Below are 50,798 nucleotides of genomic sequence, written 5' to 3'. Positions count from 1 at the left end.
CGGAGTCCTCCGACTCATCGAGTAGACTCTAAAAATCCCGCGACTATCTCGTGTTAGATAAGGTGTCTAAGTCCATAACTTATTTGGTATATACTTGACCCGACCCGGCATGGTCCATTTGGGTTGCATTTCATCCAAACTATTTATGGATAATTTTATGAGAGTTATACACATATGATTATTAATATATTGTAAGTTATAATATATTAATATGAAGTCATGTTATTTAATTAGTCTTAGTCTTAAATTAATTATGAATTAATTTAGAGATTAAAAGGAAGACTAATTAGATTGTGGGTTATTGGTTTTATATGGTGTGGGCTAACACTCATTTGTTAATGGGCTAGACTTGTATGGAAGTCCATGGATGATCCATGGAGCTTTTAACCCATGGATCCTTGGAAAAGGAAAGGTCACGGGTTATTAGGGTTTCACCCTAATCATGAACACTATATAAGCATGCTTATGTTGCATGAAATAGCCACTAGTGTGTGTGTGTTTGTGTGTGGCCGAAAATTGCAGTGTGTATACACTCTCTCAAAGTTTTCCAAGAGTTTGTGGTGATTTGTGATTCCATTTGAGGCATTCACACTATTGGTGCTTGGCCCTCAAACTCCTTAAGAATCAAACTCATCAAAAAGGTATGTAATCTCATCTAATTCTTTTATGTTTAAAAGTACCCCATGCCATGTTAGATAGGTTATGAACCTTGGAAAATTATTATTTTTCATGTATTTAGACAAACATAGATCCAAGGTTTATTAGGGTTGCATGCACACTTAGGAAGTGTTAGATTGCTCAAAACCCAACAGTGGTATCAGAGCCTAGGTTTGCTTATTTGATACTTGATGCAAAATAGTGAAAAAAGTCGAAATTTTTGCTGTCTGCATGATGGACTTGCCGAGTCCATGGGGGGACTCGCCAAGTCCAAGGCAAAATTCATCCTACTCGCCGAGTAGGTTCGTGCACTCGGCGAGTAGAAGGTTCAGAATGCAGATTTTCGACTTTTGCTGCTGGAAATGGACTAGAAACTTTACCCTAAACTGTTTTGATGTTTTAAAACTTGTTTTAGTTGGTGTAATGGTTGTTCTAATCCATTTACAATAGCATATATCAAAATTTCATGCTTTGTATGTGTTCATATAATTTTTTGAAACTTTGATAATCATGTTCATGTTCTTATGAATTTAGAAGATGATAGGAATTATTTGCTGAATTGTTTAGGATTAATTCTTGATCATTTATGTGTTTTAATGGAGTCCATAATTTGTCCTCAAGTTATGGATATCCAAAGGTCACTTTTCTTTAACACACATTAAAAACACATAAGTTACATAAAATGAAGAGTCTTCATTTTATGAACCTTTAATTCATAAGTTATGAAATGAAAAGTTTTGAAGAGTTACAAAACTTGTCCTCAAGTTTTGGAATTTGGAAAAGTTTCACACACTTTACAAAACTTTAATTCCAACACTTAGAATTTTAAAAGTTAAAATTCAACACTTATACTATTTATAACATTAATGGTTAATTATATATATATATATATATATATATATATATATATATATATATATATATATATATATAAGAACAAGTCGTTTTACTGTTAGTAGGCCTCATGCACGTAGCCGGTCTATAAGGTGGGTATAAGGTTGTTGCCTATAAAATGGCGACTTAATGGGTGTATACTCTCACCCACCGCTTGCTTGACTGGTGGAGGGTCGTTAGCCGAACGGGTAAGACAAGGACTTATAAACTCTCATTAAGTATGATGAATATTATAAAGTAACTAAATCTTTTATTTAATTCCCAATCTTAGTTACTTTAGGAAAAATGTGAACATGGTGCTAATCCATGGAATTCACACTTTGTACCTTACCAAGTCGTTGGTGGAGCGTGTGTGGTTAACCGACACACTAACTTGGACTAGTAAGGATCACGAAGGGTGACTTAATGTTTGTCATAGATCAATGGAGCATGTGTGGTTAACCAGTACATTGATTAGGTGATAATATTAAGGGTACCAAGTGAATTGACATGGTTATTCACACCTTGTTTTGTGATCCTCGGCATCCCAATCACAAAACTTGAAGGGCACAATTGAGATTGAAACATGCCATTGAAAAGTTCAATGAATCTCAAAAGAATCTAGGAATTTCAAATCCAATTAAAACCTAATAAATCATTTCGTTTTCGTGGTGGAAATTGGTGAATCGTCATTCACCTACCATTCAAATATATTATTACTTAGATTACGGCATCCCTCTTCTAAGTATAATATATTATGATTAGATCCTAGCCTTAATATTACATTTGGGTTTCTTATTAAGGACTCTATATATCTAATCTAAACTTACTTTCTTCTTTCAGATGTCTTCCAACACTAATGCTTCGGGCTCTAACCCAACTGGTTCTTTCTCTCTCATGAATCTTAGTGGGAGAGTCATCTTTGATGGTTCCAACTTCATGGACTGGATAAGGAACATCAGGATGGTAACTCGTTATGAGGACACGGAATCTGTCCTCGATAAGGAGTTAAAAGAGTTTGATGAGTCTACTGCTACTCCTAAGGAGATCGCTGAATTCAGGACACATGAGAGAGATGCCACTAAGGTGGCATGTATCATGATGGCTACGATGACAGCCGAGCTCCAAAAGTCCTATGAGGACTTCTACCCTTTTGAGATGCACCAAGACCTGATGGAAAGGTACCATCAGAGTGCTCTTCAAGAGCGATATGAAATAATCTCCTCCATAATAACAACCCGCATGAAGGATGGTGAATCCGTCACAGCCCACATGCAAAAGATGCAAAGGTATGTGGACCGTTTGCTGAAGCTGAATGTGAACTTCCCTGAGGAGTTGGCAATTGACATCATTTTGCACTCCTTACCTTCTTGTTATGACCATTTTTGTATGACATATCATATGAACAAGGAGGAAGTTACCCTTAGCAAGCTTCAAGGAATCTTGAAGACCGCTGAAACCGATCTTAAGGGCAAGGCGGTTGTTACCTCTACTACTCCTACTCCAACATCTACCCCTGTTTTGGCTATCGGGCAAGGCAAAGGGAAAAAGAGGAAGCACCCTTCGAAGGGTACCAAGGGAAAGTCTCTTGAAGGCTCCTCATCATGGACCAAGAGCGATTCTGCCACTCCTTCTGCCATTCCCAAGGCTGCTGATTGCTACTATTGCCAGGACAAGGGGCACTGGAAGCGAAACTGCCCTAAATACTTGCAGGGTCTGAAGGATGGGAAAGTGAAACCCACCTACGCAGGTATTTACACAATATTGTCTGATAACTCACCATATTCTAACTCTTGGGTGCTTGATATAGGATGTGGTATTCACATATGTTCTGATTTGCAGGGCCTAAGAAGAAGTGAGGATGTGGAGCACGGGAAGATAAACTTGATCATGGGGAATAGGAAGGCTTCACCTGTTTCCAAGATTGGAGTTTATACTTTGTTGCTAAATAATGGGTTAAAATTAGATTTGAATAAATGTGTGTACTCGTCTGAAATGGCGAGGAATATTATTTCCTTTCATGCTTTGTACAAACAAGGTTTTACCTTTTCGTTTGATAATGAATGTGGTGGTATTGATGCTTTCTTTAATAATGTGTTTTATTTTAAAGCATTACCTTGTGATGGTGTGTATGAAACTGTGTCGATTGTAGACAACTTAGGAAATAATGTGTTGTATATTGATTCTTCTACTAGCCTAGATAAGGCATCATTGTGGCATTGTCGTCTTGGACATGTAAACAAGAAACGCATAGGCCAACTCCAAAAGAGTGGAGTCTTGGAGTCATTCGACCTTAAATCGGATGATAGTTATGAATCTTGTCTACTTGGAAAGATGACAAAATCACCCTTAACTTGGAAAGATGACAAAATACATACTGATGTATGTGGACCATTCAAAACCGCCACAAGGGATGCTAATCGGTATTATGTGACTTTTATTGATGATTTTAGTAGATATGGGTATGTATACTTAATCAAACATAAGTCAGAAACCTTTGAAAGGTTTAAGGAATTCAAACAGGAAGTAGAAAATCAATTGGGCGGGAACATTAAGATGCTTCGATCCGATCGAGGTGGTGAGTATCTTAGTACCGAGTTCCTTGACTATCTTAAGGAGTGTGGGATTGTCTCACAATTGACTCCTCCCAGGACACCACAGCTAAATGGTGTAGCTGAGAGGCGTAATCGAACCTTGTTAGACATGGTTCGCTCTATGATGAGTCGAGCTTCGCTACCAATCTCTTTTTGGGGGTATGCCTTAGAGACTGCCGCCCATATCCTTAATCTAGTCCCTACAAAGAAGGTTACCAAAATACCTCATGAGATGTGGACTGGGAAGGTTCCCAATTTGGACCACATCAAAATTTGGGGTTGCGAAGCTTTCGTGAGGCGTGAAACTCATGATAAGCTTGAACCTCGAAGTGAAAGGTGTATTTTCATCGGCTACCTACAAAAATCCTTCGGTTACCTCTTCTATAGACCCAGTGAGAATGTGGTCTTTGTAGCACGAAGAGGGGTCTTTCGTGAGAGAGAATTTATAAGCCAAGGAGACAGTGGGAGGCAAATTGATCTTGAAGAAATTCAAGAATCAATTGGTGAAGGAACCTCAGACACTAGCAATCAACCTGAGGAGGAAACTCCTATTGAGCCAGCTGACGAGTCTGTAACTCTGAGGCGTTCCACACGGGTTAGGAACACACCTGCGTTTTATTATGGCTTTCATATTACTACGGAAGGTGATACATTTATCAGTGATAGTACACTGGTAAATTTGGATGAACCTAGCAGTGTTAAGGAAGCCATGGCAGGCCCGGAGTCTGCTAAGTGGAAGGAGGCTATGGACAGCGAGATACAGTCCATGTATGACAATCAAGTTTGGAACTTGGTTGACAATGTACTAGGCCGTAAAATAGTCGGGTGCAAATGGATCTTCAAGAAGAAGACCGACATGGAAGGAAAAGTGCATACTGGTTGCGAAGGGTTTTACTCAGACTCAGGGTATTGATTATAATGAAACCTTCTCGCCAGTAGCAAAGATTAAGTCTATTAGGGCTATGCTAGCCATTGCTGCATTTCATGATTATGAAATATGGCAAATGGATGTCAAAACCGCCTTTCTTAATGGAAAGTTGGCTGAGGATGTGTACATGAATCAGCCAGAGGGTTTTGTCAGTGCAGAGTACCCTAATAGAGTATGCAAGCTTGAGAAATCCATTTATGGATTAAAACAAGCATCTCGTAGCTGGAATCTTTGTTTCGATGAGAAGGTCAAAGAGGTTGGCTTCTCGAGAAGTGAAGATGAGTCTTGCGTGTATGTCAGAGCTAGTGGGAGTATAGTTAGCTTCTTGGTACTGTAAGTGGATGACATACTACTTATAGGAAATGACATCCCAACCTTGCAGGAGGTTAAGACCTGGCTTGGGAAGTTCTTTGACCTAGGGGAAGCTGCCTATATCCTAGGGATAAGGATATTAAGAGAAAGGAGTAAAAGACTAATTGGACTTAGTCAGAGTACCTACTTGGATAAGGTGTTGAAAAGGTTCAACATGCAGAATTCTAAGAAAGGAGATTTACCAATCCAAAGCAATACCAAGATGAGTAAGACTCAGAGTCCGAGTACAGAGGCAGAGATAGCTGAGATGAGCCAATTACCGTATGCTTCCGCTGTTGACTCGATCATGTATGCTATGACTTGTACCCGCCCTGATGTGGCCTTTGCTTTGAGCATGGTCAGCAGGTATCAGGGGAACCCTGGCAAGGCTCATTGGACTGCGGTAAAGAACATTCTCAAGTACCTGCAGAGGACTAAGGATTGGATCCTTACCCTTGGTGGGAGTGATGACTTGAGAGTATTAGGGTATAGTGATGCTAGTTTTCAGACTGATAGGAATAACTTTCGCTCTCAGTCGGGTTGGGTCTTTACCTTAAATGGAGGGGCAATTTCTTGGAAGAGTTCCAAGCAGGAGACGGTGGCTGATTCGACTTGTGAATCAGAGTATATAGCAGCGAGTGAAGCAGTGAAGGAGGCGATATGGCTGAAGAACTTCATCGGAGACCTTGGAGTTGTGCCAGCTATTAAGGAGCCTATGGAAATTTTCTGTGACAACAATAGTGCGGTTGCTTTAGCTAAAGAACCGAGAGATCATGGGAGATCCCGACACATTGACAGAAAATATCACTTCATAAGACACAAGATAGAAGAAGGACTCCTCGTGGCAAAGAGGATATCGTCAGATGAGAACCCTGTGGATCCCCTTACAAAGGGACTGACGAGGGCTAAGCATTTTCAGCATGAGAGGCGCATCGGGCTAAGGGACGATATTAGTTTTACAGATTAGATAGATTCTCTGAAACTTGTAAAATGTAATCGACATTTGATGATGAATAAAATTGTGATTTATTTATGAGTAAGGAGTTGCTATCATTGTCAATTATTTACAATTGTTTCAGCTTTGCATGTTTTAACTTCCAGAATAATTAATTTATTCAAACCTCCACAATCGGTCATATGTCGGAAGTAGGTATGAATCAAGATTGTCATGAATTGGGTTTGTAGATGGCTAAAAGTGTTTAGACATGGCAATGGTTGCTACAACGTTCATGAGTACTCATAGTTATGAGTAATGGAATAAACCCATGCTCACTTGTATCACTTCATGGAATTTATCTCGAGTGATCGTGAGACGGTAATATCATATAAGTCTTCAAACCTAGAGATATGAGTTGTTACCTATGAGTTGGTTGTGCATTGATTGCACGTAAACACATTAGTAACTTGATATTATAAAACGTGCCTTTGTGTACAATTCAACAAGTAGTAGAACAAGTATATGTGTCGAAGTTTATCTATTCCTTCTAGAAATAGAAGCGATATCTGGGCCCCTCGATGATTTTGTGTTGACCCATGTACCGGGCCTGGTCAGAACTAAATTGATGTGTTCAGTTGAGTTCTTTGTCAAACAAATCGGAAATCGAGAAACAACTGCCAGATAATAAGCAAGACATAGTTCCATGTGTTTGTCCGGTTGATATCATGAGAACAGAGGATTGTATGATCACTTATCTTAAAATGACGCTTCATAGTTCAACAGAGTTTTCGAGAGCTACGATTGTTGGTTGGTTCCTGAAGTAATATAGGCAAATACAGTTATTAGACTTATCCAAGTGGGAGTCTGTTGGATAAGGTGTCTAAGTCCATAACTTATTTGGTATATACTTGACCCGACCCGGCATGGTCCATTTGGATTGCATTTCATCCAAACTATTTATGGATAATTTTATGAGAGTTATACACATATGGTTATTAATATATTGTAAGTTATAATATATTAATATGAAGTCATGTTATTTAATTAGTCTTAGTCTTAAATTAATTATGAATTAATTTAGAGATTAAAAGGAAGACTAATTAGATTGTGGGCTATTGGTTTTATATGGTGTGGGCTAACACTCATTTGTTAATGGGCTAGACTTGTATGGAAGTCCATGGATGATCCATGGAGCTTTTAACCCATGGATCCTTGGAAAAGGAAAGGTCACGGGTTGTTAGGGTTTCACCCTAATCATGTACACTATATAAGCATGCTTATGTTGCATGAAATAGCCACTAGTGTGTGTGTTTGTGTGTGGCCGAAAATTGCAGTGTGTATACACTCTCTCAAAGTTTTCCAAGAGTTTGTGGTGATTTGTGATTCCATTTGAGGCATTCACACTATTGGTGCTTGGCCCTCAAACTCCTTAAGAATCAAACTCATCATAAAGGTATGTAATCTCATCTAATTCTTTTATTTCTAAAAGTACCCCATGCCATGTTAGATCGGTTATGAACCTTGGAAAATTATTATTTTGCATGTATTTAGACAAACATAGATCCAAGGTTTATTAGGGTTGCATGCACACTTAGGAAGTGTTAGATTGCTCAAAACCCAACATCTCGATCTCTACTCGACGAGTTGTGGCCTCCAACTCGTCAAGTTTCCCTTTAAAAATGAATATAAAATACTTTAACTTATACATGGTAGTCGGGATGTTACAATTCTCCCCCTCAAGAATCAGACTTTTCCCTCGAAGTCATTCTCCCGAAGCAACTCTAGGTACTGCTCAAGCATCTCGGTCTTTGACTCCTAAGTCTACTTGGATCTCTTCCAATGTTGCCCCTGTACCTTAACCAAGGGCACCTTGTTTTTCCTTAATACCTTAACCTTCCCGTCCAAAATTATCACTGACCTCTCTATGTAGTTCAGGCAGTCATCAACCCAAATACCCTCTAAAGAACTACTGTCTTCTCATCGGCTACACACCTATTCAGTTGGGTCATGTGGATGGTGTCATGAATTTGGCTCAACTCCTTGGGTAGCTCTATCATCATGAGAATTATCGCAGTGCTCCCCATCACTCTCTGTCCAATCATACTTCCTATCTGGAATATCGTGAGGCGGCCGATGAAAACAAGTCGCTGGCCATAATCAGTTGTTGAACACTTATGTCTGACAACCAGCTGTACTGACCTATAATTCCAAAGAAATGGACGAGTCCTCGCACCAAAGACCAATTACTGATACTACTTTCAGACCCTATCCAAAGAATGAACCGCAATACTCAGCCCTCATGCACTACAAGAATGACCTACTGATCCGCATGGAATCGACCTTTACACTAGGTCTGACCTCCCGTCGGACATAACCACTCTACCACCATCCCAGGTTAATTCAGCTCTGGTCCCGAACTGAATGATCATGCCCGACCGAAACTATCCATTGATATCTGGAACATAAGCTCTAACTACCTCCTATGCATAACACCAATAACGAAGACAATATCGACTCCTGACCTAGAAATGGAATAGCCACAGGTTACTATTAGCACCTATGGCAATACGACTCCACAGTTTTTCCATTCAATGGAACTATCACATTCAATCACATTGTACACGCAATCACTAAGTTCGCTTTACCCCAAGAGAATGTTAGAACTGATATGTAGCCACTCATCACTTCCGATCTCTTTCTTCAACCTCGTACTATTCTCCATGTGCACCGTGGTCCTTCCCACGCCAACAAGCCGACCCACCTAGGTATAAAACATCAGATGGAACCCATAACTACTAGAATGAAATCCATCTGAAACTCTGAAATCCCAACCTTCCTATCTTTCTCATGGACAGAGCCAAACTCAACGCATGATTCTAGTCCTATAGCAGAATTGAACTCGCTCAAATTCCACCTGAAACTCAACTCATTCCTCGAGATCCGAGTATCTACTATGTGCATTACACTCCAATCCTTCCGACTTGTGACAACCCCTTCCCTAAATCGGGATGTAACGGTTCCCGACCATCACTGAGATCCCGGTCTCACACCAGATTTTCAAAGTGTCACAACCCAAAACCGAGAACATCGTAATACGTTCTAGGGTGGAGGACGTCATGTACAGTATCATAACAATTGCATAATAGTAAAAACAAGCAACAACAACCATTGCATTAATATAATAATTGTAAATACAAGCGTGTTCTGTACAGTTTGATAGACACCAAAAGTATAAACAAAAATAAAATATGGGTCTTGTATATGCTCCATCTTCTCAAATGCTGCACCACTACCTGTCTATTTTTTACCTGAGAATACAAGTTATTTTGAAAACGAGTATCAGCATAAAGCTAGTGAGTTCATAAGAATTTAGTGTCGCTGCTTGTATAAAAGTGTTTACAATCACGTGATATAAAAGCTATTATTAATGTTTGAGAATTGTAAAAATCCCTAGAAAATCCTATATTTTCCAGATTCGAGCATTTGTAAGTTTAATCCTTCCAGTGTGTAAAAGTAATTCCATTGAAACTTTCAGTTATAAAAATAAGGTAATAGATTTTATTCAAATAAAGTAGATGAGAAAAGATATTGTCAACTAGCTGTAGTAGTGTTGCAAACTTCATTTAGTAATATATATTTATTTACTTCGGAAAGTTAGCTTAGACTTCAATTCTTAGTGTGTTAATTTGGATATGAATGTGATCTCTCATGTAACCAAACTGAGTGATAGAGAGTCCGATGACCTTCCCGGTCATACGTAGTGTAGCGATGTTTCGTCACCCCTGGGCCTAGTTAGCTCAGACTGTAGTTCACAGTTGGGATGTAATAGCGTCCGTCCTGTATAGATCTATACATGTAGTGTTGCTTTCCTTCTGGGAAGCTCTGGTTACATGGTATTCGTGTAGTAGAGTGTCGTATAGAGGGATAGTATGTCACTATCTGGATTAGTGTATTTCTTGTATTATAGTATAGTTAACTTTTAGTATAGTATATAGAGTGTTCTCGTTAACATGCATTAACTTGTAATAGTAGTAATTATAGTGATTATCATAGTAATAGAGGTAATGAACAATAGCCTTAACTATACCTATTATAGTTAAATAGAGTGTGGGTTTACATGCCTTTGATCTACAAAGGTATTAAATAAGCTGAAGACTTTCATATCTAACACAAATATATATGATATATAATTAAGAATTCAACGACAGTCGGACGGATAACAATATACCCTAAGACCACAATCAAACAAGAACAGGAAATAAGGCGAGCTATCGGTCCTAAGTCCTTCAAGTCTTACTTATATAAATATATTGGTATAGATATAGTTTAAAGAAAAGTAGTTTAAATATAGTTTGAAAATGGTTTAATAACAACTTGACATAGAAAAATGCATTTGAAAATCATTTAAAACAGTTTCATTGACAAGTAGCTAAAAGTATATAAATCCTTTTTGATTGTGAGTTATAAATCACATATGATTTGATACTATAACTTGTTGTATTTAACTTGTATCCCCCCTAAAACATTTAAAAACATTTGAAAGGTTAATTAAGGGGTATGAACTCACCTGTAGCTAGTAGATCGGGTGGAAGTGTCGGATGAGCACTTGGTGTCAAGTAAAGACTTGAACACACTTTATGACCCTAGTAACATATGAAGACATATGTTTACAAGTAATTAGTGATTAAGACACTAATTAAACACATATAGACATCCTAATGTGAAGAAAAACTCTTTGGTAAAGTGTTAGGAGGCTATTGGGTTGCAAGGAAGGAGTGTAAGGCCCCACTATGGAGTTTACACCTCAATTACTCACCTTAGGTGAGTTTGTGGTTGAGAAACCCATTCCGCCATGAGTTTACGGCCGTAAACTCATGGTAGGGGTGTATTTGTGTGCTTTTAAGCTTCATGCCCCACCAAGGAAGGTTCTAGGGTTGATTTCAAGGGTTTAGGAAGTGGTTAGGGCATGAATTGCCCACTTTTTGGAGTTTATGGTCCTTGGACCCTTTTTGGGGAGTTTTCTACCATAAACCCATGAGTTTACGGTAGTAAACTCATGGTTTATCCATCCACTTTGAATTTTGGGGTTCCTAGATCATCCAAGCAAGTTCCTAGTCCATAAGTCATGCTAGATAGGGAGGTGGGTCATCAAAACACCCTTTTGGGGTATTTATGGTTCTTAAATGGTTCTTGGGAGTTTACTACCGTAAACTCATGAGTTTGCGGTAGTAAACTCATGGCTATTCCATCCATTTCGTGATTTGGGGTCCTTAGGTCATTTATGCAAGTTTCTAGGTCAATATCCAATCATTGGGAGGGTTTTGGGGCATCAAAAAACCCCTTTGTTCGGTGTTTACAGTTCATGAATATGCATGGACCATAAACTCATGTTTACCCCCCCTTAAAGGCACGATTTTGGGTTTCTAATTTCATGCATGCAAGATTCCGAGTCATAGACAAGCATTAAAAGGGTTTTCGTGGGATTTTGAGGCCTTAAAACCCCTTTATGGGAGTTTATGGTTTTGGGAGGTGTTCCCCAACCGTAAAATCTAGTTTTTGGGGGTATTTGGGTGATTAAATCCCTAATCTGCATGAATACAAAGCAAAACAACAAGGTAGGAATGATTACTTACGGATTTGGAGCTTGAATGAGGTGTTTCTTCGCCAAAACTCACTTGTAGAGAGAGAGTAGAGAGAGAGTGACTAGAGTGGTAAAAAGTTTAAGTTGTTGACCACTCAACCCTTATATAGAGTTTGAGTTTGTGGCCAGGTGGAAATCTACCCAATACCGACGTTAAACGGGGCATATGGTCGTACCCGACTTAGTTGTAAACTAACATTTTTTCCCCATAATTAAATTCGAGGGTGTTACACATGTATTTATTTCGTTTCAACCCTTATGAAATAAAATAAAAATGTTAATTTATTTGTCTAACCCAAATCTTAACGAAAATAATAATAATATATTTTTAATAACGGAAATGGGTTACGGCGATGGAATAAGTTTCAGGTTGTCACATCATCCCCCCGTTAGAGGGAATTTTGTCACGAAATTAGAGTTCAAACAATCATGTTATTATAAATAACCAAGCAAAAAGGTGGGGATATTTAAGTTTCATTTGATCCTCGCGCTCCTAAGTGAACTCCGACCCTCGTTTGGCGTTCCATCGAACCTTCACAATTAGGATGCTGCTTAGTTTCGTTCATTTGACCTCCTGATCCATAATCTCCATAGGTTCTTCCATGAAGTTGAGGCTCTCATTGATTTCGATCTTGTCTAGTGGGATTACGAGGGTCTCGTCGGATAGGCACTTTTTCAAGTTTGAGACGTGGAAGGTAGGATGTATGTTACTGAGTTCGTGGGGTAGGTTAAGTTTGTAAGCTACGGGGCCGATTCTAGCGAGAATCTCGAAAGGCCCTATGTATCTTGGATTCAGCTTTCCATGCTTTCCAAAGTAGACCGTGCCTTTCCAGGGAGAGACTTTCAAAAGAACTCGGTCTTCCACCTGGAATTCCAAGGGTTTTCTTCATTTGTCTACGTAGCTTTTCTATCGATCTCTAGCGGCTTTTAGTCGTTCGCGTATTTGTACGATCTTCTCGGTCGTTTCTCGAATGATCTTCGGACCCGTGAGAGCGCTGTCAGGAATGCATCCTTTAGCTAACTGAGTGTCACCCACCTCATCCCAGCACAGAGGGGATCTGCATTTCCGGTTGTAGAGGGCTTCGAATGGGGCTGCCTTAATGTTTGTGTGATAACTGTTGTTGTAGGAAAACTCGACAAGGGGTAAGTGGGTATCCCATGCCTTACCAAAGTCGATCACACAGGCTCGTAGCATATCTTCCAAGGTTTGGATCGTCCTCTCACTTTGTCCGTCGGTCTGCGGATGGTAGGGTGTACTCATGTCCAACCTCGTCCCTAATGCATTTTGCAGTGATTGCCAGAATCTCGAAGTAAACCTACTATCTCTATCGGAGATGATAGATATAAGGACACCATGCAGTCGTACGATCTCCATAATGTATGTCCTAGTGTTTTTCTCCATCTTGTCTGTTTCTTTGATGGGCAGGAAGTGTGCGGACTTGGTTAATCTGTCGATGATGACCCATATGGTATCAAGCTCACCCGTTGTCTTAGGTAGCTTAGTTATGAAATCCATAGTGATCCGCTCCCACTTCCATTTCGGTATCTCCAGTTGTTGTAGAAGACCTGATGGTTTCTGGTATTCGACCTTGACCTTGGTTCAAGTAAGGCATTTACTCACGAAGGTAGCAATCTATGCTTTCATGTTAGGCCACCAGTATGACTTTTTAAGATCCAAATACATTTTATCTGATCCTGGGTGAACGGAGTATCGAGTGTTGTGGGATTCCTTCATGACCGAGTCTCTAAAGCCACTGTGTCGCGGTGTCCAGATTCGGTCCATGAGATATAAGGCTCCGTCACCCTTGACTTCCAAGTTTTTATCCATTCCTCGTAGGGATTCTCCTGCCATATTTTCAGGCTTCAACGCTTCGAGTTGAGCCTCCTTAATCTGGGCGGAGAGATGCGAATGGATAGTCATTATTAACGACTTGACTCTTCGACCAGAATGTTCTTTTCGGCTTAGGGCGTCTGCTACTACATTGGCTTTACCCGGATGATAACGAATTTCGCATTCGTAATCATTAAGTAGCTCGACCCACCGTCGTTGTCTCATATTGATCTCCTTCTGGTTGAATATGTGTTGTAGACTCTTGTGGTCGGTGTATATCGTGCTCTTTGTACCGTACAGGTAATGTCTCCAGATCTTTAGGGCGAACACAACCGCTCCTAATTCAAGGTCGTGCGTGGTGTAGTTGACCTCGTGTGTCTTCAGTTGTCTTGAGTCGTTGGCAATGACCTTACCTCGTTGCATCAGAACACAACCAAGCCCCTGATTTGATGCATCGCAATATACCACAAAATCTTCTGTCCCTTCGGGGAGGGATAGTATTGGTGCGGTGCATAGGGCTCACTTCAGGGTTTAGAATGCCTTCTCCTAATTCTCTCCCCAATCAAATGTCACGCCTTTCTGAGTCAATGTGGTGAGGGGTTTCGCAATCCGAGAGAAGTTCTAGACAAATCTGCGGTAGTAGCCAGCGAGGCCTAGAAATTAACGAATTTCTGTAGGCGTCTTCGGTGCTGACCAGTTTTCAATAGCTTTGATTTTGGATGGGTCCACGTGGATTCCCTCTTCGCTAACCACGTTTCCTAATTATTCGACTCTTTGGATCCAGAATTCGCACTTCGAGAATTTCGCATATTGTGACATCCCGAAAATCTCGGCCAGAAAAGACCGATTTTCATTTATGCTTTTAAAATAATTTCAGAGTAAATCCTTTTGATTTGAAAGAGTTGCGGAATTTGTTCCCAAAAACAAAACATGATAAAACAATGTTTACCAAAGCATTTCATAAAAGAAATGTATTTTCATTATATAATCAAAACTCGGGGTGTCATGTTCCGATACAGACCAATAAGCATAAATGATAACATTACAAGTCAATCAACAAATATATACATATACAGACTTGTAAACAAAACAACTTGATGGTTCATCCATCTTACGCCCTCATGCCACTTCCTGTAATACAAATAAAACTGAGTGGGTCAGGCTTGGGATCCTGGTGAGCATATAGGGTTTTCAAACCACAATAAATAATTAAATTAATTTTCATCAACCAACAATAACCCAATTACCCATTCCCGTTATTCTCACTTTATGTCCCTAAAATAACTAACACAAGGGACCTAGTCTAAGAATATTTCATCGGGGTGACAACACATGCTTCGGGGGTTCCTCAACAATATAAGTCAAATAAGGCAACCATGAGGGGGATGGAATACAACGAATGAACACCCAAGTTCATTAACACCTACAGGTTATGAGCCTGCTAACCTTCCACGGGACTGTCTAGAAAAGTCCGTGGTCGTCATCTAAATTCCGCTAGATGACTGGATCAAAACAACATCGAGACCTCTCATCTGTTTATTACACACCAACTATCTACCCATGTTCTACCCAACATATTAGTAGATAAAACATACATTTTTATACATAGTTTCAAAACCTGTATAGCATGCTCAATCAATACATTTTCCACATAACAGATGAGGCACACCCACATAACACGTATTTCATAGAGAAATAATCAGATCTATAAGATAGAAGAAAGTGAATATACATTCACACACATAACAACAAAATATACACATAACACGTATTTCATATAAAATACTTCATAAAATATGCGTTAGAAGAAAGTAACTACACACTCACTTGATCAGAAGATGATCGGACAGCACTACGGCTCGTAGAAGTAGTAATCCTCAGCAGATCTGGAAGATCTCTACAAAAATCGAACTTCTCGCGGGCAGAGCTTCGGCTCGGGAACCGCACTTCTCGGGATCTTCGGGATCTCGGGACTTGCTTCGGGACTCGGGAATATTACCGGGGCTTCGGGGTAATTCTGGCACGCAAATCGATGCAAAACGGGAGAGAGAAGGGAGAAAAATAGCAAAAGAACCGGCTGCCCTCGCATCCTATTTATAGGGGGCTGAGGCCTCACAGTACGTGGGGCATACGCCTTGGTTCGTGTAACAACCCGAAATTTGTTCGTCGCCAAAACCCGCTTTACCCGAAAGGTCGCCGTTATCAAATTCGTTCCGTTTTCTCTTTGGAGTTAATTATTCAAACTTATATGATTATTTTATTTTAATGAGTGTCTAAACCACTCAGGAACTTATGTTATTAGCCCAAAATCATTATTTTCATAAGTTTAAAAAATGTCCCCGTCGGGTGACGGAAACTTAATCGGGTGCGACCAAAAGCCGCGTTTAACGTCGGTATCGGGTAGAATTCCACCGCATACAAGTTTTAAGACCTATATAAACGTGTTTAACCTATCATTTGAAGCTTTTTCCTTCTCTCTCTACTCTCTCTCTAACCTCTCTCCTAAATCCAAAGATTAAAGGTCCAAAACTCAATTTTAAGGCCTCAAATCCTTAAGGTACCTTCCTAGCCTTAATCTATAGCATATTTGGCTTCCAAATTCGACATTTAATCATGAAATAGGACAACATATGTGTGTTTACGGCCCAGGAGGCTGCCTAGGCCGTAAACACCATTTTGAAGGGTTTAAGCCCTTAAACTCCTTCATAAACTCATTTGGACTTTAGATATGGCTAAGAGACTTCAAGATATGGACTTTAAACAATTAAAACATGAATTTTGTGATGTTTGAAGGAGTTTACAGCCAAGGATCATTCTTGGGCCGTAAACTCATATAATTAGGGTTTTCATGCCCTTAAACCCTTCCAAATCACTAGTATGGCTTAGATATGAATTATAGAACATTGGTTTTAGCATTTGGACACTTGAAACATGATTTTTGGGGGACTTATGTGAGTTTACGGCCAAGGCATGTGCTTGGGCCGTAAACTCCATGATCCATGGTGTTAGAATGCAAACCAAACACCCCTAAGGCCCTTAGATGAATTTTAGAAGTCCTCCCATGCAAGTTTCAGGCCTTGAAACACCTTGTAGCACCCTATAGAAGAGTTTACGGCCATGAGGGGGTCTCATAGGCCGTAAACTCCATAAAACCCTCAAATATCCCATACAAACTCATGTTAGGCCTTGGAATAATCCTATTAATCACATGTGATTTGTTTTGGAACCATTTAACACCATTTTCATGAGAAAATAGGAGTTTACGGCCAGGAAGCCATGCTAGGCCGTAAACTCCCATAAGTGGGTCTATTTGATGTTTGACAATCATTTCAAGTCCTTAAACCAAGTCTAGAAATTATCCCCTAAGTGTTTGAAGTCCAAATTGCACCATAAACCACCCATCATGAGTTTACGGCCGTAAACTCATGGGGAATGGGTGTTTTGTCCGTAAACTCCCTAAAGGGGGTGTTCCTTTGAAGTCCCAACTCATTTTCTAAGTCCCTTGCATCATTCATGACCCTAAACGCCACCCGGGTCCCTCCAAACACTTGTATCGGAGTGTTATCGCGACTTGAAGCAATTGTCCCTATCCAACAATCAATCTAAGTCCTAATTAGATATAAATGTGTATCTTTACATTATAATTAGGAACCTTGTGTGTTTACAAGTTCCGGATCAACTCTTAGCATCCAAACCGTCTCATATCTCGTCCGGTGAGTTCATACCCCTACGGCTTTTTCACTGTTTTCAATGTTTTCAGGGGGGAATACAAGCAAACTATAACTGTTTTCAAATCATAACATTGATATGTTTCAAACTATATCTGAAAACCTTGTAAACTCTTTTACTCCTTATGTATTATGCTGAGCATAAGGAATGACTTATCAATACAACTAAATGAAATTTAGTTAAGGAAATAATCAACTAATCAAATTATTATGGGAATAATTTGGGGGTCTTTACTGTTCTTTCTATCGTATACTGATATCTATATCAAGTTATTAGATAAACTATGTCTGATTCAGTTTATCTCCGTATCATTTGAATGTATTATCAGATAATTTCATGTATGTATCTATATTTACTGTACTATGTTTCATAATCTTCTGTATATCGATATCGTATGAGAAACCTGTGAATAGCTTAGTACTAGTTTGTAAGATAGTCACTACCCTTTATGGATGATCAGTAAATCCTCCCCGAAAGTGTAACCAGAGTCTCCTGGAGGGAGAGCGCGGAATTTGTGAATAGATCTATTCGGGACTGACAATCCCACACCTTAATTGCTAGCTACAGTTAGGCGGGCACGCCTGGGGTGACAAATTTCTGGATATCGTTTCGACGTCTGACAAACGTCAAGGAGGTCACGTTGTCGTATTAGTATGGTTACCCGACTCACAACATGTATTAATATTAGCTTATTCACAGTTTGGATTTAGAATCTATATCTCTTTCGGGATCGTGATCCCATGGTTTTGTATTTATATCTCATACGGGATAGTGATCCCATGGTTTTGTAACTATATCTTATACAGGATAGTGATCCCATGGTTTTGTATCTATAACTTGTGCGGGATGTCTTTCCCCATGGTCTTTAACTATATCTTATACGGGATAGTGATCCCATGGTTTCGTATCTATATCTTATATGGGATAGTGATCCCATGGTTTTCCAAATCTGTATCTTATCCGGGATAGTGATCCCATGGTTTTTCAATCTTTATTTCTATATATACATCAACTATCTCGTGTCTAATCCGGGATGATAGTCCCATGATCTTAAATCTGTATTTTCATATGTGTCAAACTATCTTATATCTCTTTCGGGATAGTGATCCCAAGATTTTCATTATATAGTTTTGTGTGTTAAACTATACTTTGTGATATACAACTGATCTTACAATTAGGAAAATACGGGATTTTCCAGGGGTAAAATACAACACATAATCGAATTGGTAACAAATGATAACTAAACCAACTTCACATAAGAAAATATGGGATTTTCTTGGATAACAAAGCTTTTCGGAAACTAAACCAACTTCACATAAGAAAATATGGGATTTTCCTGGGGTAAAACACAACACGTAATCGAATTGGTAATGAATGATAACTAAACCAACTTCACATAAGAAAATATGGGATTTTCTTGGATAACAAAGCTTTTCGGAAACTAAAGGAAATCGATACATTTTCATAAAACAAAACCGCTTATGAACTCACCAGCTTTATGCTAATTTTCAAACCGCTTGTATTCTCAGGTCCAAGTTAGACAGGTACCCGTTGATCTCTTTTGATGAAGACGGAGTGCGTGGAAGACTCGCCTCAACTTTTGTTAATATGATGCATATGTATATTTTGTATAACTTTACTTTTGAAACAATGTAAACTTTCATATATATGTAATGTAATGTTTGTTTACTATGATTACTATGTACATTGGATTTGATACTCAACTTGGAGTCAACCCCGGAGACGTTTCCGCCTTTGGTTTTCGGGGTGTGACAGATTGGTATCAGAGCCCTTGTTTATAGTGAACGGAGTATACCAAACCTTACATGGTATAAAACTATAAACACTAAAGGGCCTCAGTGCTCTGAATTAAAAGTATCTTCAAAACTATAAGTATTTTCGAAAGTATACAAGTATACCGAACCGCCGAAATCCATAACTACAAGTAGAACAAAACATAAGTAAATGGATGTTGTACACTGCGGTTAAACCTGGGCAGTTATGTAGTCGTGTCTAGGGTCAATATAGCCTAGCCAACTATATTCATTCGAGACACGGCCAACATGTGCTTGGGAGTGACTGTGGTACGCAACATGCCTAAAACTTACCTAATATCTCAAACAACGAATCATCGCTGCAGCGAACCATGAAATACTATGGGAGTATTTCTCGAGCCAATCCTTTGTAGAAAATCCTCGTATACGCGATGTTACTTGAACATCCCTCTAGCGATAAAATGTTCTGTATCGATAACTCATTCCTGCTTTATCGCTTAATATGATGCTATATCTGTCTTGATGAGATATCCCCTGTTCCATATCTCTTGATTCAATTCAGAGGACTTATAATCCTCTCTTTCCTGATCTTTTTAGATCAAGATGCCTCCGAGAAAGAGACCCAACTTGAATAACAACGATAATCCTCCTCCGCCACCACCTTCTCCTCAATTTGATCTCGCATCACTTCAAACAGTTCTGACTGCTGCAATGGTGGCAGCTATGTCTCAAATGAATCCCGGTGGCTCCGGAGGTGGTCCTCAACCCCAAAATCCAGAAGACATCCAGGAACACCGAAGAAGGGGTTCCTACAAAGACTTCATGAACGCGAAACCCACAACCTTTGATGGCACTGGAGGTGTCATTTCCCTGACTTGATGGTTCGAGAAAATCGAGTCAATCTTTGAAATATGTGCCTGTTCGGAGTCTGACAAAGTCAAGTTTGCCGCCTGCACCTTCCTTGATAAAGCCCTGACTTGGTGGAACGGCCGAGTCAAATCCTTAACTCTACCTGTAGCAAATGCTATGGGTTGGGAAGCTATGAAGGAGCTTCTTCTCGTAGAGTATTGCCCTCGGGGCGAAATTCAGAAACTAGAACACGAACTCTGGAACCTTAAGATGAAGGGTTCCAACATAACTGCTTATACTTCAAGATTCGATGACCTGGCATTACTCTGTCCGGGAATGGTTACCCCGGAGAGTAAAAAGATAGAAAGATTCATCTGGGGATTGACCCAGCCAACTAAAGGGAATGTCTTGGCTGCAAAGCCAGACACGTACGACAGTGCTAAATGTCTTGCGAAAATCTTGATCGATCACGAAGACAACTCTGATGAGGAAACTACCACTCCCGAGTCGGACACAAGTGGAGGTGAAAGTAAAAAGAAATCTCGGAACAAGCGAAAGGCCCCGAGTACGAAAGGGTCTTCGAAGAAACAACAAACGGTAGCAGTCCATGCTACTACTGCCCCTGTTGCTGTCTCAGCTGTCGGTTCTACAGCCCAAACTCCTACCAGTGGATACACTGGTACCCTTCCGTGGTGTGGTAAGTGCAACTACCATCACCGCATCCCTGGTCCATGTCGCGAAAGGAGCTGCGACAACTGTGGCAAGAAGGGCCATCTGTCTCGAACCTGTAGAAAACCAGCTAAATCGATGAACCAATCATCGGGAGCAGGAATCAGTCCAGCCTGCTATAATTGTGGTGAAACAGGGCACTTCAAAAGGAACTGTCCCAAAGCAACTACCACCACTGACCCCTCTGTCGCTGCAGGTATACTTCTCTTTGATAACTCTTATACCTGCAACTCTTTTCGATTCCAGTATTTAGAGGGAAAAATTGTTATCTATCTATTTGAACGTTTTCTAAGCTCAATCCTTCATATGTGATCGAAATGTGTTTCCATCGGACAAGCACTAATTCGACCATCTTGCATCGCAACTTCTTAGTCTTTTGGTCAACAATTGCCTCTAGTTCTTCAATCAACCTTTTGTTCTCATCGATTCTCAACTCCGAAAGTGGAATCATGTCGAGAACTTCCCCCGTGAACTTCCGTAAATAACACACATGAAAAGTGTTATGAATTCCATTCAGTTCTTCTAGTAGTTCGAGCTTGTAAGCTTGGTTCCCAATCCTCTGAAGAACTTTAAGCGGTCCAATAAACCTTGGACTTAATTTTCCCCTTTTTTCCAAATCTTATAAGTCCCTTCCACGGCGAGACTTTAAGCAAAACCGAATCCCCAACTTCAAAAGTCATCGGTCTTCGCTTTTTGTCAGCATAGCTCTTTTGACGATCCTGAGTCGCTAACATTCTTTCCCTAATTATTTTCAACTTTTCAGCAGTTTGATGAACCAACTCCAGTCCCATAAACTGCTTTTCCCCAGCCTCAAGCCAACAAGACGGCGTACGACACTTTTGTCCATACAAAGCTTGGTAAGGTGCCATCTTAATGCTCGAGTGAAAACTATTATTAGAGGAAAATTCTACCAATGGTTTAGGGTTTAGGGTTTAGGGTTCTAGGGTTTAGGGTTTAGGGTTTAGGTTTTAGGGGTTTTTTTTGGATAAAAGGGGGGAAACCCCTTGGCAAAATTTATTAAAAGAAAAAAACATTACAAGAGGAGAAGGGAAACTGTCACACCCCCAAACCAGAACGGCGGAAACATTCAGGGGCGGAGGACGTCATATTCAGTATCATAACAGTTCATAGAAAGGAAAGTACACACCACCATATATATTAAAGTTTCCAAGATGTTTACATAATTGTATTCATTACATGTTTAAAAGATAAATACATAAACATCATTCAAAAGAAGTAATTAACGCCAGCGCGTTAATCCCAAAAGTTGATTCCCAAACCTGCTTAGCGGTTCCCTGAGAATACAAGTTAATTCAAAGAAAAAGTGTCAACAATTAAGTTGGTGAGTTCATAAGTAGTTTAGAAAAATTGAATGCCATTCCAAAATGGGTGTATGTTTTCCAGAAAACGCAGCATTTCAAATGTAAAGAGTTGTGATTTGTTGTGTTGAAAGTGAATGTATTAGATCCAGAAAATCCCATATTTTCCCTAATGGTTGAGATACGAGTTGTTGTGTTTTCCAAGAAAACCCCTTATTTTCTTATAAAAGTACGAAATGCATATGAATGTTCGTGTTATAAGTTGTAAATAATTGCACCAGGAAAATCCCTTATTTTCCTATTAGTTGTTTGGTTTGTATGCAGGAAAAACCCTTATTTTCCTAACATAAATGGCAGTCTCTAAGACCGAAAATCGCAAGAAACCGACGTTCTCAAAAGTTGTGTCATAGTTTTATATAATAAAGCTATACGAAGATCGCATTTGTTAGATGAAGAATAGTTTTAATAGCTACTCGTTCATAAAAGCATAATACCATAATAATTGTATATCCGATGAGTTTTATAACCATACTAAACATAATATGCCTGTAATGACGTTCTTCAGGCGTCGCAGCGTTATGACAACTGTCACCCCAAAAGACGGACTGTAGCTAACAGTCAGGGCGCGGGATCATGACTTCCTGTATAGATCTATACACATTTGACACGTTCTCCGAACGGGAGACTCTGGTTATAGACAGAACTTGCAGCATTACTTTCTAATAAAGAAAAGTAACGTTTGAAGATATACACGTCTCATGGATTCTCAACTAAGTCCGCATTATAGTGATAGTTTTGTATGCAAAGTTTATCCTTTTTCACAATGTTTGACAAAGCAAGATCATAAGTTTTTAGAATGTATAAAACGACTTAACAATGAAAGGTACTTTGAAATAATTATATACTTTGTATAAGTCTAATGCACGCAAAGTATGACAAGAGTTTTCCATAGTAGTAATGAATTCCAAGTGATTTATTCGATAAAACAAGTGAAGTGAAACTTTATAAAATACACGATAATAACCGTATGTTTACTTGTATTCCCCCCTAAAAGAGTAAAAAAGCAATTAAAATGTATTTAAAGTGTGTTTGAAAGGGGTATGAACTCACTTGATTGATTGAAGAAAGCGTGACGAAAACCGAGCAGAACTTCTACTCGAGAAAGCGGATCTCTCGAGATTCTCGGGAAATCTCGGGAGTCTCGGGAGTGTAAAACTTTCTTCCCACCTTGGATATGAAAAACGGGCCTTTGGGATGATTCCGAGGGTTGAAACGCAGAGCTTCGGCGCGAGAAAGGAAGGAAATTAGCAATTTTGGCCGGCACCCTCGCATCCTTTTTATAGGGGTCTGGGAGGTTGCGTTACGCGGGGCGTACTAGAGTACGCGTTGCGTACGCATGCGTCATGCATGAGCGCATCCTCGGTCGTAACATTGGAGCGACGTGGGCGAACCGGAGCCTAGCATCCGAGTACGCTGGGCGTACGACGGTACGCTGGGCGTACGAGGGATCGGACCGGTGACTCCTTCGGATAATACCGGGCTTTAATTTAATTTATATTTAAATTAATTAACAAACTTTAAAAATTCATATCTTTCTCATACGAACTCCGGTTTCGACGTTCTTTATATACACGCGAAGGTGAGACTATGATCTACAACTTTCGTTTAGACTCCGTCGGCTAGTTTTGACTTTATTTTTAATATTATATTTTTAATAGGTCGGGACAGGAAAAGTCCGTTAAAGTTCCATAACTTCTTCATCCGACGTCCGTTTTCGTCAGAATTTTTACCGTTGCGCTAGAATTATTGATCCCTTTGGTTCTCATTTAGGTTGTTTTGGCCAAAAGTCTCTCGATCTCTATTTCGAGTTTTTAGTTGTCTACTGCTATATCTGTAACTTAGAAAAATCACAACTTCCTCATACGAAGTCAGATTTGGACGTTCTTTTTATGTACGGTTACGGTTTGACGATATCTATGACTTTCATTTAGACACCTAAGGTCAAAAAGTGTTTCGTTGAAACTTTGCGTTTTTACGTAACTTCGTATTGCCGGTTTTTGTCGAGAAACTTAGAATGGTCATAACTTCTTTGTTATAACTCGGATTTTAGTGTTCTTTATATGTATGAAAACCTTGTTACAATATCTACCACTTAGTATACTTAATTACGGTTTTATAAAATTTTAAATTTTGACCTGAATTTTGCTATTGTTACATTATCCCTCCGTTAGAGAGAATTTCGTCCCGAAATTCGCATTTTGACTGGGACTCCAATACTTGCGGGCAGGCGTGAGTGCTTATGGTCCATTTGTTCCTCTTGTTCCTTTATGAATCTAGATCCTAATGTGCGTGTTTCAGCGGACCTTCATTTCTCCGCCTATCACTGCAACCGATCGGGATCGTGCGGTTTTTGGGTTTATTTATTTATGTTCTTCTAAATGTTAGCATATTCACTCGATGAATTAGGGCAGCCATGTTTTGAAGTTCATGGTTGGATTCAATGCTAGTTTCTGAGCTTGGATTTGACTTGTTGTAAGCGTGGTTTTTCTAAATGATCTGTTGGGGGATACTACAGGAAAGTTGTAAAGATTCCTCACATGAGTACTTTGGGGTTTTGAAAGTACAAAACCAATTAGTGTTTGTGTCGGGTTTGACATTATAAATCGATCGAGTTTCGTTAGTCGATGGTTAAGGTGAAAGGGTCTTTTATAACACATGGAACTGGTATAGGTAGGGCTACACCAATCCACGTCGAATGCTGATGTCGGTACTTCTCATTGTAAGATGTTTGTTAGTGAAATAGTGCATTCTATGTGTGTGTTTTCAGTGCTTTTTAGTCTATCTCCATTATTACTACTATGAAAGTTTTGTTTAATGGTTGGGGTGTTTGTTCGAGTAGATTTCTTTTTTAAACTTGTGACTCACGGAACTCCTCTGCGTCCCTACTATCAAATGGAACGTACGTAACTAAGTTATCAAGGATAAATGTACCCAGAATAACCGTGGGGTCTGCAATAGCCTCCTCTTGGCCCATTGCGACTACTCGGCTTCCTCCACCAGCATTCATGATGTTTGACTCCAGGTAGTCCCTTCGGAAGTGTCCCGCTACTCCGCACTCATAACAAGCACAGTCTACTCCTATATTTGTGGCTGGAGTAGTTGGTTGGGCTAGTTCTCTGCAGTAGCGGATGGTGTGCCCTTTTCTATTACACCTAACGCAATGCATTTCACGGTAGGGTCTATGATGATGAAAGTTGCATCGGTTGCACTTAGGCTGGTTTCCGTTGTACGACCTTTTGGGTGTAGGAGTATGGTTACTCATGAATTAAGGGAAAAGGATAGGTACTTTTGTTCTATCTGTCTTCCTTATCCCAATCGACAGAAAGGGCATGCGTTGGGCTTTTAAGTTTATTTGCATGGAAGCACGATCACTCGTAGTCTTGGGAAGTCTCCGTCCTGGAGTTAATAGTAGAAACCATACCAGGTTCGTCAATCATAGTCTCAGGTATATGAGCCGTATATAAATAGGCTTGAAACTGTGGGTCTTTGGATTGAACTTGACGTACTACACGTGTGGTACTTCGGGGCGGTTTGTTGAATTTTTCTTCGGAAAGGATGAGAAACAATAAGTGCTCTATGCACGAGTACTTTGGTATTCTGGAATGACGGCTTTGCTAGAAAGAGAATTTCGGAGGGAGGGATGTACGTATGAAGCTGTTTTTGTGAGGATCAAATTGAATCAAGTCATATGATAATGTCAGAATCATAAGGAAACTTAAAGACATTAGATTTGAACGTAAGATGTTTACAGACAAAACATAACCGTGCAACCATCAACAGAGTTACAACACTTTAGACTACTATAAGACTATTGCTGCGAATAAGGTATACTACAAAAGGTAAGTATACGCGGTACGAGCATCCCTATACCGACGGGATCCCACAAGAGATAAGACTCTAGTTGCACTAGTTTTAAACATGTTTTAAAAAGACATACATAATACTGACGATTGGAAGTGAACATATACTATAGTAGGTTCTTTCGTTGCTTCTTTCCATTCTGAGGTCAAACTCCTCCGGATTCGCCGTCGTCCTTCTCTGTTGGACAGTCCCTCTTGAAGTGTCCCATTACACCGCATAGATGGCATATTCGAGAGATTTCGACATTGGTGTTTGAGGTAATGTGTTGGGTCCGAGTCCAGCAGCAATTGGTAGTATGTCCGTTCTTGTTGCATTTAAAGCAGTGTAACGGACGACAACTACCTAGATGATGGAAGCCGCACTTATTGCATTCCGGTAGGTTTCCAGCATACTGCCTAGCTGGTTTAGGGACAATTGGGATACCATAAGGGATGGTAGTAGGATGTACAGATGTCGTGGCTGCGAAGGTTGCCACATGTTGTCGTCTTTTGCTCGTCCCTTGGGGTGATTTTCCTTTAGCTTTAGCCCAGAGCTTTCGTTTGTTATTCTTGGGCTTGGGATTCGGGGTTTTGTGGTAATTTGTTGCCCGTTGAGGTATTTGATTGTTACTTGGATTGGAGTTATTGTTAACAATCCCGCTAACATTCGCGCTGTTAGCGTTAAGGTGGGTCAGAACAGCTGATACGGCAGCCGAGACTGCAGCTTGAAAGGTAGCTGCATCAATCTGAAGAGTTGGTGTTTGGTTGATGGGTTGATCGTTTTTCTTTGGCGACATGATTCTGATAAGGAAATAACAAGAAGAACTATAAGTTTTAATGATTCGAAAGTCGCGCAATAGTGTTTTGTTATATCAGAAGTTTGGTTTACCCCTGAATAGGGTTTTGAGTTCGACTTATAAGGAGAGTAGATAAACTCATGAATTGGAGAGGTATGCAAAGGGTTTAATAAAGGAAATACATCATATTATAAAAAATGGTGCATTACATTTTGTAGTTAGGAAAATTTGACCTATCTAAAGGTCTCCGATTACGAGGTTAAGAAAAGTAAGGACTTTATCCGAGGTCTTATGCTATGACAAAATTTTGAAAGTCAGACAAGTATTATTTGTTACGTGAGCTGGCTACATGGGTCTTAGATTCTACCAACTAACGCTCCATCTCGAGCATACGTTGTTCATGTCTTGCCTGCCGTGCCCGAAGTTCTATCACTTCGGTTTGAGTTGCCGCTAGCTCTCTCTGCAACGCTTCATTTCGATTTACGATTCTCTCGTGAGCTAATCCTAACTGTCGGATGTGAACTGTGTTGACTCCAGTGTTCGCATCATTTTCCTCAGTTCGATGGATGGTCATCCGTCCTTGTTCATCAATGTGAGAAATCCGACGAACCAATATAGGAAGGGCTCTGTCTGCTGAGCCCCCCTCGCTTAGGTTGTAGAAGCTTCGGTCTCCGTTGAATGGAAGGGGTTGATCCTATTCGCGGCTCAACCTATTCAGGTTAGTTGTCCAAAGGGGCGTCGAGCCATGAAATTCCGGTCGAGGATTAGGATTTTGAATTGGAGCCGTTAAGGGTAGGTTATTGTTCTCTGGATCTGAGTCTGATTCTTCTTGCATTCCTTCCTCAGGATCATTCTCTATCCCTTCTCCATTACCTTGGTTGGGGTAGTAGGGGTCATTGGGGTGATGGAATCCTGCCATTGAGTCTGTACGAGAATAGGGTTAAGAATCGACTATAAGCTAAAGCACGTGGAGTTTACTCTTAAGTTTAAGGGTTGAAGGAACTCGAATACTCCCTTAGTATTGTTTAACGATATGCTTTTGGTAAGTTTTAAATTTGTTGTCCATTACAGGCACTCCTTGGCATACGTTAGTCGGCCCTTGGACAAATATAGTTGATCAGGCTACATTCATCCCAGTTCCGATTACATGTCCCAAGGCATACCTGCACTGCACAACTTATATATAATACTTCTATATTGTTTTAGTTATGATACTAACCATGTTATTAATATGAAATGAATGCATGCCTACTTTACAAAAACTAAATAAATTTAATTTTAAAAGTATGACTCTTACTCAGAGTGTTTTTGCCCAGTTGCGTTTATAGTTGTATACCAAAAATGGTTTTGATATACTTAATTCACTATAAACAATGCTCTGATACCAATATGTCACACCCCCAAACAAGAATGGCGGAAACGTTCGGGGGCGGAGGACGTCATATTCAGTATCATAACAGTTCATAGAAAGGAAAGTACACACCACCATATATATTAAAGTTTCCAAGATGTTTACATAATTGTATTCATTACATGTTCAAAAGATAAATACATAAACATCATTCAAAAGAAGTAATTAACGCCAGCGCGTTAATCCCAAAAGTTGATTCCCAAACCTGCTTAGCGGTTCCCTGAGAATACAAGTTAATTCAAAGAAAAAGTGTCAACAATTAAGTTGGTGAGTTCATAAGTAGTTTAGAAAAATTGGATGCCATTCCAAAATGGGTGTATGTTTTCCAGAAAACGCAGCATTTCAAATGTAAAGAGTTGTGATTTGTTGTGTTGAAAGTGAATGTATTAGATCCAGAAAATCCCATATTTTCCCTAATGGTTGAGATACGAGTTGTTGTGTTTTCCAAGAAAACCCCTTATTTTCTTATAAAAGTACGAAATGCATATGAATGTTCGTGTTATAAGTTGTAAATAATTGCACCAGGAAAATCCCTTATTTTCCTATTAGTTGTTTGGTTTGTATGCAGGAAAAACCCTTATTTTCCTAACATAAATGGCAGTCTCTAAGACCGAAAATCGCAAGAAACCGACGTTCTCAAAAGTTGTGTCATAGTTTTATATAATAAAGCTATACGAAGATCGCATTTGTTAGATGAAGAATAGTTTTAATAGCTACTCGTTCATAAAAGCATAATACCATAATAATTGTATATCCGATGAGTTTTATAACCATACTAAACATAATATGCCTGTAATGACGTTCTTCAGGCGTCGCAGCGTTATGACAACTGTCACCCCAAAAGACGGACTGTAGCTAACAGTCAGGGCGCGGGATCATGACTTCCTGTATAGATCTATACACATTTGACACGTTCTCCGAACGGGAGACTCTGGTTATAGACAGAACTTGCAGCATTACTTTCTAATAAAGAAAAGTAACGTTTGAAGATATACACGTCTCATGGATTCTCAACTAAGTCCGCATTATAGTGATAGTTTTGTATGCAAAGTTTATCCTTTTTCACAATGTTTGACAAAGCAAGATCATAAGTTTTTAGAATGTATAAAACGACTTAACAATGAAAGGTACTTTGAAATAATTATATACTTTGTATAAGTCTAATGCACGCAAAGTATGACAAGAGTTTTCCATAGTAGTAATGAATTCCAAGTGATTTATTCGATAAAACAAGTGAAGTGAAACTTTATAAAATACACGATAATAACCGTATGTTTACTTGTATTCCCCCCTAAAAGAGTAAAAAAGCATTTAAAATGTATTTAAAGTGTGTTTGAAAGGGGTATGAACTCACTTGATTGATTGAAGAAAGCGTGACGAAAACCGAGCAGAACTTCTACTCGAGAAAGCGGATCTCTCGAGATTCTCGGGAAATCTCGGGAGTCTCGGGAGTGTAAAACTTTCTTCCCACCTTGGATATGAAAAACGGGCCTTTGGGATGATTCCGAGGGTTGAAACGCAGAGCTTCGGCGCGAGAAAGGAAGGAAATTAGCAATTTTGGCCGGCACCCTCGCATCCTTTTTATAGGGGTCTGGGAGGTTGCGTTACGCGGGGCGTACTAGAGTACGCGCTGCGTACGCATGCGTCATGCATGAGCGCATCCTCGGTCGTAACATTGGAGCGACGTGGGCGAACCGGAGCCTAGCATCCGAGTACGCTGGGCGTACGACGGTACGCTGGGCGTACGAGGGATCGGACCGGTGACTCCTTCGGATAATACCGGGCTTTAATTTAATTTATATTTAATTTAATTAACAAACTTTAAAAATTCATATCTTTCTCATACGAACTCCGGTTTCGACGTTCTTTATATACACGCGAAGGTGAGACTATGATCTACAACTTTCGTTTAGACTCCGTCGGCTAGTTTTGACTTTATTTTTAATATTATATTTTTAATAGGTCGGGACAGGAAAAGTCCGTTAAAGTTCCATAACTTCTTCATCCGACGTCCGTTTTCGTCAGAATTTTTACCGTTGCGCTAGAATTATTGATCCCTTTGGTTCTCATTTAGGTTGTTTTGGCCAAAAGTCTCTCGATCTCTATTTCGAGTTTTTAGTTGTCTACTGCTATATCTGTAACTTAGAAAAATCACAACTTCCTCATACGAAGTCAGATTTGGACGTTCTTTTTATGTACGGTTACGGTTTGACGATATCTATGACTTTCATTTAGACACCTAAGGTCAAAAAGTGTTTCGTTGAAACTTTGCGTTTTTACGTAACTTCGTATTGCCGGTTTTTGTCGAGAAACTTAGAATGGTCATAACTTCTTTGTTATAACTCGGATTTTAGTGTTCTTTATATGTATGAAAACCTTGTTACAATATCTACCACTTAGTATACTTAATTACGGTTTTATAAAATTTTAAATTTTGACCTGAATTTTGCTATTGTTACAGAAACCGCCCCAAAAAAACGACAAAAAACCTAACTAACAACTAAAAAACTAAACTAGACAATAATTAAAACAGAACTATTAGACCTAACTAACAAAAACCAACCAATCCACTTCCAAGTACAACTCCAAGGGAAAGTGTGAAACCAAACATATCTTCCAAAATTATAAACAATGAAATCAAAAGCTAAAGTCTTCCATCTCACAAAGTCTTCAAAACCAATCTTCATGAAGTAATTAATCCTCCACCAACCCAAAGAAAGAATAATGATGGCCTCATACTCGAACAAATAATCCGAGGTTTGAAAAGTATCAAAATCACACAACTTCCAAGGAACTTTCAAATCAAGAGAATCATTGGCCAACTCGATCAAATCTTCAATTACTTTCAAAAAACTCGAAACCATACTATTCCCAAAAATAGCAATCAACTTTAATCTTTTAGTTTTACTCTTCTTGCAATCTTTTCCTTTCTTCTCCAGAAACCAATTTTTGATCTTCATTCCATTCTTCACTTGGTAAGCCCATATGCTCCAAACCTTATTCCCTTTAACCATCACAATCCACCATAAAAGTATGATGCTAAAACCAAGTAATCCATACCGATCCCACCATTTCCAGAAAACTTTCATATTATCTTCATCTTCATTATTACCCAAACTATTCCAAATGGTCTTCAAAAAGTCTTCCATAAAATTGAACCAAAAGTTCCAAAAATGCCCTTGAGCAATAAACCACATTCTTTAAAATTTTGAACTCATAGAAACAATGATACCCAAATCTTGATTGTCAAAAAAAATCCCAACCACCAACATTCTTCTTAAGAATCAATCCAAAGATATGAAACCCGTCAATTCCTTTTTTAATGGGGATTTTCCAAAAATATCCCTAAAGGTTAATCCCTAAATAATTAAGAATTGAACCTTCAATTTCCACATCAAAGGTAAAAATACCAATGATAACCGGGATAGACCGGTTGGCATTAAAATTTTGGTAAAACCAAAAAGAATGGAAGATCCAAAAGTGGTTGTTTTTATGTAAACAAGGGAAACAACCAACCCAAATGTGGTACAGTTTAAGGTTAACGTACCCAATCCAGTGTATTGATGGGTAAATATCCCACCACTTGCTAATCGAACTAGCAGTGGCACCCACAAAAGTGGAGATTCCTAGTTGCCTAGGAAGAAAATTCCAACTAACGGGGATCAAACCCATTTGCTTTAAGAAATTAACCACTTCAAAGGAAAAAATTCCAATGAAATCCGGGATAAACCAGAGAGAAAATAACAAAAAAGGATCCATAAGGCTCCAAAAGTGGTTGTTTTTATGGTTACATAGGAAACAACCAACCCATAGGTGGTACAGTCTAAGGTTAACGTACCCAATCCCGTGTATTGCCGGGTGAATATCCCACCACTTGCTAATCGAACTAGCAGTGGCACCCACAAAAGTGGAGATTCCTAGTTGCCTAGGAAGAAAGCACCAACTAATGGGGATCAAACCCATTTGCATTAAGAAAATATCCACTTCAAAGGAAAAAATTCCAATGAAATCCGGGATAAACCGGATGGCAATAACCATACAATTATTCCATAAAGCCAAAAAGTGGTTGTTTTTATAGTTACAAAGGAAACAACCAACCCAATTATGGTACAGTTTAAGGAAAACGTACCCAATCCCTGGTATTAACGGGTAATTATCCCACCACTTGCTAATCGAACTAGCAGTGGCACCCACCAAAGTGGAGACTCCAAGTTGCCAAGGAGGAAAACAACCACTTATGGGGATAATACCCATAAGCAAGAAGAAATCCACTTCTAAAGGAATAATCCTAAAGAAAATCGGGATAAAACCGATAAGCAGAGCAATTTTTAAAGGAAAATTGCTAAACCCAAAACCGTCAATTCCTTTAATCATCAAGACAGTCAATATTTTCCTCACCAACAGGGATACCCCACTTCATTTTAACAGAATTATTAAACCCCACAAAATCACTTTTAAGACCAATGAGCTTAAGGCGAATGTCCTCAAAGATATACAAAATCACTTTATTCTCATCAATCTTGCCTCTGCGAAATAATCTAGAATTCCTTTCCCTCCAAACATGATAAACCGTGGCAGCAAAGGCAATTCTCATAATAAAAGCATGAATGCTCTTTCCTTTAAGGGAAACCTGTAGGTCTTCAATAATCTCTTTCCATCCGTGAGGGACACTTATTAACTCCACTTTATCTTTCACAGCCTTCCAAATCAAAGAGGAATACGGGCATTCAAAGAACAAATGAGAATGCGAATCCGATTGTAAATTACACAGAGTACACTTGAGATTTTTATTTTTGTCCCAGAATCTCATTCTATCCTGTGTCATGAGTCTCTCCTGTATAGCAAGCCATAAAATGAAACTGTGTCTAGAAATACGTTGTTTGAACCAAACAAGATGAACCCAAGGGACCTTTTGACCACAATTACAAAGATCAATCCAAACTTGATGAATGTCAAACTCAACCATTTGACCATCTCTTTTCCTCCATAAGACTCTATCAGCAGCCAAAGGGTCAAGAACCGGTAATTGATAGATACTTAGCTGAGGAATAAGGGAAATCCAATCAGGAGGCCAAAACCAAGAATTATCAACAATAAAATCCTTGACCTTATCTGAAATTTTGAACCCAACACTAGCAATCTCTCTTGGAGAATGTACAGAAGAGAGAGCTCCAAGATGATGCCAATCATCATACCACATAAACGTATTAGCACCATTCCCAATTTTTGTAAAGAAATGATTTCGAAATTGAGGTCTTAATCTAAGCAAGTTTCTCCAACTCCAACTCAAATCTTGTTTTTCTTCAACATCCCAAAAGCTTCTTCCTTTTAAAACATAAGTATTTATCCATCTCACCCATAAAGAATCAAAGTTGGAAACAATCATCCAGATTCTCTTAGAAAGAACAGCTTTGTTCCAAGCTCTAAGATTTCTGAGACCAAGACCCCCAAACTCCACTGGTTTGCATACAGACGACCAAGCAATTTTGGCTCTCCCTTTTTTTGACTCATCACAATCCCAAAGAAAGTTTTTCATAAATTTCTCTATCTCCTTGGTAATAGCAGCCGGAATAAGAAGACATGAAGCCCAATACACAGGAAGAGAAAAAAGAACTGAAGAAATAAGTTGCAATCTACCAGCATAAGATAGAAATTTATTTCTCCAGTCCCCAATTCTGCATCGAACTTTATCAACAAGTCTTTTGCAGTCACGAATGAACAATCTAGTCGAAATGAGAGGAATTCCCAAGTATCGCATAGGGAGCTTCCCTTCAAAAAAAGGAAGAGTTTCAAGAATTTTCCCCTTCACATTAGCTTTAACATTTCCAAAGAAAATATGGCTTTTTGAGAAATTTGGATGAAGGCCAGCCACTAAAGCAAATTCTTCAAGACTCTCCTTGATGAACCTAACCGAAGCAGCATTACCATGACTGAAAATCATCAAGTCATCCGCAAAACAGAGGTGAGTGAGCTTTAGTTTCTTACATCTCCAATGGTACTTGAACAATGGTTCATTTTTTATTCTTCTTTGAATTATCAAATTAAAAGTTTCCATCACCAAAGTGAAAAGATAGGGAGATAAAGGACAACCCTGTCTAAGACCTCTCTTCCCTTCAAAATAACCATGGAAGGAACCATTAATGCTAATCATATACGAGGGGGAGCTCACACATTGCATGATCCACTTTATCATAGCTGGATGAAATCCAAAAAGGAAAAGAATATCTTGAAGAAATGACCAGCTAACTGTGTCATAAGCTTTTTGGATGTCCACCTTAAGAGCACATCTAGAAAACCCACGGTTTCTGTGATATCCTCGAACAAGTTCTTGAGAAAGAAGAATATTATCAGTGATCGATCTTCCAGGAATAAAAGTAGACTGATTTTCAGCAACAATGGATCCCAAGTGATTCCTTATTCTAGCAACAATCGCCTTACTAATGCATTTATAAATAACCGAGCAGCAAGAAATAGGTCTAAAATCATTCACTTTTCCAGGAGAATCAGATTTTGGGACTAAAGCAATGGCAGTGGCATTGACTTCTTTGAGAATTTTTCCACTAGCAAAAAATACTTTAACAGCGAGACAAAAATCCTTCCTTATAACAGACCACATAGCTTTAAAAAATTTAGCCGAGTAACCATCAGGACCAGGAGATTTATCATCTTCAATATCAAAAAGGGCAGCTTTGATTTCTTCATCAGACACAACCTTAATCATCTCAACAGCAACAGCAAGATCAAGTTTATTACAAAACAAAGAATTGGGTTGATTAATCTCTCCACAAGTAACATCAGAACCTAAAAAATCTTTGAAATAATCCATAAATTCTTTGTAGACATCTTCACCTTCCAGCCATTTCCCTTCACAATTCATAATAGCTTCAATTCTATTTTTATGAGATCTCCCTTTAACAATTCTGTGAAAAAACTTAGAATTGCAATCCCCCTCTTTTAGCCAATGAATTTTAGCTTTTTGTTTCAAAAAAATTTCTTCTTTCTCATAAGCTTTTTTAAGTTCACCAAGAAAAATGGCTTCTAAATCACGAAGACTTGAATTGAAAGGATCCAAATCCAGATCAACTTGGACCGCTTCCAGCTCCTTTCGAATATGATTAACATTTTCCGAAAAATGCCCCTGAATTTTTAGCAATTTACGAATTGGCTTCTTGAGATTTTTAAGCTTTTGCAATAAACAAAACATCTTGATTCCTTGAATTTCAACATTCCAATGCTTTTCCACCAAAACTTTCAACTCCGGATTTAAAACAAGGACATTAGGGAATTTGAAAGGAAGCACTTTAAACTTATTTCTAATCGGGATTTTGATGACCATTGGGCTATGATCCGAAATTCCATAGGGCAGAAAAGAAGCATAAATCGAAGGAAAATCATCAAGTAACTTACTATTGACCATCACTCGATCCAATTTTTTCAAAATACCAATGCTGCCCTGCGGTTTTTGATTCCAAGTATAGTTTAATCCATTACTATTGATATCTTGAATTTCCAGAGAATTAATGCAATCAAGGAAGTCAACCATGCCTTTGGTATATCTAGAAGAGCCAGCCATGCTATCATTAAGACTAAGGGTGACATTAAAATCACCCCCAACCAGCCAAGGATCATCACCAACGAAGTTGTTGTGAAACACAAGAGAAGACCATAAAGCTCTTCTATCAATATACTTATTGGCAGCGTAAACAATGGAACAGAAAACATGTTTATTGTTGTTTGGAAAACTGACTTTAAAATGAAAAACTTGATCATTGTGATCAATCAAGTTAAAATTAAAAAAACAGGGATTCCATCCAAGAATTATTCGAGAAGTAGTACCATAAGAACCTTTATTAGCAATCCACTTCCAAGAACCAAAGATTTTGTCACACTTCTCTTCAAGTTTACCAAAACTGGCTTGAGGCTCAAGAACAGCTAATAAACTCAAATTATTCAACTGAATTAACTTTTTTATTTCTTTTTGTTTAGGAGACTGATTAAAGCCCCTAACATTCCAGATCCCGAAACTAAGCGTCATTGGGAAAAGACTCCATGTTGGTATCATCCAAAGGGATACCACCTATAACTTCCATTTGATCAACAGTATCCAAGTAATCAAGATCAATTCCTTGAACACCCCTTCTAGAAAAACCCATTTGATTATCATCTTCCAAATCCTTTAAAACATCAAATTTATTGCTAGAAAAAATAATCGCAGGATCTTGACATTTCTCAACATTAAGAACTTTATCAAAATTAGAGTTAATCTAAAAATCAGCTCCAGACTTTGGAATATACTTCAGCCCACTGTCAATCTTTTTTCCCCCTTCAATATTCATTTTAGGTTCCTGGAAAGAGTTAAACGCATGAGGCATCCCCTGAAAATTATTCCCACCTGAACCAGTCCCTGAATTGTTGATTTTATTCGAAAACTTAAAGCTTTTACTATTCCGCCCCTATTCGAAATTAAAACCATTTGTTCTTCCACTCACAGCCTGATTTTTCCCATTATACCCCTGAACTTCTTTTCCCTTATTCCATTGATTTCCACCGAAAGTATTTCCATTTTTAGTTGAACTATTCCTTTTTTGCCCCTGACTTCCAACAGAGTTTCCAACCATATTCTTTCCATTTCCTTGGTTTTTCCCATTTTGCCCTTGAAAAGAATTATGATTTTTATTCCCTAATCCTTCCTTAGTCTTTTCGCCCATTTTTATTCCCTTATTCCTTTTTTCCACAGTTTGAAACCCTTCATTGTCATCATCAACTTTTTTAGTGCTCGCAATAAGAACCTCCATCAAGTCAACTTTAATACCATCCTTTTTTTGATCATCAGATTTAGAATTCGCTAAATCATTGGCCTCCTTAGCAAGTAAAATTCCACAAGTACTATCTTTATGCCCATAAACCTTGCAATGAGAACATTTGGAAGGATTCCAAGCATACTCAATTTTACACTTTGACAGAATTCTTTCACCAGTAGTAAGATCCGAAGAATAAACATGAACTTCTTTAAGCCATTCTTTAGAAGCAGACATTTCAATTAAAACTCTCATGAATGCCGATCTTCCCCAATGCTCTTGACACATCTTCGTTGTATGGGCATCAACATCCAACGGTTTTCCAATCTCCCAAGCAATGTGACTCAACCCTGTTCCATTCCAATATTCAAGGGGAACATTAAAAATCTTTACCCAAACAGGAACTTTGTCGTGTTGATCTTTTGCCGAACTCACACCAGTAGTCCATCTCCTAACAACAAGGGCACTATCAAAAATCATCCACACTCCACCCTCCAAAACAGAAATCATTCCTTGTTTAGAACTGAATCTGAAGAAATAGATCCCTTCATCATTTACCATCACCTCTTCTAAGCCATATTTTTCCACATATTATGAGCAAACTTGTTAACATTAAAGAAATTAACATGTTTGTCAATGAAATAACCATAAAGAATGGTCTTAAATGGGCTGCATCCTTTAAGAATATCACATATGGGCATTTCCACCACTCCATCAGGCAAATCCGCATTTTTCTTAACCTTGGAAATACGATTTGCAGCATTGAGCTTCTTTCCATTAACTTTCTCAGCATACGAAACAGGTTCATTTAATTTCGATTCCTCCAGATTAGTTTTAGGAATAGAAAAATTCACCTTGCTCTTCAACTCCCCATTCTTCATTTGTTCCATCATATTTTCAGTAATAAGCAACCCACCATTACTATTCCAGATATTTCCTTTATTTTCCTCATTTTCATCAACCAACATTTGGACATTAATACCCTTATCATCCGGATCAACATAATTGAAATTAAAATCACCTTTTTTAACAATATCAATATGGTTGAACTTACTAGGAAAGTGATATATAATCTCATTACACACTCGCTCCAGCTGTCTACTCACCATTTCATCAATTTCAATTTTCCTTTTCTCTTTCTTTTTCTTAACCAAAGATTGCATAGAGCATATATTTTGAAGATCAACAATCACTGGTTCATTCAAATTCAAATTAGGAACTCCTTCAGGAAAAAGATTACTCACAGTTTCACCAACTTTTGGAAAACCATCGGAAGCTTCAAAATCAGAGGATTTCTTCATATTAACCGAGGAAGGAAATAGAGAAGAAGATGGTTTAAATGGAATACGATTCTTCCCAAAATTAGCTTCAACCTGCTTTTTAACTTTGCTTGTACAAAGTTTATGGAAAAATTTCTCTTTTTTCTTATTGGTAAGATCTTTCCAATTCAACAGCATTTCATTTCTTTGACTAACCAAGGAAATCTTCTTTACATCATCAATTGAATCCACAATGTCATCATCAGCATCAATACCACTGTTGTATTTCTTCTTCGTAAACCTCAATCCATGAACAAATCCTTCTTTTTCATTAATAGATAATCCATTCCAAAAAGCCATCATAGCATTTTTCTCTCCAGGGCCACAAAATTGAGCAATATCCTTCTCAAATTCAATAACAGGTTGACTTAAACCATCAATTGATTCCTCCTCCTTTTTTATAGAATTAATAGAGACATGAAGAATTATAGAAGGGAAAGCACAATCGATTTTAATGGAACAGGGACTAACATAATTTTTCAAAACAGCAACATCAGGAGCAATTTGCGAACTCAAATTCAAACAATTAGATTGAATAACTTCATTTTTCACAACAGAAGAAGAATCTAAAACCATGCTATCCAATTTAGAGTTTTCGGAATTACCAGCTTCAGATGGGATTTTAGGAGCGATCAGACTAGCTTCAGATTCAAATTTATTGATGAGAGAAGTATCTGATTTAGCTTTCAAAGGATCACTCAATTGATTGGAATCAACATCCAGAACGGATTTGAGTTTGTTCTTCGAGTTCACATTTTTTTTTTCATTATTACGTCGGGTTCCAAATCAGGGGGATCACCCTCCATAAATCGATCAAATAGTATCCACAGAACGAGCAGGAGAAGACGAACAAATTAAGATCAAAATCAGTGGAAACTGTTGCCGGAATAATGATCGGTGCCGGAAAAACGGTTGAAAAAACGAGGGAATCGCCAACTCGCCAGAGAAGAGAGAGAAACAAAGACAGAGAAAGTTGGGTTTGGGTTTGGGTTTGGGTTTAGGGTTTAGGGTTTAGGGTTTAGGGTTTAGGGGGTTTTTTTTTTTTTTTTTTGGATAAAAGGGGAAGACCCCTTGGCAAATTTTATTGAAAAGAAAAAAACAATACAAAGAAAGAAGGCAACCGCCCAAAAAACCTAACTACACAACTAACAACAACTACAAACCCTAAACTAAAACAAAAGCAACTAACCCTAACTAAACAAACCAACCGATCCACTTCCATGTCCAACTCCAAAGCAAGGAGTGAAACCAAACATAACTTTCAAAGAGATACACAATACAATCAAAACCAAAAAACTTCCAATTCACGAAATCTTCAAAATCTTCAATCTTCATAAAGCTTCCAATCTTCCACCCGTTCAAAACCCAAAATATGGCCTCATACTCAAACAAATAGTCCAAGGTTTGAATAATGATTGTCTTCCAATGCTTCCAAGGAACTTCCAAATCAAGAGAATCATTGGCCAAAACATTCATATCATCAATAATTTGCAAATATTTCCACTCCAAGTTACCACCAATAATAGCAATGAACTTTGAACTTTGAACTATACTCTTCATGTAATTCTTCCCAATCTTCTCCTCACAATAATTGCTAGTCTTCTTTCCAATCTTCACTTTAACGTCCAATAAACTCCAAAATATAATCTTCAAAACACAAGAAAGTGTGTTGCTAAAACCGTTATTTCCCAACAAATCCCACCATTTCCAAATTTTCTTCAATTTGTCTTCAACTTCTTTCTTGCCCAAAATAAACCAATTACTCTTCAACAAATCTTCCAATATAATGTTCCAAATATTCCAAAATTGCCCTTGAGTTAAATCCCAACCTCTAACAATTAAAAGGCTCATAATCGCAATGATACCATAATCCTCAAGATTAAAAAAAATCTAGATCGCCAACTTTCTTCTTAGGAATCCATCCAAAAAAATGAAGCCCGTCAATTCCTTTTTTAAAGAGAGTATTCCAAAAATACCCCTGAAGGTTAATTCTTAAAAAATTAAGAATAAAACCTCCAAATTCCACATCAAAGGCAAAAATACCAATGATAACCGGGATAGACCGATTAGCTTTAAAATTTTGGTAAAACCAAAGGGTTTGAAAGGTCCCGAAGTGGTTGTTTTTATGAGAACAAAGGAAACAACCAACCCAATTGTGGTACAGTCTGAGGTTAACGTACCCAATCCAGTGTATTAACGGGTAAATATCCCACCACTTGCTAATCGAACTAGCAGTGGCACCCACAAGAGTGGAGATTCCTAGTTGCCTAGGAAGAAATTTCCAACTAACGGGGATCAAACCCATTTGCTTTAAAGAATTGACCACTTCAAAGGAAAGACTTCCAATGAAATCTGGGATAAACCAGACAGCAATAAGCAAACAAGGATCCATAAGGCTCCAAATGTGGTTGTTTTTATGATTACAAAGGAAACAACCAACCTGTAAGTGGTACAGTCTAAGGTTAACGTACCCAATCCCGTGTATTGCCGGGTGAATATCCCACCACTTGCTAATCGAACTAGCAGTGGCACCCACATAAGTGGAGAATCCTAGTTGCCTAGGATAAAAACACCAATTAATGGGGATCAAACCCAAATGCAAAATAAAATAATCCACTTCAAAGGAAAAATTTCCAATGAAATCCGGGATAAACCGGATAGCAGTAACCATACACTTATGCCATAAGACCTTAAAGTGGTTGTTTTTATAGTTACAAGGGAAACAACCAACCCATTTGTGGTACAGTTTAAGGAGAACGTACCCAATCCCTGGTATTGACGGGTAATTATCCCACCACTTGCTAATCGAACTAGCAGTGGCACCCACCAAAGTGGAGACTCCAAGTTGCCAAGGAGGGAAACAACTTAAAATGGGGATGAAACCCATTTGCAAAATAAAAACCACTTCTAAAGGAATAATCCTCAAGAAAATCGGGATAAAACCGATAAGCATCACAATTTTTAAAGGGAAATTGTTAAACCTAAACCCGTCAATTCCTTTAATCATCAAAATGATCTTGATTTTTCTCTCCCACAGGAACACCCCACTTCTTTTTGACAATATTATCAAAACCCAAAAAATCACCTTTGAGGCCAATAAGCTTCAAACGAATTTCTTCAAAAATTTCCAGCATAACTTTCATCTCTTCCGATTTTCCTTTCCTAAAGAGTCTTCGGTTTCTTTCTCTCCAGATATAATACACAGACGCCGCAAAAGCAATTTTCCTGATGAAATCAAGAATGCTATTTCCTTTGAACTTATCTTGAAGTTCTTCAATTAAATCTTTCCAGCCATGCGAATCACTTGTAATTCCAGCTTTGTCTTTCACAGCTTTCCAGATATACTTAGAGAACTCACATTCAAAAAACAAGTGAGAATGCGAATCAGGTTGCTTATTACACAAAACACAATGAACGCTTTTATTTTTGTCCCAGAATCTCATCCTGTCTTGTGTCATGAGCCTTTCCTGAACAGCAAGCCAAAGAATAAAGCTATGTCTTGGAATTTGATGTTTGAACCAAACCAGATGAGCCCATGAAACTTCATCTCCAACATTCGAAATATCATCACAGACTTTTTTTATGCTGAAATCGAAAATTTTCCCAGAATTACCCCTCCACATGACTTTATCGGGACAAGAAGGAGTAAGCGAAGGAAGCTGGAAATTCGTTAATTGAGGGATAAGATCACACCAGTTATTCGGCCAGTACCAAGAATCATCAACAATAACATCTTTAACCTTATCCGAAATATTAAACCCTGCTTGCGAAATTTCCCTATGAGAAATCACATAAGATAAAGGTCCCAATGGATGCCAATCATCAAACCATATAAACGTGGAAGCTCCATCTCCTATCTTATTACAAAAATGATTTCTAACCTCATCTTTGAGCTTAATAAGATTCCGCCAACTCCAACTCAGCCCGTTCTTTTTCTCTATATCCCAAAAGCTTCTCCCTTTTAAAAGATTGATCTTGACCCACTTAACCCATAAAGAATCAAAATCATCAAGAATCATCCAAATTCGCTTTGAAAGAATAGCTTTATTCCACGTTCTCAGGCTTCTAAGACCCAAACCTCCATTAACCACCGGCTTACAAATAGCAGACCAGGCCACTTTAGCTCTTCCTCTTTTCGATTCATCATGATTCCATAAAAAATTCTTCATCATTTTTTCAATGTTTTTTATGGTGCTACTAGGAATCAGCATGCTGGAAGCCCAAAACACAGGCAGGGAAAAAAGAACCGAAGAAATAAGTTGTAATCTTCCAGCATAAGATAAAAACTTATTTCTCCAATCACCAATTCTTTTCCTAACCTTATCAACCAATCTGTTACAATCCCTTATAAACAATCTGGTGGATATCAACGGAAGACCCAAATAGCGCACAGGTAATTTCCCTTCCACAAACGTCAAGGAATCAAGGATTTTCTTTTTAGCATTAGGCTTGACATTCCCGAAAAAAATATGACTTTTTGCTAGATTGGGAATAAGACCAGCCACTCCAGCAAATTCATCAAGTGCCTCTTTGATCACCCTAACCGACGCAAAATTTCCATGACAGAAAATCATCAGGTCGTCCGCAAAACAAAGATGCGTAATCTTTTGCTTCTTACAACTCCAGTGATACTTAAACAAATTCTCCTTAAGGATCTTTCTTTGGAGAATAAGATTGAAGGTTTCCATAACAAGTGTGAACAAGTACGGAGACAACGGACATCCTTGCCTTAAACCACGCTTACCTTCAAAATACCCGTGAAAAGTGCCATTTATACTTATCATGAACGAAGGAGAAGTCACACAACTCATTATCCATTTGATCATAACAGGATGAAATCCGAAAAAGAAAAGGATATCTTGGAGAAAAGCCCAATTTACCGTATCATAAGCTTTTTGAATATCCACTTTCATGGCACAACGAGAAAATCCTCGATTACGGTGATACCCACGAACTAACTCTTGAGATAACAAAATGTTATCAGTGATTGATCTACCCGGAATGAAAGCCGATTGGTTATTGGAAACAATGCAACTCAAATAATTTCTAATACGTCCAACAATTATCTTGCTAATGCATTTGTATATGACCGAACAGCAAGATATCGGCCTATAATCACTGACTTTCCCAGGTGTGTCAGTTTTCGGAACTAAAGCTATCACTGTAGCATTGACTTCTTTAAGTAATTTCCCAGTGCAGAAAAATTCCTTGACAGCTTGGCAGAAATCCTTTCCGATTATATCCCACATAGCTTTGAAAAATTTGGCAGAAAAACCATCAGGCCCCGGAGCCTTGTCATCATCAATATCAAATAAAGCACTCTTTATTTCCTCATCAGTGACCACTTTGACCATATCATTAGCATGCACCAGATCAAGTTTCTTTAAAAACAACGATTGGGGGTTGTCAATTTCAGCACAATTAATTTCAGTCCCCAAAAACTCACTGAAATATTTGATGAAAACATTAGGAACAACATCACCTTCAATCCAATTGCCTTCTTCATTCAAAATAGCATTAATGCTATTCTTATTAATTTTACCTTTAACAATTTTATGAAAGTATTTAGAATTACTATCTCCCTCCTTTAACCAATCAACTTTCGCTTTTTGCTTTAAAAAACTTTCTTTAACAGCATAAGCTTTATTAAATTCTCCCAAAAAAATAGCCTCTAACTCCCTAAGCTCGGGATTAAAAGGATCTTTATCAAGCTCACATTGCACAACATTGAGCTCTTTTCGGCAATGCTCAACATTTTCAGAAAGGTGTCCCTGTTTTCTAAATAAATTCCGAATTGGTTTTTTAAGGACTTTTAGCTTTTGAACCAAACTGAACATCTTAACTCCTTTAACTTGATGCTTCCAATGATCTTCAACTATGAGCTTTAAATCCATACAATTAGCTAGAACATTAGGAAACTTGAACGGCAAAACTTTATAATCTATCTTCACCGGAAATTTGATGATAACAGGGCTGTGATCCGAAATTCCATAAGGCAAAAAAGTGGCATAGATCGACGGAAATTCCTCAATCAGCTTGCTGTTGCCCATCACGCGATCTAACTTTTTCAAAATGCCATTACTACCCCTCGGTTTTTGATTCCAAGTGAAATTCAAACCATTTCGATTAATATCTTGAAGGCCAAGACTATTAATACAATCATGAAAATCAGCCATTCCTCTTGAAATTCTAGAAGAGCTAGCCGAACTTTCAATAAGATTGAGAATAACATTAAAATCTCCACCAAGAATCCAAGGTTCATTTTTAATAAAACTCTTGTGATGCAACAAAGAATCCCAAAGAACTCTTCTTTCAATGTAGTTGTTGGCCGCATAAACAAAGGAGCAAAACACATACTTATTATTAGGATGAAAATTAATCTTACAATGTAAAACTTGATCATTTTGATCAATCAGGTTCACATCAAAAAGATTAGAATTCCATCCTATAATAATTCGAGTAGTACTTCCAGGATTACCCTTATTAGCAATCCACTTCCAAGATCCAAAAATTTTTCCACACTTCTCCATAAGCTTACTAAATCTGACTTGAGGTTCAAGGACAGCAAGTAAACTCAACTTATTCATATTAATTAAATTCCTTAACTCTTTTTGCTTAGAGGATTGATTAAATCCCCTAATATTCCAAATTCCAATATTAAACGTCATTGGCACCAGCTTCCATTTTGGTATCATTCAAAGGGATACCATCAAGAACTTCCATTTGATCAACCGTATCCAAGTATTCTAAATCAATATCATCAACCTCTCTTTTTGAGTTCCCAAATTGACCCTCCTCTTTCAAATTCATTAAAATGTCAAACTTATTTTTTGAAACAAACTCCATGGAACCAGAATCAAACACATTCTGATTATTCAAATCAAAATTGGAGCTAATTTTAATATCCGGACCAGATCTTGGAACATACTTTCTCACGTTTTCTTCTTTTTTCCCCAGCCCCACAAACTGATTAGGCTTTTGTTGACTATTCCCATCTATAGCAGAACCTTCAATACTTTCTTTTTTCACAACCTGAATATTTTTGCTGCTCTGCCCCTGTTCAAATTTTCCACCAAAACCATTCCCATTCTTGTGATAATTTTTCCCATTATGCCCCTGAATTGCTTTTCCTTTATTCCATTGATTACCCCCATTGTTATTCCCCATTTTCAATCCACTATTCCATTTCTGCCCCTGACTTCCAACATTAGTTCCAGCCACTTTTTTCCCATTTCCTTGATAATTCCCATTTTGCCCCTGAACCAAAAAAACGTTTTTCTTTCCCATTTCTTCCTTGCCGAGACCTCCTATATTGTTCCCCTTATTCTTTTTACTTGCAAGTTGAAACCCTTCATTATCTTCTTCCACTTTTTTCGTACTAGCAATAAGAACCTCCATTAAATCAACCTTTTTCCCTTCCTTATTTTCCTCATTCCCAGTCACCTTGCTGCTTTCCGTAGCTTGCTTTGCTAATAATATCCCACATTTAGAATCCGAATGTCCATATACTTTACAATGAGAGCATTTTGAAGGATTCCAAGCATATTCAATCTTGCATTTGGAGGGAATTCTTTCACCTGTTGTTAAGTCCGAGGAATAAATGAGAACTTCATTAAGCCACTCCTTGGCTGCTGACATTTCAATTAAGATTCTCATAAAAGCCGGCCTTCCCCAATGTTCTTGACACATTTTAGCCGTGTGAGCATCAACATCTAAAGGCTTTCCAATTTCCCAAGCAATATGGCTCAAACCTGTCCCATTCCAGTACTCCAGGGGCACATTGTATATCTTTACCCAAACAGGAATTTTATCATGCTGATCTTTAACTGAGCTAACACCTGTGGTCCATCTTCGGATAATGAGTGCACTATCAAATATCATCCATACTCCCCCTTCTAGCACCGAAAGAAGACCTTGCTCTGAGCTGAATCTAAAAAAGTAAATCCCTTCATCATTTACCATTACCTCTTCCAAGCCATATTTCTTCCACATATTATGGGCAAACTTATTAACATTAAAAAAATTAATGTGTTTATCAATAAAATACCCATACAATGTTGTTTTAAATGGGCTGCAACCTTTAAGAATGTCACTTATAGGCATTTCCACAACACCTTCAGGGAGTTCAGCATTCTTTTTAACTTTTGAAATAAGATTCGCTGCATTCATTTTCTTTCCACTCACTTTTTCAGCATATGAAACTTTTCCTTCACTTTTTTCTTCCACCGCATTTTGCACAAGAATAATCTTCTCCTCTTTACCCTTTACATTATTAACCTTCACTTCTTCCAGCATATCTTCAGTTATAAGAAGCCCGCCATTAGTATTATAACCCATTGTTCTTGTTTCTTCCTTATCATCTATGTTCATTTGGCCTTCACTTTCTTCCTCCTCAGTATCAACATACTTGTATTTGAATTCACCCTCACAAGCAAGCTCTAAATGATTAAACTTACTTGGAAAATGGAATATAATCTCATTACAGACTTGTTCAAGCTGTTGACTGACAATTTCATCAATTTCAAACTTCTTCTTTACCCTCTTCTCCTTAACCTGAGGGCGCATAGAACAGATGTCTTGAATATCAACAATCACAGGCCTATTATTATTCGAGATTGGAACTCCTTCGGGAATGAGATTTAACACAGTTTCTCCCACTTTTTGCAATCCATCTGAAGCTTCTAAATCCGATGTCTTCTTCATATCAATAACCGCAGGAAACAAAGAAGCAGAAGGTTTAAATGATACTCGGTTCTTCCCTAAGCTAGCTTCCACCTGTTTTTTTATTTTACTCGTGCACAACTTATGGATCACCTTCTCCTTCTTTTTTTGATTAAGTTCTTTCCAATTCATCAGAATATCATTTCTTTGGCTAACAGATGATAGTTTCTTAACATTATCAATAGAATCATCAAAAGAGGAATCAAACTCACCTTCCTTGTTATATTTTTTCTTGATAAACCTTAAGCCATGTACGAATCCTTCCTTCTCGCTCAAAGTAAGGCCGTTCCAAAACACCATCATGGCATCCTTTTCTCCTGGACTACAAAATTGCGTGATGTCCTTTTCAAATTTCAAAAACAGGGGAGCTCGAATCATCAATTGAAACTTCTTCCTTCTTGATCGTAATGTAATTTACCAACGGAGCCATTAAAGGAGCCATAGCATCAACTTCGGAACCTGTTGACAACTTCGCAATCTCATTCTCGCTAGTATCAATTTTACCAGTTGAACCTTCGACTTTAAGCTCCACTGAATTTTTCCTTTCAATCAAATTAGCTTCAGATTCGAATTTGTTAACAAGTGTAGTGACCGATTTAGCTTTCAATGGAACATTCAATTGATTGGGTTCATTATCCAGAACGGGTTTGAGCTTTTTTTTCAACTTTGCATTTTTTCCTTTTTTTCGCATTATTACATCAGGTTCCAAATCAGGTGGAACACCCTCCATAGATCGATCAAATAGTATCCTTAGATTAAGCAGGAGAAGAGGAACAAATTGATATCAGGATTGTTGCAAACGGTTGCCGGAAAAACGAACGGTGCCGGAAAAACGGTTGGAAAACGAGGAAATCGCCAAAGAAGAGAGAGAAACAAAGAGAGAGAAAGTTGGGTTTTTGGGGTTTGGGTTTAGGGTTTAGGGTTTAGGGTTTAGGGTTTTTTTTTTGTTTTTTTTGTTTTTGGGAAAGAGGCCGAAGCCCCGGCAAAGATTTTATAAACACGAAAAGAAAAGAAACAAGAGTTATGTCATTTTTGGACAAACCCCAAAAATGACCCCAAACAAGACCAAAATCCAAATATCTCTAAGATACCAAAACCAAATGCTAACCCTAGTGACAATATAAACAAAGAAAGTACAAATTATTCTATTCCAACTCCACAACCCGGAGTGGTCTTCAATTTTCCGCTCGTACTCGAAGTGAACACTCCATTTCTTCTTCCAATCTTCAAAAATGCCATCTCTATACATGCTCCTTATCCAAGTGTCAATAACAACACTAGTCCTATGAACACCAATATCCCAAAATCTCCACACTAAAATGCCCATAGTTTCTACCTTCCCATTGCTAAAAGACTCCATAATAGCAATCTTCTTTCTCCTCTCCACCCTAGTATCTTTATTATCTTTTATGTACCTCAAAAGTATGCTGCTATAAAAAACCAAAATATCATCTTCTCTATTATCTTTATTCACAATCTTCCTATTCTTGCTCTCTTCAACCGACCTTCTTTGATTATATCGCTTTTCCAACATTCCATTCCAATTGTCATCATCAACCATCATCATCCACGCTCTTTTTACACAAATCCCATCTCTTGATTTTTTATGGATAAAATCATAAAACCCACCCACTAAATTACTTGGAATTGAACCAAGATTTTTGAACTTTTTACGGAAAAAGTTAGAAAACCAAACTATAATTTCCGGATTTGAACCAGACAAATTCATCCTTTTTTGGAAAAAAGGGGCCAACCACATGACTAAACTACTTGGAATTGAACCAAGATTTAATTTCTTTTTATGGAAAAAGAAGAGAAACCATCCAACTAAATAGTCCGGATTTGAACCGGTAAAAAACATCCATTTTTGGAAAAATGGGGCAAACCACATGACTATATTACTTGGACTTGAACCAAGATTTTGATTCTTTTTATGGAAAAAGAATGAAAACCAACCAACTAAAGTTTCCGGATTTGAACCGGACAAAGAGTGACATTTTGTTACCCAAAAAATGCCAAAAAATTGGTGGTACAGTCTAAGGATGACGTACCCAAGCCTGGTTATTGACGGGTGAATATCCCACCACTTACTGATCGAACCAGTAGTGGCACCCACAAATGTGGAGAATCCTAAATTAATAGGATTAAAAACACAACTTATGGGGATAAAACCCATATGCACTTTTTTGAATTCCACTTCACAAGAAAAAATTCTTATGAATCTCGGGATCAAACCGAGATGCAATTCATTTTTAAAGGAAAAAATGAAAAAACTCCCATTTCCGTCAAATCCTTGGTAGTACACACCTTGCTTCCAAGGCGGAGTTTCACAATAAATGGAAATAAATTCCATATAATGGTGAAAATTAACCACATCATAAGGTATAAACCAAATGATACTCGGGATTAAACCGAGTTGCAATCCAATTTTAAGGGAAAAATTGGTAAAAATCCCATATCCGTCAATTCTTTTATAAAAATATTGAATATGAACTCCTTCTAAAACAAAAGAATTCATCCATATCCAATAGTTCCTTCTTTGTATCTTAACTTCCAAACTCCAAAAGATCATCATATTATGAATAGAAATGACACTCTTCTCATAATTTTGACCAAACTGCCCCTGCTTCTTCAAACGAACATGAAAAGAATTTTGACTCTCATTAATTTTATTCCAGCCATTTTGCAAATCCAGCAAACCTCCATTAAAATCATTCCAGCACCAAAATTCATCAATATTATGAAGATGCCCAAATTGCCCTCGCTTGTTATTAATCTTATTTGAATCCAAAAACCGCTGAATATCACTCCACCCATTTCCAATTTCATCTTTCAAAAGTTTATCAAATAACCCACCCTTCAAACTCCCATTCGCTATGCCCTTCCTCCAAATTTCAATCATCCCCAAGTAATTCACCGAATGATCATACACAATAATTTTTCCCAAACAATGACCACAATACCCTTTAATCCAAATTTTTAATTTTCCACTTTTTATAAGAGTCTTCCAATTATCTTTCCTCCCACAAATATCTCGAACAGGAAGGTGAACCCAGACAAATTTTGAATTGCCGAAATACCCCTCAAACCCATGATACCCCTGCTTCTTATTTTTTCCTTTTCTGTACCAACTACTGCTGAAACGCAAGGACTTCCTTCTCTCAATATTACTAATCTTATCATCCACGGCATAAATAGTTCCAATCACTTCTTTATTAGACCAAACTCCAAACATTTTATTCCAAATATTTTGCAGCACCAAGAAACTTCCATTATAATCCATCCAGCACCTCAACACTTCAAACTTATAAAAAAACCCAAATTGCCCTTTCTTATTATTCATCTTAATTTTCTTCATAATCCGCTGCATATCATACCACCCTCTTCCATCTTTAACTTTCATTTGCCTTTCAAAACACCCATCCATCCGATTCCCAATCACTATTCCCTTCTTCCAAGTTTCGATTATTTCCAAGCAATGCACAATTTGATCATGCTTTTTAATTTTTCCCCAAAGATGACCATAATACCCTTTGACCCAGATTCTTAAATTATCGTTTTTATTAACACCCTTCCTATTATCCTTTCTCCCACACTTATTTATAACAAGAATAAAAAGCCAGCAGAGATCAAAATTACC

General features: G+C 38.2%; 1 protein-coding gene across 1 annotated transcript; it reads right to left on the bottom strand.

Moving 5' to 3' along the window:
- Positions 1 to 32,686: 32,686 nt before the first annotated feature.
- LOC145008486 (uncharacterized) lies at positions 32,687 to 37,679 on the bottom strand. Its single transcript, XM_078967086.1, has 5 exons — positions 36,791 to 37,679; positions 36,616 to 36,724; positions 36,395 to 36,516; positions 36,166 to 36,252; positions 32,687 to 36,081 (listed from the first exon to the last, which is right to left on the bottom strand). Exons 1-5 carry the CDS (start codon positions 37,677 to 37,679, stop codon positions 32,687 to 32,689), a joined length of 4,602 nt encoding a protein of 1,533 aa, XP_078823212.1.
- Positions 37,680 to 50,798: the final 13,119 nt, after the last annotated feature.

Source organism: Lactuca saligna, chromosome 8 (assembly GCF_052625555.1).
Source record: "Lactuca saligna cultivar CGN05327 chromosome 8, ASM5262555v1, whole genome shotgun sequence".
Lineage (NCBI taxonomy): Eukaryota > Viridiplantae > Streptophyta > Magnoliopsida > Asterales > Asteraceae > Lactuca > Lactuca saligna.
Note: the sequence above shows the minus strand (reverse complement) of the source record. Positions and strands in the feature narration are given on the sequence as shown.

What these genes read in the sequence shown, in the direction of transcription:
- LOC145008486 (XM_078967086.1), bottom strand. Translation starts at nt 37,679, where the DNA reads ATGGTAAATGATGAAGGGATCTATTTCTTCAGATTCAGTTCTAAACAA. An exon ending in TGTGAGTGGAAGAACAAATG is followed by an intron (nt 36,725 to 36,790) that starts GTTTTAATTTCG and finishes TCAACAATTCAG; the next exon opens with GGACTGGTTCAGGTGGGAAT. An exon ending in AAGATTGACAGTGGGCTGAA is followed by an intron (nt 36,517 to 36,615) that starts GTATATTCCAAA and finishes TATTTTTTCTAG; the next exon opens with CAATAAATTTGATGTTTTAA.